General features: G+C 45.3%; 3 protein-coding genes, 1 long non-coding RNA gene and 1 pseudogene across 4 annotated transcripts; 2 read left to right on the top strand and 3 right to left on the bottom strand.

Annotated features, from left to right (window-relative positions):
- Positions 1-38,314: 38,314 nt before the first annotated feature.
- LOC117833703 (laccase-15) lies at positions 38,315-41,948 on the bottom strand. Its single transcript, XM_034713297.2, has 6 exons — positions 41,838-41,948; positions 41,596-41,747; positions 41,185-41,423; positions 40,957-41,076; positions 39,675-40,706; positions 38,315-39,115 (listed from the first exon to the last, which is right to left on the bottom strand). The coding sequence occupies exons 1-6, from the start codon at positions 41,946-41,948 to the stop codon at positions 38,976-38,978; spliced, it is 1,794 nt and encodes a 597-aa protein (XP_034569188.1). The 3' UTR covers positions 38,315-38,975.
- Positions 41,949-43,435: 1,487 nt separating this feature from the next.
- Positions 43,436-44,354, bottom strand: LOC117834612 (putative disease resistance RPP13-like protein 1; annotated as a pseudogene).
- A 130-nt stretch (positions 44,355-44,484) lies between these two features.
- Positions 44,485-50,934, bottom strand: LOC117833706 (uncharacterized). The gene is made up of 11 exons (XM_034713301.2): positions 50,683-50,934; positions 50,077-50,144; positions 47,753-47,834; positions 47,577-47,660; positions 47,123-47,162; positions 46,587-46,632; positions 46,091-46,149; positions 45,903-45,970; positions 45,602-45,712; positions 45,462-45,526; positions 44,485-44,932 (listed from the first exon to the last, which is right to left on the bottom strand). The coding sequence occupies exons 1-11, from the start codon at positions 50,736-50,738 to the stop codon at positions 44,853-44,855; spliced, it is 759 nt and encodes a 252-aa protein (XP_034569192.1). The 5' UTR covers positions 50,739-50,934; the 3' UTR covers positions 44,485-44,852.
- A 1,089-nt stretch (positions 50,935-52,023) lies between these two features.
- On the top strand, positions 52,024-58,263 carry LOC117833701 (uncharacterized). The gene is made up of 8 exons (XM_034713296.2): positions 52,024-52,539; positions 54,357-55,076; positions 55,254-55,349; positions 55,427-55,510; positions 56,525-56,759; positions 56,835-56,995; positions 57,254-57,535; positions 57,679-58,263. The coding sequence occupies exons 1-8, from the start codon at positions 52,084-52,086 to the stop codon at positions 57,736-57,738; spliced, it is 2,094 nt and encodes a 697-aa protein (XP_034569187.1). The 5' UTR covers positions 52,024-52,083; the 3' UTR covers positions 57,739-58,263.
- Positions 58,264-68,953: 10,690 nt separating this feature from the next.
- On the top strand, positions 68,954-69,941 carry LOC117833708 (uncharacterized). Its single transcript, XR_004635530.1, has 2 exons — positions 68,954-69,080; positions 69,409-69,941. It is a non-coding gene; the product is annotated as an uncharacterized lncRNA (long non-coding RNA).
- Positions 69,942-71,760: the final 1,819 nt, after the last annotated feature.

The following is a 71,760-nucleotide window of genomic DNA, read 5'->3' as shown; positions in this document are numbered from 1 at the left end:
CAAGGACTTTATGCAAGGGAAACTATTATTAAGTATTGGAGGCAAAATAGATCCAAGTATCCATGACCTCTAACTGAAAATGAGAAGAGAGAAAATAGGAGGAAGTTGCAGGAGGAGAGGGAGTTGGAGAAACAAAGGTTGAGGGAGGAAAGAGATCGCTTAGGTTATGTGGTTGATCTGAATGTGAAATACCCTAAGGGTTCATGGGAAGAATATTTGCAGCAAGTTAGGGCAAGAAAGAGAAGGATTCAAATGGAAGAGTTACAACAAAAAGCGGAAGAGGCACAGATGGAGACGATGAAGGCTCTTGTTGCCGATTTACCTGTTGGTAAGGTTAATGTCGATAAGAAAGGCAAGGGAGTTGTTGTTGCCGGAGATGATGATGATGATGTTGATTATGATGACGAGTTACTATATGAAGGTGACTCGGACTAGATGAACGTGTTGATGTAGCTGGATCATGTTTCTCTGTAGCTGTGAAAACTATGTTCTTTTATGAGAAAACTATGTTTATGTTTATTCTGGGAACTACAATTAGTTGTCAAAAACTATTTTCATTTCCAAGAGAACTATGTCCAAACGCATCAAAGTTTCCTCTCCGAGCTAGTAGTCAGCGCTAGAGTGTGAAAGAAATAGTAGTAGCTTTGATGGGATCGATGATTTGGATGGAGGACGAGGAGGAGTGGGCGGTGGAGGAGGAGGAAGGCATAGCGCTGGTAGAGCGGGTGATGGGGCGGCGGGCGGCGGGACGCTTCGAATTCTCGTACGAAGGAAGCACCATCGAGTAGATTTGCGGTCAAGTTGTAGAAAGGAAGAGCAGAGGGCAGTGTACTTGCAGTGTACTTGCAATGGGCCGGAGAAGTACACTGCCAAAGTGACCAATCGTTTCATTTGCCAAAGTTGAAGAAAGCTATTTGAGGCACGTGTGCATGATGGACCACAAGTGCAAGCAAATTGGGATGCTAGTTCAGCCCCATTTTTACTCTCTTCTAGATCCACCCTTTGCAGTGAGTACTTCCTGTGTCAGAAAGGCAAGAAAATGAAGATATTTGTGATGCAATAATAGTAGAAGATGAAGTACGAATGGGGCAATACGTACCCCTAACATTTAATGCACGTGTGTGTTCTTCTTATCCATGATTGCGCACCGGTCTGATGTAATCCTATTGCAGAACACTCTGTAGCCGTCTTGTCAGTACCCTTTTCCTTGTGTTAAATGTAGTCAGAATTACCGGGCCTACTAATAAATATTATTCTCTATCATAACCACGGGCTTGCTGCGCCACTCCGCGTGGTGAAGCAGAAATGCGCTGGTGGTAGGGGAGGGGGCTTGCCGCGCCAAACGAACCGAACTTTCAGTACGGTTTGCGGGGTTGGTGACCGAACTTTCAGTATGGTTAGCGGGGTTGGGGGGGCCTTGCCATGCCAATCCGCCTGGCGTGGCAGGAGTGCGCTGCCACGCCAAACGAAATGAACTTTCAGTAGGTTTCACCCTTGCCGCGCCAGGCGGCCTGGCGCGGCAGCTCACTCCTGCCGCGCCAACTGCAACACACTTTCAGTAGGTTTCTGGCGGGGGGGGGGGGGGTCCTTGCCGCGCCAGGCCGCCTGGCGCGGCAGGAGTGGGCTGCCGTGCCAACTGCAACACACTTTCAGTAGGTTTGCGGCCGGGGGAAGGCCTTGCCGCGCCAGGCGGCCTGGCGCGGCAGGAGTGAGCTGCCGCGCCAACTAAAACACACTTTCAGTAGGTTTCCGGCCGGGGGAGGGCCTTGCCGCGGCAGGGGTGCTCTACCGCGCCAATTTTAGTAACCTTTCAGTAGGTTTCGGGCCAGGGGGGTGGGGCGTCAGGAGCGCGCTGCACAATCCGAAACGTATTTTTGTTCCGAACATTTACGAAAAAGTACACGAAATACAAGTACATCATGGAGCAAACATATAACATTGTACGGACAGAAAAAAACCTAACAACCAACGTAGTCTTTTATAAACGTGACATGAATAAACCTAACAACCAACTTAGTCTTGTACACACGTGACAGTTCCAAAAGTCTTGAGACATGCTAGGTTCAGTGTCGTGACCGCCGCTCATCCGGAGGGCTAAAAGGATCTCTTGGGCGACGCTCCCTCCTTGGATGCGTGGGCAGCACATTGGCGCTGCCAACGTCTGTGTGGTCCCGGGAACGACGACGCCGGCGTGGCAACCGGGTACGAGGTGCAGGTTCCTATGGAATAATTGGGCACAAAGCATAAAATTTGTATGACACTTCGGGAGTGAACATTAAAATCTATAATTGAATTTGGAGAAACTTGTGAATATACCTGGCTGGACTCTCCCTGCGTCTGAGTCACAGGTGGAGCATCGTGAGAAATCTCCAGTTCCTCACCATATGTAGGGTCGTCATCCTCAGACTGCTCACCTTCAGAGTCCTCGCTTTCCTAAGGGGATGCGGGTTCCTTGCCTCGTGATCTCCTGCTAGGACCTGCAGCAGTGGACGGTGTTGCAGCCCTGGGGGTAGTCGCCAATGGAGTCCGATGTGATCCCGAAGAAGTACCCTGGCCATTGCCCCCGTGGTGCACATCTGAGGACGTCATGCAGTTCATCCTCATGGCCATTCGCCTGCAGCTTTTGCGAACCCTCTGCCACATGTAAGCAGCATATTCACGACTATGTTATTGATGGTTACAAAGGTAGTACGAGTATAAGTGGAAATTAGTTTGGGCTTCTACCTCTGCAAAAGCACGAAGCAGACCATCACCTTCCCCGACGGCGTGCTCCATAATCACGCCCGCCTCGTTTGAGAGCCTTGCAAGCTGCTGTCCCTGTACGCAGGAGTTTTCATTCCATGAGTGATCAATGTTACGATACTATAATTACAAACCGAAATCTTACCATGTAGTCGTGGAGAGGTGCACGCTCAGGCTGTGTCCCATAGCGTGTCACCGTGTCGTACGCGTCAGCTATGTCAGCGTCATCCTCAGACGGTGCATCCTCAATGGGCACATTAGTCCAAGATGGTTTCACTTTGGTTCTCGTCGAAGTACAGTACCATCGTATGTACTCATTGTTTGGTCGCCAGTACGGTCCACCTTCAGGATCGCATCCTTGCTTGTTCTGCCACAGGAGGAGGTACTAGCCATGCTTCAACCTCCAATCATTCTCCTTGTACCGCTTTCTGCAGTCGATACTGCATCAGAAATTAGTGAAGTATTAGTATAACATGTTAAGTGCGTTAATTGAATAGCCTCCAATAGTTATTTATTCCTGCGTACCTGTGCAGCTGCTGCGAAGTCGATAATTCCAAAGGAGGGCACGGTTGCATCCTCCCAAACTGCCGCATCAACCTATGCGGCATATGAAACTCTACCACGTAGTACAATATCAGTGGGGTCGTGCACCTCCACAGCTCTCTGTCTCTGTAGCACGTTGGTGAAAAGACGATATGGCTAAGCTGCTCACGGTCATACGGTTTCCATTCCACCTTCAAAAATTTTCACGCAATACTTATTTCATCTACCATTATACGGAAGTTAGCTTAAAAAACTATGGTGAGCAAATTACCTGGTGCTGCGTGAGAACATCAAACTCGTTTGTGTAGGCCCTGTAGCGCCTATCCGGATTGCCACGAACGGGCCGCACATGCTTCCACACATGATAGAACGTGGGACGAGCATCGTCTCGATGCCATGGCTGAAATTGCAAGTAAGTCCAATTGGTCACATGATACAATAGTTTTTCGAACATTAAAGTAGAAAAAGGAATTAGCCGTTGTGACTTACATCGACACGGAGGCGGGAAGGTCGACCCACGGGCATTCGCTCCCAAATCCAAATCTGGAGCATATAAGTGCACCCTCCAACATTGGAATCTCTCGCTGTGCGCCGTTAAGCCTCACATAGTTGTCTGTACAGCCAGGCAAGAGCCGCTGAGCCCCAACTGTAAACTGCTATGTTTTCCCAAACCTGACCTAGAATGGGGAGAACCATCCACGATACTGTGTTCCCAGCTACATCTGGAAGGGGGAATGTACTGACAAAGTGCCATAGCCACACTCGAGCATAGCGCTGCACGACCTCGTCATTTGCTCCCGGAGGACACACATCGAAGTGCTCCCTCAACCATGCCGAGCTGACACCGGACGTCTTCTTCGAGCTATCTCCGCCCTCTGGCTCTGGCGGCCTAATCCCAATATGCATCTCGACCATATCACACCAATTCTCATTTTGTATAATACCCGTCACTGGCTGCCCATCCAGTGGAAGGCCGAGTATCATAGCCGCATCCTGCATTGTGATGGTCATTTCTCCAAAGGGCAGGTGGAACGTGTGAGTCTCCGGACGCCACCTGTCGACCATAGCGGTCAACAGCGGTCCGTCCATTGGAGGGAGACCCCCCACGACCTGAACAGTGATATCCAAGAAACCTGCTCTCTGCAGGTACTGGGCGTACCGCTCATCCCACCTAAGTGGTGAGTGCACCCTAGCCCTGAGTGGTGTCAAATTCTGCAAAATATTATAAGATTATTAAAAAATGAGAAGTCAATCCAATTGTGAATAACGGGCTACTAAAGTGGTAAGTAACACAAATATGATACAAATGACATTTGCAGTATGAAATTGTTTACATTGTACACAAGCGAATAGTAACGATAGGCACATCCTCAATTTATAAGAACATTTCATACGAAAAACTTGAATTCTCATCCTAAGGTATGCATTCATCAGCAAAAATTAGCAACCATTGTTATACCTCATTTAGGTCCGCGAGGTGGTGGGCACGGTGCTGCAAGTCGTAAGCAGCCTCAAGAAGAGGGTACCCCGAGGCCGCCATCCTAAAGAAACAACAAAAATGATCGTTAGTAAAAAGCTTCATTATATGTAAGTACGGTAACTATGATAATGTACTAGTATAAAAAAGATAAAATAATAGCCATGCAAAATACAAGCAACGCGCATACCCAATTGTTCGAAGTACGCAGCCTATTACTGCTCGCTCTAGATTTAGTACCTTTTGATTTTCTACTGTGGCACGTGCAATTCCTCATGATCTTGTGGCACTTGGAGCAACGATTTTCTGACTTGTCAATATCAAAATCACCAGTATCATAATCTGCAGAAAGCCTCCCTTCCGACACGTCCATGTCGCCTGTGAAATGCTTCTTCTGCCTCCTTCCTACTTTATTTCTCATTAAACTGGGGTTAGGCACGTACCCTGCCCCTTCATATGCCGGGCATTGTGACGGATCTAGGTAAGGTTGAAAGCTTGATTCCCATATTTTGATGGTGTGCTCCCTAGAGTACAACGGTGACATGTACAAGGGGTTTTCATAGTTAAGACCTCTTGCCTTGCAAGCTGTAATGAAGTGTGAACATGGAAGGTGCAACAATTGAGGAACATTGCAGGTGCACGAAACTTCGTGCAGATCCACTCTGTAGTGTCGGCCTCCATGACTCTCACCCCCAATGTTAGTCGTACCGTAACTTCTTATAGAATACACCATCCTTTCTAGCCCATACGGTTCTGCTAAGTGGTGCATGGATCTAAGCTTAGCCTCTGATAAATAATCATCTGCAACTTGCCCAATTCTATAGCCTTGATCCAACATTTCACGTGCCTTTCGCCATCGGTTCACAAAGTAGGCGTTGCATTTTTCGAATGTGTATTCAATAATTCCAGCGACGGGCCTACTTAGGATGCCTTTGAAAACTCCGTTGAGTGATTCCGAGTAGTTCGTGGTCATAATACCCCAACGCATCCCTCCCTCATCGAAAGCCTGCGCCCATTTATCCTTGTCCTCCATTTCACCCTTCAACCATTCTTTTGCATCGTCGTTCAAGTCCTTCACTAGATCTTCTAACTTCTCACAAAATTCTCTCTCTGTATGAACCTTGCATAATAATTTCAATTTTCCAATCACACGATTGCTCTTCTGCCGACGCGACATGTTGGCAGCAAAGTGCCTCGTGCACCACCTATGCACAAGCGGTGGAAAACCATCAATGTGGTCCTTCGCACAATTTAGGAGCCCATGATGCCTATCTGATATCATACACACTATCCGTGAAGGTCCAAGAACATGTACCCGAACAAGTTTCATAAACCATGACCAACTCTCATTATTCTCACTCTCGACCAAGGCAAAAGCAAGAGGCACAAGCTGTTGTTTTGGATCTACAGCAACTGCCATCATTAATGTACCCTTGTACTTGCCAGTCAAGAATGTACCGTCCACAAGTATCACAGGACAGCAATGTTGAAATGCCTCACTACATTGAGGGAAGCACCAAAATACCCTTTGCAGTATATGCTTCAAAACTCCATTGTTAGGAAGCATCATGCCACATGAGTCGATGCACCATTTAACTCCGAGATTGTAGTAGGTTATAGCTGAGAGTACCCTAGGAACCATGCCGTACGACTCCTTCCAGTCGCCCCAAAGCAGGGCAACAGCGTGTTGCTTCGCCCGCCAAGCCTTCGAATACTTCACACGGTACCTACTAAAGATGAAGATGGACTCCACGAGTGATAGCACCGATGTCTCGCTGTCTTTACGGATAATGCCTAGGATACGCCGTCCAAGGTACTTTGCTGTGCACTGTACATGCTCTCGTTTCGGCTGTGACGACCGACAAGTATGCGGTTGCACAACATTTGAAATTCTCCATTGTCCGGTGCTTGATATTAGCCGAGACCATACACGCCAATGGCATCCTTGCTTGCACATCATATTGTATCTTAAGTTCTTGTCAGAGTGAACTACGCTAAAAGGTTTATGTAACCTCACCGCGTAGTCAGCCAAGAAAAACTTCAGCTCCTCAAGACTATTGAACTTCATCCCCTTCTTAATCACTGGACTCTCACCAATGGACGTCCCTTCGGCATTCACCATACTAGATTCACATATTTCTTTGTGAACCATACTTATGTCCTTATCATTGGGAACGGATGGCAGTTCGACATCACGTTCTTTTAACAACCGCAACTCATACTAGGTGTAAGAAAAACAATCGTCCATACGACGAATGCCTTCTACATCATGCACGGTTGCGGTGTCAAATTGCGGTCCATCCTCTTCATTTTCTACCCCGACGTTCTCATATTCATGCCCACCACTCTCAAATAGTGATTCCTCCTCTACCTCCACACCTACTACCCCAGCTTCCTCCAATTCACAATCTTTGGAACCCATAGAGACATTATCAACATCTATATTTGCTTCATCCCTCTCGAAAATGTTATTGGGAACATCATCGTTGGCAATAGCCAAGTCAAAATCACGTTCTGTTTCACCTAACACGTGATGCAACATTTCTGACTCCTGGGTACCATTATGGTTCACTACCGCCACTTCATCCCTCATGACAACATTTGGGCCAGGCATACGAACAATTTCGACTATAACCTCCAAACATGCAACATTAGCTTCATGCACAACATCCTTATAGTGCTTCCAATTCGCATCGGATGCTAACTTCATGAGAACATAATGAGCTCTAGCTTTCCCACAATCAAAACGACCTCTCAAACTGATCTCATCCACTCTACATCCATACTTTCTCATTACACGGTCAACTAAATCACTAAAACTTGGGGGACCATCGAAGAATTCAATTGACTCATTCATATTCTCTAACTCCCCATTTTGTTTCACAACACCACCATCAAAAAATCGAACTAAACGATCCATCTACAAAATACAAACATTTCACCATGTCATATACACTACACATTGCACATATTCGACATATCAACTACACACATTACATATATTGGACAAATTGCAAACAAAAAATACACATATACATTGCACTATACGATTCAATGAATATATACCTAAATCGACAAGTTCTACACGTCAATATCGCGGGCAGAGACTCAATTGCGTATGAACTACGTATCATCTAACACAAAACACCATTGCATTTCATTCAAAATTCAAATCACTAACCTAACCCTAAGTCACCTAAACATCCTCCGATCTACCAAATGCAACGGTAAAACACGAGAATAAGTAGGGGAATACCTTCCACACGAAGCAGGGATCGATTTCCACTACTTTCCCCCACCGAAAACGCCGGATTTTGGGTGGATTTGAGGGTGGGGCGGCGGGGGGCGGTGCAGGGAGCTCGGTCTCGGGTGTCTGGAGGAGGAAGAAAGGAGGGAGGGAGGAGGAAGGGAGCCGGCGCGCGGATTAAGTGCTGGCCCTGCCGCGCCAGGCGGGCTGGCGCGTCAACGCTGCCGCGCCAGGCGGGCTTGCGTGGCGAACATCCGCCCACGTCAGCGCCCACCTGGCGCCGCGATTCGCCGCGCCAGCGTGGCAGGGGCCGCCGCGCCAGTGCATGCGGCGCGGCAGCATGTTCCTGCCGTGCCAGGCGGTCTGGCGCGGCCAAAAGGGTTACGCCGCGCTAATAAAGTCCGGGTGAGGTTATTTTTAAAAATAAATAAAAAAAAGGGTTAAAAATAAAAAAAGTTCCCCAAGGTACTGCTCCAGTCGTAGTCACAAGTCACGCACGAAATACACAAGCACGAGCCTTTGGACTCATGACCTCCTTCCTCGCAAGGTATCCTTGCTATCCCACCTACACGACATATCTGCGCACAGAGCAAGTTCTATTCCTTTTGACCCATATTATCTAAACTTTTGATCCATCATTTGAACATCTAAATGACTTGAAATAAAAAAACATTCAACTACAAAGTTGTAGATTCATCAAACTATACAATTTTCATATGAAGTTTGTCTCCATCGAAGTTCGTATGCAAAATTTACGAATTTCCGAATAGAAGCTGAAATTTGAATTGTATAGATGGGAAACCTATCCATGCCAGCGCAATTTCAAGCCGGTGCGAATAATGGGTTATCCTTGCCGGTGCAATTTCGAGCTGGCGAATAATAATGGATTATCCTTGAAGGTTCAAAATTGCACCGGCACGAATAAGAGAGCCGACACGGATAATTCATTATTTTTGCTGGCTTGTTTTGGAATTGATATGAATGGCTTATTTGTGATGGCTCGTTTATGCCCGGCACGGATGAGGCGATACGAATCCCACCAATCAGCTTGTTTAATGCCCATAAACTCTACTCACTTCCACTGTCTCGATCGAAATGTATGATGTGGACACTTGGTTTAACCTGGTGGACTCTCCCACATCACACATTCACCGTAAATATCACATATAATATAGTGTACATAACCGTTAAATTTGCATCTTATGAAAGTGTTTTCAAATACAAATCTAACGGCATCATATACTACTCAAATATTTTAGATTAAGTATTAGCCATAGATTAAAATGTTTAACTCCATCCTGATGTTGGTTTAGGAGGGGTAGCTGAAAATGCATCCATGTGAAGTTGCGTGGTGGAGAGTTCTGTCCTTTCAGAGCATATTGGAAAGACAATCTAGGACCTTGTTCGTCCTAAATATCATAATAGGACGAACGAACCAGCCTGCACAGATAGCTTTGCATTAGAACAAAACAATTGGCACTAGATTCGGTTAACTGGAATGTATATATTTTCCACGTGATAAATCTTCCAATTTTCTTTACTTATTTAGCTAGACCAAGAATTCGTCATGAAAGCAATAGCAACATACATTTATTCAGACATGGGTGTTTTTTATTATCTAGTGGATTTAAACAGTTTTATTAATGCAAATTGTTTGAATCCCCCAGGAGCCCTCTCTACCCCATCTGCGTCGAGAAGAATCTGACTTGGCACACAAATGGTGATGCCCCTTCTACAGGAGGACACGCGGACAGGACGATCTGACTCAGCCCGGCCCACCCACGTGGACACAGGTCGTCTCTCCTAGTATAACGTACGTGATGCAGCGGAACGGACGCGTGAGCACAACAGACGAGGCAGTACCATGCGTCCATGCATCTCCATCATCACAAACACTGTCACGCACAGTGACACAGTACAACATGATTCCCACGAGGCTCTTGGACTCGTTGGTGTGAAGGTCAAGCGCAATAAGGACCTGACATCGTCACTGCCGGGGATGAGTGACCAATCATCGTTCTCTCTGCATCACGTGTTTGCCGAGGACTGGATGGTGGCGAAAAGCTGTCTGCGGTGGATGGAGACTTTGTATTTCTATAGACTCGCAAATTTTTGTAACATTTTTGTTCCTTTGTTGTGTGTATATATATGTCCATTCCATAGGTGCTAACGTACAATTGCTCCATACGAGCAAAACACAAAGAAAACCACACATCCATCGCCCCTCCACGCGCACCACCAGCCACCGTGCATGTCGACATGCTATCGTTAAAGCATACACCAACATCACCTACCATGTCTTACATCGAGCCAGCCACTTGCCATCTTACTATTACTAATTGGAGGTTTCTTTTGAAGCCTCCAGGTGAAGCCACCTAGATGGATACTCTAGAAAAAGAGAGAAATTCTCACAAAAAAGCAAAACATCCGACCATCAATCGATAGATTCAAATCATCATAGCCATTGGATCTATTATATTTTCTAAAAAATTACCACCTATGCTAATATGAAAATAGCATAAAGTAAACCCCTAAATCATATATAAATTACCCACCTCTGCCATTATATAAAATAAACTAAAGTAACCCGTGATCTTCATTAAAATTACCCACTTATGCCATTATAAACAATATTTAAAATAACTCCATAATTTGCAACTCAATTTTCTACCACTATTACTTAAAAAACTTAAAGCAACCCCTTAAATTTGCATCTATATTACCCACACATGCCATTATTAAAAATAATATAAGGTAACCCTACGTTTGAATCAAATAACCTTAATTAAAAATATATACAATATATGATTCTAAATCGTCTATATCTTTCACTATTGGTATACGATATAATAATTAAGGTCGTATATACGCATGATGTGTGTCACCATTTATATGGATATAAAGTGATGAGAATACAAATTTATATGTTAAAATTGTATCTCAAACTTAGTGTTCATTAAACAAATTCAAGCGCATACTTGCGATGCAAAGTGAAAAGTTAAAGATTATAAATGTGGATGAAAATATTATAGAGTAATTACTAAATAAAATATATCACAATTGGATGAAGATAATAAGTATATATCTATAGAAGTATTGTGTTCTAATATTTAACAAACGAGAAGTAGCTTATGGTAATAGTTTTGTAGCAATGTAGTCTCCTTTTTTTCATTGGAGACTCCGCATTAGTTTCCATGAGACAAGCTAGAAACAAGAGATAAATTCTCATAAAAATCAAAAACATCAAACACCAATTCTGTAAACTCTAATAATAATAGCCATTGATCTATTATATTTTCTAAAAAGTTACCAACCACTGTCATTATGAAAATATTCAATAATAAGCTCTAAACATATATCTAAATTACCGAGCTCAGCTATTATAAAAGCTAATCTAAAGTAACACCATAATCTTCATCCAATTTACTAATACATATCATTATAAAGCATAACTTAAAATATCATTCTAAACTTTTATCTATGTTACCCACGAATGTTGTTATTAAAAATAACATATAGTAAATACCTAAATCTTAATCTAATTATCTTCATATGCATCATACAGAAATGTCAAAAAGTAAACTAATATATGATTCTAAATTACCTATTTATATCATTGTTAATATAAAAATACTAAGTTAAAGTAGATACACATGATGTGTGTCACCATTTAGACCATTTATACATTTATGTGAGGAATTGATGAAAAATATCGATTTGTATGCTAAACATAATGTATGGAGGATTGGAGGTGCAATACAAAATGGAAAAAGTATGAATATGGATGAAAAAGTGCATAGAGTAATTATTAATTAAAAATCAATCACAACTGGACTAAGATAGGTACATATCTATATAAGTATTATGTTGAAGTATCGAAAAAATAAGAGAGTAGTAGGTAATCAATTTGATTATTAGCTACGAGTTTAATTTTTAAATATTTTTTGAATACAATATCTTTTAAAAATTAACCCGTGCGGGAGTACGGGTTGATGGACTAGTACCGGGCTAATCGTAAGTAGTGATTCGTTGCAAGCTGTATAGCCCCGCCTCTACATATCGTTCTCGCTTACGTTGTCTAGCGATGTTGGCCTTCCCCAAATTGGCCCCTGCCACATGGAGTTAGCCATCGTGGTCTGCTACAAGCCGCCAAGCCAATATGCAAGCCTGCCTTTTGGGCATCGCCAAAGCTATTCACATCATTTGAGCTCTGTCCCACTGCAGCAAAGTTTTCCTCGCAGCCTACGCTAGCCACCATGTCGAAGATAACAGTTATGTACAACATGCTACCTTCGGCTATCCTCGGAAAACCTCTTGCACTGGAATAGGCAGGGCTCATGGGACCTCTCGCCACTGCACCATGCAAGAAAAAGTGGCAACCAACTCCTGCTAGCCACCTCGTCACATGCTGGCCTCGTTGCCAATCCCGTCAAACTGTCACCCTCAACTACCACACATAAGCCTTGCTAGCCATTCATTGCACCTTCGCTCTCTTCCTGGCTACATTCCGCCACAAACTAAACATGACACCATTAACGTGTCTACCATGTTGGCACACAGCATAGCCATACACCACCGCTGCACCATCACCTCCAATGACTACCGTCATTGTTGCTACCATGCCTCTACGTGCAGCCCCTCCACCATTGCCGCGCCTCCACGAACAACAGCTGCTGCTGCCGCTACACCAACACACGTCGAGTAGCCTAGCAGGCATGTCATCGCTTGCTTGCGCCACACCATGTTGCCACTCACCCCCCCCCCCCCCCCCCCCCTTCCCCCACGTTGTAGTCGCTGTTGCAATAGAATGGACCATCACTAGCCATCTTTGAACTGATCCAACCGTCGTCTCCGACTAGATCCAGGGACCCCGACACCACCTCTGGTCGTTGCTAAGTTATTGCCGCCCCTCTACCATGCCATTGCCCCACGCCTCCTGCGGAGTCCAAGCGCCTCCTCCGCAACCCGCAGAGCATCATTGCCACTCCTAGCTGCATTTTTTCGTGATCAGTAGTAACTAATGCTATAGAATAAGGGCAAATTTTCAAATCTAAACACATGCAATCATGTACACTACTGCAGAAAACGTTTCCAGGGGTGCGTAAAACTGCATTTGCAGGGTCGGATCCAGCGCCCGCTCCTACTGTTCGCAGCTAAAAATAGCTATTTGCAAGAGCGGGCATCAAGCCGCCCCTGCAAATGCAGTTTCTAGGGTGGACCATGCAGTCGTCCGCCCCTGCTAATCCCATTTTCAAGGGTGGACGATGGACTATGCGGGTCGTCCACCCCTGCAAATAGAATAAAAACAAAAAAAAAATCTGCATTCGAGCTGTGCGGGGGCCGCCTTGCCCCGATGCCTAACCGTGTCGCCTATAAACGGGGTGTGCGCCACGCCGATCGAGCCTCATCACCGACGCCAGAGGCTCCGTCCATGCCCGCTTGTGCCATGGCCACCCCACCCGACCGAGCTTGGGATGAGGGAGGAAGAGGAGGTGTCAGGGATCTCAGACGTGCTGGCCACCTCCTCATATCTCAAGCCAGCCACGCCGCCTGCCCACGAGGCCAGCGCTGCTCCTAGCAGAGCTGGTCGCGTGCGCGTCGGAGCCAGCCACGCCACCTGCTCGCGGGGCCAGCACCGCTCCCAACGGAGCTGGCCTCCCCACGCCCATCGGATATCGCCATCACGTTTGCCTTTGTGAGAAGATAGGGGGACCAATGGAGGGGCGGGGGGAGAGAGAGGGGGGTGAAGATGAGAGGATAGGAGAAGATAAGGCGGAGGGGGGAATAGATAAGGGCAAAGGTGAGTGCGACATATGCGTGGGAAAAAATGTTTTGGACCCAATCATCTACCGTTCTAGCTTCGCCCTTTGTAGTTGAAATTGTGTTATATATTTTGTTTTTAGTACCCATTAACCCCAGAACAGACGTGCAATTGAGCAAAAGAGACGCCAGTTGAAGTTGCTGGGCTGAGTTATCAAAAAGAAAAGTTGCTGGGCTTCAAATGATGACGTGATTCATAGAAATTGGAAGCAGATGGCCCATTTAATTCCTTCTTTTTGGGGAGGAAGTCAAAAACAAGCAGGTTGGGCATGGACCCACCTGCCTGGTAGGTAGTGGCCCATTGGGGTGTCAAGTAAAGATTGTTGGTCCTTTTAAGTTCACAAAGTATTACACAAAAAAGAATGAACATGAATAATAAAACAGTAAGAAATTACAACTCAATTTTCTTCTTACCATAAAAACCAGTATTAGTTGATCTTAATGAGATGCTTTATCACAAACCAAGTAACTTCTGAGGGATACTACTAGAAAGTTTAAACAAATTAGTCATATGATTACCTATGCGACTTTAAAAGGCTCTGTGGTTACCCTGTTACTTCTCATTGTACGTCAAATTAGTGGACTCAGGGATCTTTTAACTATCTATTTTATTTTTATATGTTGAGACCGAGACACTATGGAGGGGTGAATTTGGGTTCTAAAAATTTGGACGCTCAACTACGTCTAAAATCTGCATAATTTTTATCTAGATGTGCATTATAAGATTTTTATGTTTGTGTGGCTAACTCTACAGTAACCACTTAGCAAGATGTCACTAAGGCTTAACCAATTAGTAGTAATAATGTCCTAATTTTGCGCAAATTGGCAATATACTTAGGGTGTGTTTGGATCCTCAGGCTAAAACACTTGTCACATCGAATGTTCGGATGCTAGCTAATTATAAAACTAATTGCAAAAGTCCTGGGCTAATTCGCGAAACGAATCTATTAAGCCTAATTAATCCATGATTAGCACATATTTACTGTAGCACCACATTGTCAAATCATAGACTAATTAGGCTTAATAGATTCGTCTCGTGAATTAGCCTCCATCTGTGCAATTAGTTTTGTAATTAGCTTATATTTAATACTCTTAATTAGTATCCAAACATCCGATGTGACAGGGCTAAAGTTTATCCCCTGGTATCCAAACAGGACCTTACTTTGGTGGTGGAAGCTCTCAAATGTGTGTAGAATTAAACACCGCATCTAGCTTAAAAAATAATGAAGTGGCCGGGTGGAGGATATATATTTGTACATCCATCCCAAAAACTAGCCATGGGAGAAGATTTTTGCCACCCCTCGTACACCGGATCATCCTGCCTTAGCCATTTGATCGATCGTCCAGGGCGCCTATGACACTTTTAATTCTCAACTGCTCAAAAATTTGTCCATTTGAACTGAATCATCCTTCTCCACGCACTTCGACATCGCCATTTGGCTGCCACTCATGCAAAGCCAGGGATCATCCAGGTCCCACTGAGACCAGTTATTCACCTAATCATGATCAAAAGTTCAAAAGTAATTGCTGCACTCTCGGTGGTTGCGGGACGCCATGCACTGCCCCCCGCCCCGCCCTCCCGCCGCCGCCACCCCCACCGCCGGCCGAGCAGCCCCAGCTCGTGTTGCCCATGCTCCTCCGCCACACCACCGCTTCGCCCTCTTTGCTGCGCCCATCCAGATCCATCGCCTCCTGCCCGGATCTAGGAGAGTTCCACTCAACCCCACCTCCGCCACCGAGATCTGGCCGCCCCTGGTTTGATCTGGGCGAGTTTGTCCCCGAGACGCCCCCGTCCAGGCTGGACCGCTGCAGATCTCGCCCCTCCTACACAGATGTGGTTAGAAGCCACCGCACCAACGCCATCAATTCAAAGATTCCTGGTCACCAACCAAGCTTCAACAAGCAACCCGCCATTACTCCGGTGAGAAGTTACTCCCCCAGGCACCATGCTGCACACCACGCCTCCCCCTGTAGAGAAGACCGCAAGCCGCCGCGCGTTGCCTCCTCGAGCGGTGCACCCCCTCCGCCGCATCACACCCATCAGTCGCCGGATCCCAGCTGGACCCCCGTTCGCGAGAAGTTCTGGTGGCGAAGGACGGTTCATTCAAGCCATGGGCACCAGAATCCTCTGTGCCGACAACACGGGCATTCAACTAGAGCCAACAGCAATCGCACTGCATCCCCTACGCTCGCTAAGTTCAAGAAGCAAACGGCAGGCCAGTGCTTCATCTGTCTTGCGCCAGACCACCAGGCCAGCTTCTGTAGAGACCCCATTCGGTGTTTCAGATGTCGCCGCTCTGGCCACAAGGCCGTGCCGTGCAGAGACCCCCGCCACCCACCACCTGAGCCTCATCCCCACCACCACAACCTGTCGACATCTCGTCTTCAACAACATCAGCAAACGAAGTCTCCTCGCCATGCACCACGTCTTCCAACCAAGCACTACCCGCCTCCTCCACGTCGCAGCAGCCAATGTCGCCATACAGAGCTCCCACTGCCGCCCAAGCCAACGCTGACTACGCGCATGGCACCTATCGGCGACCCCTCCACCAGGCTAGATAAGGTGAGCTACCTGGTGCCAACCTCGTTTGATCTCGAGCAGGAGGTTAGAGAGTGGGAAGGGACGACGCTCATCATCAAGGCCATGAGCACGCCGCCGTCCACCGGCATAAGGGAGATCGAGGCTATCGTGCTCGATGAACTCTGCCTACAGAAGGGTGAGGTGACGGTTTCTAGGCACCAGCCTGAATCATTCCTCATCAAGTTCAACAACCGGCATCACGCGAAGGAAGCGGTAGAGATGAGCTACCTCAAGCATCATGAATCGTCAACAACGTCAGGCCCTAGCGCAGTTTGTAGGCCGCTCTAGGGGCGGTCCTGTTCTTCAGGGTTCGCCTCTGTTTGGAGGGCATCCTGATCCACGCATGGAATCCGGACCTAGTGGAGTGCATCGTTGGCTTGAACTGCTCCCTGGAGTGCATCGACACCAACTTCATGCTGTCGGTGTTTAAACCCGACAACCTACCGAGAGGGGGTGCCCGAGGTAGTGTTTTGGTTAGTGGGGCTCATCTAAGGTAAACACAGACACACAATTTAGAAAGGTTCAGGTTGCTAGATTGCGTAATACCCTACGTCCTGTGTGTTAGTTAGATTGAATTGCTTTGGAGGGGGTTCCTGCCTCACCTTATATTGCCGGGGTCAAGGTTACAGGTCGGTTGGTTACAAGAATACTAGTCGGATATGGCTAGAGGAGTTCTACTATTATTATAACGAATACTTTCCTAATCATTGACTAGGTCCTGTCTTTCCATGTAGACTATACCGTCCTGCGCCATGGTCTCCATATCAGATATGTCTCAGTCTCCAGCCCCATATTTAGAACTGTCCAAACCTTCTGGTGAGCCCATAGATGTATGTAGGACAAGCCCCCAACTACTTTTTAGTTAAATGCAGCAGTTCCGAGTATTTTTGCAGACTTTACCGACTAGTTTTGGTGCTCTTCGAGTACTTCATCTGGTTGAATCTTCAAAGGTACCCAAAAATTGACATGCGGCTAGAATGTGCTCAAGCCTCATTTAACTCAATCTCACATCCTTCGATCTTGAAATTTATACCGTAGTGCGATGAAAGTCGTACTCCATATGGAGTAGCCCCCGAGCCTTAGGTTGAATCGAAGAATCAGGCTGAGGGTCAATCTGTAATTTGCATCACTTCCCCCTTAAAACCTGGAGAAAAAACTTTTTATCGATGGACATGTGGCACACAGCCCTCGAGCCTTTAGCTGACTAGTTTGGTGGGTATAAGGATCAACCTTTGGTCAATGTGACTATCTCTGGAAGGAGATCTTATCTCCGCCTGAAATAAAGGTAACCGCCAATCAGGTGTCCGAAATTGTAGGGATCCTTTAAATTAAAAAATCCCTTTATTTCCGCCGTTGTTACCGCGCCACTGTGATAAATAATGGAGGAAGTTATCCCTTATATTTTACCTTTGCCAGTTGCCTTTCCAACTTCCATACTTTAGCCTTAGCACCGCTGCCATTGTTTGATCTTCGAACACTTGCGCCACCGTCTCCCTACCAAGAAGCCTCTGAGCATATGCGACTTAAAACACTCGTGACATCAAAGATGGGAAGGAAGGCTGCTGCATCCAAAGTAGGAGAGGGCGAGAAGAAGAAAAGGTCTAACAAGAAGAAAGAGCCGCATTTGTCGGCACCCAAATACGGGAAGACCGATCAAACTGCACCGCCAAATCTCGTCTCTGCATAGAAGCGGTCAACTTTAAAGGATAAGGATATCAAGGCGCTCGTAATCGCCAATTTACTCCAAGATCAAAACTTCATCAATTGGAGATCTGCTTATGATAATGCCTGCCCGTTGGAGACCTACCCGAATGAGATGTTTGCCCACTTCATTGAGCGGGGTCTCGCATTGCTAGCTTCAGATTTCTTCCAAGGCTTGCTGGATTTCTATAAGTTAGAGTTGGTTCATCTGAATCCCAATGGGATCCTCCACATTGCTATTTTCATCCATTTCTGCAAAACCTTCCTAGGGATCAGGCCGCATTTTCAATTGTTCCGAAAAATTTTCCGTGTGAAGCCACAACCCTCGAGGGAACACACGCTTTTGGTTAGAGACGATGGAATTCAGATGTGGGATACAGCTAGCAGCCAGTATTTGGATTACGAGTTGATAGACTCCAATGTCGGGTGGAAACAAAAATGGTGCTATAGTGGCAACCATGATCCGAAACTCCCCAAGCTGACAGGACACCGTCCTTCTTGGAACAACAGGTGGCTTGATGAGCCAAAGCATGGCGATTGCCTGCAATTGCCCAAGTTGATGGGTAGAATTGCCCAGCTAAAACAAGAAGGCCTTACTAGAGTAGGAGTGGCCTTTAGCTTTATGAAGCGTCGCATTCAACCTCTGCAGCAGCGGTGCCATTATGGCTATGAGTATACCGGCCTGAATGATCCATCTAGATTCACTTCTGATGAAATCAGCACGGATGAAGTCATGGCGAGGTTCAAGTGAATGTTCAAGAATGTGGGCGGGATCCGCACTATTGTTCGAGAATTCAGCACCTTACACCCGCCAAAGCCTATAAGTACTCGTGACCATAGCCCCCGAGTACTGATTTTGAAATGTACTAGTCAATTGACTTGTCTCATTTTGCAGGAAGATGTTGCTTTGTACTTCTCTACTCCTCCTCCTCCCGGATTTGAAGAAGTCTGTGAAGCTTCTCATCGCTTGTTTACATGGGAAGTCATGATGGGTGATGACTAGGAGGAGGAGGTAGTCAAGTCCTCTAGTGGCACTAGTTCTGATGACACGGATGAAGTCAAGGCTCAACCGTCTACTAAGGCTAGGTCTTCCTCTGTAGCGAAGAAACACTCTGCAACAGATGAGCTTGAAGCCGCAATCCCTCTGCCACAGAAGAAAAAATGAACCATTGCTGTGAAACGGGCCCTGAAGAAATCCATCGCGGCGGATAATGTGCCCCCCAACGTAACTACCTATGAGAAAGGACAACATTCTAAGTTTCACATACTCCCAAAAGGTGTCACCAATGTCACCACCATGTCTAATTTAGATGATACTAGTGGTTTGAAGGCGATCGAACCGGCGATGAACATGGAGAAGCCAGCTGCTTTGGCTGCTCAAGATAGGTCACTGGTGAACATTGAAGTCATTGAGATTAACTATGATCCGTCATCTTGTGATGCTACTGATGACCATGTATCTAGTCAAATGGTGGACTCTGCCAGTGCAAAAACAACTCAAAGACCAAGAGAGTACCACAGGCTAGTCAAGTTCGCATGGTGGAGAAGCAAATTGCACCCAGGTACCCTCCCCGAGCATCATGCCCTTGCGCTTAACAGGAGAGCCCAAGTTGAAGTTAAAAAGATCGTCCAGGTAATTTTGGTTCTCTCATGATTACTTATTGTATCGTGTTGTCTTCGCTACTCAACTTTATGAGTTCTTGGTTTTCTACGAAATCCTCGAACATAGAATTGTCGGGGCCTAGTGAAAAATAAAGTACTTATGGCCTTAGCCCCTCAGCAAAAGATCTTGCCCCGGCACTGCAAACCCATATGCCTCAAGAACAACCTGAAGAGACAACGACTACACCGAGTGTTGTAGCCAGTGTGGCTACATTGATGCACAAGGTAGTTGAATCAATGGCGGGTGTAGAAGTGCCAGCCCCCGAGCCATTTCCCAAGGGCCCAATGACTATTTCTAGCATCGTGGCCTCTCTTATATCCCTCGAGCCAGTTGTAGGAATTGAAACGGCATCAGCTCTGGAAGCCATGGCGATGGAAGCTACAATAGTTGGGCCATCAAGTAGTTATGCCTTGGTGCTGCAAGGAGAATTCCATGCAGAATCTGGAGTTGATAAGAATATTCATCTGGAGGACATCCGATTGATCGACGACCCATTACTGAACCCTAAAATGGTATCACTAATGATGGAGTCGCATCATCATCTAGGCAATTATATGTATGTATATCTTCTTGCCCTTGTTTTGTTGGAGATAATCAATGGATTTATGCTCATGAATTGCCACGAGTACTGATTTTTGTGCCGTGGGACATCATTGAGCACTCCCGCCGCAAGTCACAGATGCTTGAGGGATAGAGAGATACAGCGCTTTGCACAGAGGCAGTGGAGGGGGAGCTTGCCAAAGAGAAAGAGTACTCCTCGTGGTTGCTTATGACGTTTGATAGGACAACCGCCGAGTACCACAATTGCATTTAGGAGCTCACGGAACAAAAGGATTGCCTTGTTGGGCGAAAAAGGTCCTTGAGCTAGAAAGTCAATGGTAATCCTCTACTCTTGTAATTTTGTGTCTGTTGATTCTACTCTGTAGTCTTTGACCCGTATTGTACATCCATGTATAGCTTTGAAAAGGTCAAGAAGGATCTCGAGGCACAGTTCACAAATTGGAAGAATTCTTACTATCATGCGACCGACCAGCATGACAAGCTTGTTCTTCACGTGGAAAAGCTAGAGCAACACCTTGAGAAGGAGAAAAAGATGTGCGAGGATGGCGAGGCTGACCTTGTTCAAGCCATGGAGACTTTGAAGAACCGTGAGGCAGAGGTAGAGAGTACTTCCTTTGTTCTGAAGCAAATTTGTGAAGTCGCCCAGCCTATTGCGGATATGATAGAGCCTCCAGTTGAAGGTGTGGAGCCGCGTCACCTGTCAAAAATACTCAAGGACGTGCTAGACAAATTGTCTAGCTACATCCAGAAGATGGCCAAGTTAATCTCCCAGCAAGTGTTGAGCTTCGTGAAGTCATTCTACCCGAAAGCCAATTTGGCACCCCTTGCTGAGGGCATGGCGGGCGACTGCACTGATGAAGCCCTTCAACAGTATATGCAGGAGATGACCCAGTTGCTGAAGAAGTGGCCAAAAGACTAGACCTTGAGTAGTTCTGCATTGTAATCGAACATTAGTATGAATAATTGTCAATGCTTGTAATATATTGAAGTTTTTTATGAAATTATTTTCTTGCTTTGCGACTTGTTATTTTTAGTGCCTCTCACAATTAATCCTGATCGTTGCTCATACGATTAATGTGAGTGTTTGCGCACAAAGCTTCTTTTGTGAGCCTCATCAGATGCACATTGTAGAATACTTAGGGCGCGTGTCCTGTTATGGAGTGCGAGTACTCGAGCTATCTGGATAGTATACTGGGCGAGTAATCTCTTCAGGATTTCGACAACTAGAGCCTATCTTTACAACTTCCCTGAGTTGTATTGATGTTACACTCTAGAAAGACTGGAAGTGCAGACTTGTTATTACAAGTCGTGGCTAGACATATTTGTCTGGTGGTAGTTAATTAACTCCTGAGGTACTGATGGCTTCTTTTCTGCAAGCCGCCAAGGGACAGGTTTATCCAATGAGTTAACTAACTCATGGAGTTTACTGCAGACTCGCTTTGCAAGTCGTGATTGGACAATTTTGTCCAATGAGTTGAATAACTCATTAAAATTTTGCAGATTTGTTATTACAAGCCGTATTCGGGCAACTTTTGCCCAGGGAGCTGAATAGCTCATTGGAGTTGTGCAAACTTGTTATTACAATCCACAATTTGGGCGATTTTGCCCAGGGAGCTGAATAGCTCATTAAGGATTACTTCGAACTTGCTTCTGCAAGCCGTGATAAGGCAGAAATAAGTAGTCGAATTACGATGAGAATATGACTGCTTTGTTGAGTTGTAATTCTACAACTACAGCTGATGGCCGATTTACATGAATATGCAAATCTAAATTAGGGATAAAATCAACAAAGTTGCTCGATGTTCCATGAGTTGTCGACATGTTCACCTGAGGGGTGTTGTAATCGATATAATCCAGGTCTAGTGACTTTGGAGATGATAAAAGGCCCTTCCCATGGTGAGTTGAGGTTGTGCAGCCCTTTAGTGTCCTGGATACAGTGAAGGGCCATGTCGCCTATGTTGAACGATCGTTCTTTGACATTTCGATCATGGTAGCAGCAAAGGTCTTCGAGGTATCTTGCGAACTGGATGAGTGTTGCGTAGCGAGCTTCTTCGAGGCTTTCAATGTCTAGATGTCTTGTTTCTTTTGCTGCGCCTTCCTCGTACTGCTCAACTGTTGGAGATTTTCACATGACATCGGCAGGTAGGACAGCTTCAGATCCTTAGACTAGGAAGTAGGGCGATTGCCCTGTAGGCTTGCACGGCTAGGTACGGAGCACCCAGAGGACATTGGGTAGTTCTTAGAGCCACTTGCTACCTTTCATGTTCCCGATATCGTGCACCTTTTCTTGAGAGCATCAAACACCATTCCATTGGCGTGCTCAACGTGACCATTGGCCCTGCGGATGAGCGACGGAGACGTACCTGACGTAGATCCTGCTATTCTTGTAGTATTACCAGAACCCATGGTTGTTGAAGTTTGAACCTAGGTCTATGATTATGCGATTGGGGAAGCCGTAGCGATGAATAAGTTCGTCAAGGAAGTTGAGTACTCTGTCTGCTTTGGGGTAGGTAATTGGCTTCACCTTGATCCACTTGGTAAACTTGTCAATGGCCACCAGAACTCAGTTGAATCCTCCAGGCGCGGTGGGCAGTGGGCCAATCATGTCTAGCCCCCAGCACGCGAAGGGCCAAGAGGGTGGTACGGTGATCATCTTGTAGGTAGGGATGTGATGTTGCTTGGTGAAGAATTGACATCCTTGGCATCGGCGGACTAGTTCCTCGGCGTCAACAAGAGTAGTTATACAACCTCTTCAAGTCTATGCATGGGGAGAGTACTCTCTTGGGTCTTGGCATCTTGAGTACTAAGTACACATAGTGCAGGATGACCATGAATTTGGCCAATGCTGGTCTTCCGAGGATGGCGTGGTATGATGTTTTAAAGTACGCTACCTCAAACCGGATGTATTCTGCTCGGTAGTGTTCTTTGGTCCCAAAGGTAACTGACAAAACCATCTGTCCGAGGGGTACAACAGTGTTGCCCGGGACGATCCCATAGAATGGAGAGTTCGTTGGGGTGAGCATATCGGTGACGTTGAGACCCATCTTCTTCAACGTCTTGGCGAACAGAACGTTGAGACTGCTATCACCGTCAATGAGTACTTTAGTAAGTCTAGAGCCAATGACAACCAGGTCCAGGATGAGGGGATACTGGGTTTGAGAATCTAGTCCATTGGTCCTTCTTGGAGAAGGTAATTGGCACCTCAGACCATTTGACGAATGTTGGCGTCGTAGGTTCAATGGACATTATCTCTCAAAGAGTGAGCTTGTAGGACCGCTTAGTAGCAAAACCAGAGGTTCCGCCGAAGATGACGTTGACAGCGTTGGATGGGTTCTGGAACTTGCCATTGTCATCATCATCTTCATCTTCCTTGGCTTTTCCTTGTCATCGGTGCCAGATGGCTCTAGCAGGTCCTTCGTGACTCTTCCTAGACTGAAACAATCTATCGTACAATGCTTGTGGTATGGGTGCCATGGGCACTGTTTCTTCAGGAGCTCGTTGAGCGAGGGCCTATCTTGATTCTTGCCGCCACCTTTCTTGGACGACTGCAAAATTGCCGTGAGGGTATTGTCTGGCTTGCGCTTGCGGTTGTGACCTCCCGAGTAGTTATTTCAGTTATCATTGTTGGGGCGATCGTTGCGGTTCTTGTCATTGCGTTGGCCATTGTTCTGATTATTGTTGTTATGGCCCTTGTTACGATTGGACTCAAACCTTTCGATCTCCCTATCTTTTTCATTTGTCCACACTTGTACCATGATCTTGAGAGATTTGACATCAGCGGGGCATCTTCTGCCGAAGTCTTGGAACATCCGGCAATTGTGGAGGCCGTTGTGGAAGCATTCTATAATGTCGCGCTCCATGACATCCACAATTGTGGCCTTCTTGTCGAAGAAACAACGTAAGTAGCTCCGCAGGGTCTCGCCTTCTTGTTGTTTAACTTGAGACAAGTCGATCCTGTTGCTAGGACGCTGCATTGACCCTGCATAGTTGTTGGTGAACGCTACCTTGAGGTCCTTCCATGAGTCGATGGAGTTTTTATCTAACGATTCGAGCCATGTGATTGGTGCCGCCTCTAAGCAGATGGGGAAGTAGATGACTTTGGTGTCATCGTTTCCCCTGGCTGCTTGTACTAACAGCGAGTAGCACCGGAGCCAGTGGACTGGGTCCTGCCTACCATCGTACTTGGTGATACCTAGGGGTTTGAACTTTTCAGGTGGAGTTATCCTCCTCACACATCTTGAGAAGGCGGGAAACCCATCAGTTTCATCTCCTGGGTGTTCGACTTCTCGCTCGTGCTCGCGGCCCTGTCCGTGGATTATGGTACGGGCATCGCGATTGGTGTTGATCTTGTTGCGAAGGTCTTCAATGGGGCATTCAGGCTTTGGGTTAGCCCCACAGTGGTCACTGTTGGAGGTATGCCCCAGAGGCAATCATAGAGATGATGATATTCCATTTGTATCCATGATTTATATTGTGTTCATTAAATATCCTTTAAAGGCTACTTGAATTGATCTGCAATTATGTGAATTGTATGTGGAACTCTTTACTTGTATGGTTATTCTAAAAGTTGTCCCTAGTCGGAGTTCATGTGTGGACACACATGAATAATAGACTAGTACATGTATTAGTTGATGACTATGTTTCACAAGTCATGAACATGGAGATGTCAAACTAATAATGTCGGCACATGTAGAGACATGTGCTAGAACTGACCCAACGCGAGAAGTAGTTCTCTCTTTACACAACAAGTACGCTTTGTCCTTAGACCTGAGATTGTCGCATGTACTCAAGATGTGGATCGACTTACTTAGGGGCTATCAAACGCTACACCGTATGTGGCGGAACCGTCCAACTTAAACTGGTTTAAGTGCGCCTAATCGCTGCCGATGCAGCAATTATCCGAAATGCACTTAAAACAGTATAAGTCCGGTCGTCCATCGAGTGTCCCTAGGACTCCTCGAATGATCCACGTCACGTCTCATAGCCATACACCAGGATTGTTTCCGCGATGGGAAAACATCAGCAAATATTACATTTTTTTACATACATACACGAGGTACGAGTTATTACAAGACATAGTTTGAAATAAACTTAACAGTGCAGGTTAGACAGAGGTTCTAGGATTTAAGCATAAACGGTTCAGGTGGGAGATGAGCATTCAAGATTTCTTCTAAGGGTATTGTGAGACTCATAACAATACCCTAGTTTTCGGGGCTTCCTCCTCGATGGATTCCTGCGGTGCCTCTGAAAATAGCCACAAGGGATAACCCTGAGTACGAGGTACTCAGCAAGGCTTACCCGACTAACCAATATAATAGCTTTTCTTGGAACTACATGATAGCTTTTTCAGTGTACTTGGCTGACACATTTTTGTCAAAAGAGCTTACTAAAAGTGAGACCTTAGCTTTATCTTTTATTTTGATTAAGTTATCACCTAACCATTCTACATGATGATAAAAGTTTAATTACAAACAACAAGGTATTAAGTCATACACCAAAACATTAGTGGAAAGATATAGCATTCATGAATTTATGCTACGATGCTCAACAGTGATCAAGTGCATTCATAACCGAGAATTGCGGCGATCCGGATCAAATTACATCCTGCAGGAGAGTACCCTGTTCACCAGTTATATACGACTGTCCAGGTCGTATGTAGCAACCTTTCAATTAGCAAATCCAATGATTGGGAATAAGACTACCCGGACCTAGGGACGCACCCCCACATGGGACCCCACGTCTGGCCTGATCACCATGTGAGTTTCAGGCTACGCCCCTGCCAATTTCCAGCACGTCAAGCGCGGGTACGAAGTATTCCCGATCAGAGGGTTTACTAACCTACTGGGCTTTACTGGTCCCATACCCAGTAAGTGATCAGATGTCTTTCACTTGATCAAAGGTTAAGACAACGAATCGGGCCTTAACCAAATTAATCTAGTAGACAGAACTACATCCTTAGCTTCTGTCCGCTTCTTAACTTCCAAGTTATCTTTCCATAAAACAACATGCATGACTCAATATTTACCTTAAGGTTCGGTAAACCAATTATTTAAGCCACTAAGCATTTCTAGACTTGGGTTATATACTAAATGTTTGAACAAGTGGCAAAGATGTCCTTAAAACAAGGTATGATAAAGCACAAGAATGGGTTTCAAGCAACTCCTAGACCTAGTGCATTCATATAGCAAATAACCGATAATTGGACACATGAAATATCGACTCCAAAATAATAGGTATAATGCACCGGGGCTTGCCTTGTTCTATAAAAAAGTTAGCACTGTCTGACATATTGGCCTCGTAGGGAACCAACTCAATGATCTCCTCGAACTCCGGAGATCCTTTTGAAAATTCCGAGAAATCCCCTTCCGGTGCTTCGGTGTCTATGACAAAACATATGCAGGGGTTAGGAATCCTTGAATACAAGACTATACAACTTCCCTTCATGATAAAGTTGCAAGCCAACAAGGACTATACAATTTATCATGATGAAGTTGCAAGCCAACACACAAAAACCCGAAAAGATTAACCCAACAATTTTATTTCCTTTACTAACCTTACCTAAGGCTCTTTATTTTATTTTTAGAAAACGTTATAATTATTTTCTAGCCTTAAAACCTAATTTCCCATGAGTTAACAATAATTTGTGATTATGAAATGTTATTCCATATTTTATGCATTTACTAAGATTAAGTATTTATTTAATTACCTTAAAAGAAAGGCATTAAATAAATACCCAAATTTTTATTATTTTTCATAGAGTATAAAAATTTTAATGCATAAAGGGAAATAAAACAATCCTAACAAAATTGGTTTCACTAATTTTGGACACCCCTAGAAATTTCTGTGATTTAAATGGTGAGATTGGGATTTAATCTATTTATTCTACAGAGGAAATCTAACTTTTTCCCGAAAAACTCCCCGGCCTACTTTTCTCACGCGCCCTAACTCTACCCCCTCTCTCTTACACTGGGCCCGCGGCTCGGACCCACCCCCTTCTCCTATTCATCCTACCCGCCGGCCTCTTATACCTCTACTGGGCCTATTGGGCTGTTTTCTTTTCCTTTTTCCCTTCTCAACCCGGTACTGGCCCAACGGCCCACCCTTCCTTTTTCTTCTCTCGCGCAGCTGCTGGCCCGCCTTACCGGCCTACCGGCCTTTTTCCTCCAACGGCCATTCCCCGCACCGGCACTTGGGCCGACTGGACTCCGGCCCAACCGACTCTCCCGCTCGGCCAGCCTCCTTCTCTCCCCCGCTTCCTTTGACGCACGGGTCCCGCAGCACCAGAGCCTTCTTCCTCCTCCCGCCAAAACCCGAGCGCAACAGGGGCGATGCGGCTCGCAGGCCGGCACCCCACCGGCGACGGGGCTAGGCCGGGGAAGCATCCCCATGCTCTAGCGGCGGTAACTCCCCGGGAGGTGGCCGGAGCCACTCCCTCCACGGCGGCGGGCGGCGGCGCTTATGACCAGTCGCGACTAGGCACAACGACGGCGCAACCTACCTTGACGACTACCCCTACGGTTCCCTAGTACCCCAAGGACTCATCTACAACTACCCATAAGGACAGAGAGTAGCGGAAAGAGGGTGCTCACCGTGAGCAGGAGGTGCGGCGGTGGCGGACGGAAACGACGGCGAGTACGGGTACTCCGGCAAGGATGTTGGGCAACAAGTTGCTAGGGTTGCTAGTGGGGTGTGAGTGGAGGTGTGGATGGAGGGAATCGACGAGAGCGGCGGTATGGTGGGAGTATTTTGCTCGGCGGCGGCGGCTTGACAGAGAGGGCGGCGGCGGTAAAAGAACAGGCGGTAAAAGGGCGGCGGCGGGAGCGGTAATTATACAAAGGTTTCACCGGGCGCATGAACGACACCGTGGCCTACTCGTAGGCTTGTGTGGTGAGGAGGTGGCGTAGCTGCTGTGCTGGCGGTCGACCGAAAACGCCGGCGGCGACACGTCGGGCTCGGCTCTGTCACCCCCCCCCCCCTTCTTTTGTTTCTAACGCCCGAAAGTTCAGATCCAAATCACGGTTGATTTTGAATCCGACGGCTCCCCGGTCCTTTAAGCAATGTTGTAGATAAACTTGAACTCTCCAAGTTTTATTTTTGCTCTGACCCGAGATAAACATCCTAGCATAGTCGAATTTTGAAATCTTTCCTTCATGTAACTGAATTACTTTGAAACTTGAAGTTCAGTTCGTCAGTCATTTGATATGGCCATATACCCATCTGTTAATTCACTTTCAGTGCACCAATTCCATTCTTCTCAGCCCAACTTCCATCCATTTGTGTTCTCCAACTTCCAAAGATTCCATTTTGCCCATAAACACTTACACCTTTTGCTCTACATTCTTCTGAAATCGGCTCCAAACTTAGCTATTTATTGCTGTTTCAGACTTAGACAGATTCAGCAATTCAGCCTACCGTGACAAAGTGCTGACTTTGAGCTAAATTTTGAATTTGTTCCCTTTACTGTTCCTGATCAACAACACCCGAATCTATTTGTCCAAAGTCCATAATTCATCACTGTATAGTTGCCTTGGTCCACTTATTTGAAAATTTTGGCAGAAATTAATTTCCAAAATGGACTCTTGTGCTGTTTTTCTGAAATTCCTATTGTCGGATTGTGAATAGTGCTCTTCTATTTTGATTTCTTCTTTTGGTTTTCTTGAAATATTTAGGTCCAGATTGTTGTCCCTAGTCTTGATATTGAAGTTCTAAACACTCTTATCCTTCTATTCCATATTTTTGCCAAATTTTTCTGAATTTCGAATTAAAAATTCAAATTTCGGCCAAATTTGACTCGAATTTGATTTTTAGCCAATTTCTTCTCCTTTTCTTCATGATTTGCTTCTATCTCTTCAGAATTACTTTTGATGGCTAAAATAGCAGGTGTTACACCGTAATAGGGTAGTTAAAAAGGTAGCTTTCGGGTTTGTCAAGAAGCATGCTATGAGGCATGGTCAATCAAGATGGGATTTACCCCTCTCTGATTGAGAGTGATATCTCTGGGCCCCTTGAGTGATCGGATCCGGAAATGCATGGTCATGCTACAAACGGTTAAGAGTTAACCTACAAAGGGATTCCGAATCACAGGATCGAGAAAGAACGGTCGGCTTGGAGCTAGACCAAATATCGTGAGGCAAAGGGAATAGCATGTACGTAATGTTGTGACGGTTCATCTGATATGATCTTCGTGTGCTATAGGAGTTGGCACGTCTTGCTAGAGGCCGCTACCGACTATTGGGCTAAGTAGGAGTACTCGGGCCATGTCTATACGTATCCGAACCTATAGGGTCACACACTTAAGGGGTTGGAAGCCCAATTTGGATGTGATCTGAATTGGATCAGGTTTAGAAGTACTAATGGGCCTCAAACCCAGAGACCCGTCAGGAACCTCTATAAATAGAGGGATGGGGCGCCCTAGGGTTTACACACCTTTTGTAAAAGGCATAGCCGTCGCACCTCCCACGCCCTCGCCTGTTGCAACTCGCGGACCTAGCAGTCCAGCTTGCGATGCTTCCTCCCTGCATGTGTGGATACCTTGGAGGTGTTGCACCTACAGCACTTGGATGAGCCGCCGACGAGCCACGACGAGCTGACAACGAGCCGCGGCAAGAGGACGACCTCGCTGTACGTGGACGAGCTACTGAGGAGCTGCTCGACGTCGACGTGATCAACTACGTGTCCGACTACGCTGATAGACTTCGCTACCCCGACACGATTCTACATCTTCCGCACCAGTGCGCCGAGTGGTAATCCCGTGATCCATATACGACAGTTTTCCTGGTTTACGTGGTAAAAATTTTGTTTTGCGCTAGCGTAGCCTACCTCGTATCCCAATAGTCACGGCCTCCCTAGGGTCCTGCCCGACTACCTTCAGTTCCAGCTTGGATTGGTCTGGTGCCTCTGAGTTGACTTGGTCTGGACGGAGGGCCTCTATGGCTGCTGCCATGTTGACTTCGCTGGGATGGGGAGTGTTTGATTGACTGTATCGGATTCTGCTGATCAAGTTGTTCATTCACAAGTTCTACCAGTTCAGCTAACTGTGTGGTGTACTTATTCTGAGGCATCGCATGGGTGATGAGATCAATAGACGCGATGGTAGCCAAGGGAGTACGATGGTGACGTGTTTGAACTGCTTCAAAGGTGTTATTCAGGTTTTGGATTGGTAGGTCTGCTGCAAGGCGGCAGCGGTGCTTTGCTCTTGCGGCGTTTCTTGCTCGTCGTCGAGTTCTGTGATCTTCGGTCTCTTCTTCAACAACGTTGGCAGTAAGTTCATCCTGCGAGATGTCATCCAGGTGATGCTCATGTCGTGGGTTTCTATCCCATTGCTCTTCTTCTTCATCCTCTTGTCCAGTAATGACGACAAAGAGTTTTTGCTCTAGAGAGTGGCTTCCTGAGCTTGAAGTGATGACCTTCATGGTGCCACCTTCCTTGTAGATGGGCGATAGAGGAGCTCCATCTTGGTACGGGAGAGTGTCGAGGTAGGCGATGAGGTGCGAATCATCATCTTTGGCAAGAGCGGGTGGCTTCATGTTGGGCCAGTAGACGAATTTACCTTTGGAAGTTGATATGATTACCAGGCCCTGCTGCGGACCTGATAAAGGAGTCTCCTTGTCCGGATCCATGTAGTAGTTGAGGTCCTCGATCGTCTCCATATCAGATTGTGATCTGGATAGAGCAGCCTGATAAATAGAGGTCGCGTTGCGGAGTCCGAACGGGAATCGACTCAGGTGATAGTCCAACTCGCACGATGGCTTATGTGCCAGCTCGTGAAAGTCAATCCGACTATCAGAAGAAGTCGAGTTGAACTCGGACTCATCCCCCCAGCCTCTGACTAAGTCAAAAATTGAAAATTCACCGAAATTCTCGACAAGATCCTCTAGAGCTTGGCGCTGGAGCTTCATGGTTTGCTGCTTCTTCTCCGAGGTTGACGCAATGTGGCGGTGGAAATTTCCAGCACCATCTACGATGGAAACCCAGGAGCCGAATACAAACGTCGCGCCTGTTTCGAACGTGACTATTGGCTTGATGATGACTTGTGCCATCGAGTTCGCTAGTGGATTCTCGGCGAGGTCGCCTACTTGGCGCACCAGCTGTTGGTATTTAAACCCAGCAACCTACCGAGGGAGTTGCCTGAGGTATGTTTTGGTTAGTGGGGCTCATCAAGATCGATCAGGAACTCGGAGGTAAATGCAGACACACGATTTAGATAGGTTCTGACCGCTAGATTGCGTGATACCCTACGTCTTGTGTGTTGGTTGGATTGAATTTTTTTAGAGGGGATCCCTGCTTCAACTTATATTGCCGGGGGTAGGGTTACAGGTCGGCTGGTTACAAGAATTTACAACGAGTACTTTCCTGATCCTTGACTAGTTCCTATCTTTTTATGTAGACTACGTTGTTCTGCGTCATGGTCTCCATGTCAGATGCGTCTCGGTGTCCAGCCTCATATTTAGGACTGTCCAAACCTTCTGATGGACCCCATAGATGTGCGTACGACATACCCCAACAACACCAGAACCATTGATCTCTGGGCTTGAACAGCGAACCCGAGCAAGATTCCAAAGTGGCTCTGGCTTGTGTTCACTACATGGGCCGAGGGTGCCGTGCGCACATCTCCAAGACCCCGTCGGAACGCTGGCAGCGGGGGATCAAGTATTGCATCATCATGCACCTGGAGTGGATCTACGACTACACGGCGACGTCCACCGATCCACACAGCCTCTTGGGGACTGGTGTGCAGGTGGCAGTGCTAGAGCCGGAGAAGCGGAGACTGCTGTGGCATCGCGGGGCTGTTGATGGGGTGGAGGCATCTTCGCCGGCCTTCCCACCCTTCAACGTTCCACCACCCTACCATGAACGGCGCCGCGACAAGGCCCCAGAGCAGGCGCCTGTGGGACGGGGCAAGGAGCCTGTCCAGTACGGCGACAGCAGCGACCGTCGGGAGCCGGAACGTGGTGGACGCCGGGCCTAGGAGAATGACCACCCCAAGTTTGGTGGGGACTACCGCCGATGCGACGAGCACGACGACGACGCCGACGACCAGCAGCGGGACTGGTACCAGCGTTCCAGCGGCCTCCGCAGCGCACGCTCGGTGGCCCAAGAGCCGGTGTCAGGGAACGAGAACGTTCCCTAAGGCGTTATGGTGGGGGCGGTGGCCACAGCGGCGAGCGCAGCCGCGACGCCTCTCCACCGGCTTCCACTGAACGGGACCAGCCTCCACGCACGCCTGATGGGGACACGCCTAGCGCCAAGGTACTCAAGTTCAGATTCTTATATAAACTGCAATCTTCACTGCTTGATGCGGCCAAGTAACTTCATGTGCCCGGGGAGCTCCACGACGGCCTCCTCTTGAGGGCGACCCGACTGGCTGACAAGGTTCAGTCCCATGGGACTGAAGCCTGGTCCGAGCCAGTCTCCTCAACGACGGCTGGGGCGGCGGGGGTCGCGCACGCTGACACGGTGCCGCTCTCGACAGTGTTCGGCCGTCTCCGGGGCGCCCTGCAGGTCCCGGAGACCGAGCAGCCGCCGGTCACCGTGGAGATGGTGGAGAAGGCGCTGGATCGCCTGGAGCCAGGGCCGGCCCTGGCGGGGGGCAGGGGGGGCCGCCCTGGGCCCCCAAATCCCAGGGGCCCACCCTAGGTTCAAGTGTCAAACAAGTTAGGAATTAGGATTAGGACGGGAATAGCAACGAACGCTGAACGCAGTCACGCAACTCGTACACGTCGTGTAGGGGGCCGCCGCTAGGCAAAACTCATACGCGTCGTCTTAGGGGGCTGCCGCGGGGGCCAGCGTCAAAACTCGTACGCGTCGTCCAGGGAGCCGCCAGCAAGGGCCGCCGCCAGGGATCATAAGGATTATCCAAATCGCAATTAAAACTCCGATCGCCGCTAGGGCCGCCGCCGCGTCGTGTGCATCAACAACTGGTTGTTGGACTGCGTCTGCGCCATCATCCAGGTACGGTACTCATCGCTGTATACACGCGCGCGCACAACCCGGCGGCCCGGCGATTGCTGTTCCTGACCACTCTGCGGCGACCAATCGGCTTGTTGCTTGCGGACCTTACGGTTGGTGCCAATTCGCTTCTATGACCAGGTGATTCGATTGCCAATTCCTCAATTCTCCGTACCATTAATTATTAATTTACTATCACAAATTATTTAATCTCAACTGATTTATAATTATTGTGTATTTATAATAATTTTAGTACCGTAACATTTGATAGGTATAAATATCGAGAAATGTTAGAAGAAACTTTTAAGGTAATATGTATAAATAATTTGATATGAATATTACTTTTAGATATATTTAAATATTTATTGGTAATATTTTATATATACTTGTTATAATGTTTATATTAAAGGCTCCAAGTTTTACTTTCACCCTGGGTCTCCCAAATCTCAGGACCGGCACTGCCTGGAGCTGCAGGCCAACGAGGTGGCCCAGGTGGCAGAGGAAGCGGGGGCGATCGACCCGTCTGGGGTGGCCCAGGACCTGCCGGCGGCAGCTGTCACTCCCTGCAACACGTCTGGGGTGGACCAGTTCTTCGCCAAGCCGCCGGCGCCGGCCGTCCTAGAGACCCCGCCGGCGAGGCAGCCTCGTCAACCTCGCCCACGTCGCACCTACGACATGACGAAGGTTCGCCGCAGTGCAAGACTGGCCAAGAAGCCGACGCTACCGGCAGAAGCAAGGGCCCAAATTAACCTGTGCAGGAAGCTGGCCCTTCCTGGAGTTGATATCGCCCCTATTGAGCAGGTGATTGCCGAGTATGTCGCCATGTACAATGGTCCACTCCCAGAGCAGATTGTTGCTGCTCTCACGACCTTATTTGGGCTGGACCAAGCGTTCCTAGACGAGTTCGACGACGCCTTGCTGGAGGTGGTTTTTGTTTCACCAATGCGATGTCGTCTAATCCTTCTTCTGCGGCGGCTCCGGCGAGTATCAGACTCGGTCACCTCTTACGTATCGTTGACCACGGAGCGCCCAAAGAACGTTTCTTCTTCTTCGCTGTTATGTTGTCTACTTGCTCTTATTTGCCGGCGGCTCTGGCGAGTATCAGACTCGATCACCTCCTGCGTGAGGTAAGGTTGATCACGGAGCCCCTCAAGTCGGCATGCCACAAACATGTTAATTGTTTAAGTACTTTCTGCCATCTTTGCATGTCTACAAGAAACAAAACTCAGCGACATAGATGGCCATCTTGCGGCTTTCCTGGGAGGTTACAAGCTAGATAGCTTCGTGTTCAAGCCGGCCACAGGGACAAGAGGAGGAATCCTCTTATTATGGAACAGCAACGCTATAGATTTGCAAGACATCATAATCAGGCGTTTTTCTATTTCTGCAATAGTAAGCTGCAAAGACTCCGACATCTCATTCAAACTGACTGTGGTGTATGGGCCGGTGCGGGACGGCCTAAAACCGGCCTTCCTCCGTGAATTAAAACCCGAAGATGGACACTCCTGCTGGTTGATGCTGGGTGACATAAACAATCGTAACCTTAACAGAAGCCGCATGCGTCAATTTCGCCAGGCGCTCAACCAACCAATGTCAATTAAAGGAGATTCATCTACAAAACCGAAACTGTCAGCAACATCCAGGCACCTCCGATCTTGGAGCCGCTCGATTATCTCCGACAATAAACTTATGCTCCTCATGGCACTTGAGCTCATCCAAAGGCTCGACATCGCACAAGAAAATAGAGAATTATCCACGGCAGAGTTCCATCTTCGAAAAGGGTTAAAGCGCAGGATTATGGGTTATGCGGTGATTAACAGGGCCCGTAAGAAGCAGGCATCAAGTGTTGAAATAATGATATCCAACATCAAGGATCACTAACCTGCGAGAAGGGGAAGCAAACACCAAATTTTTTCATCTCAAGGCTAATGGCCGCCGAAGACACGAAACCACATTCGGCGGATTTAGCACGATGCCGGATGGGCGACATCCCATGATGAAAAGGCTGCCCTTGCCAAGTCGCACCTCTCAGCAGTGATGGGAGCTCCCCTGGATGCACCATTCACAGAAGAGGAGACCCTAGCGGCAATAATGCAAACACCACCTGATTAAGCGCCGGGGCCGGGTGGCTTTACCGGAGCTTTCCTCCGCGCATGCTGGCCCATCATCAAGGGCGACCTAATGACAACGCTTCACACGCTACACAGTTTGCGCAGTCTAAACTTGGACCTCTTGAACACTGCTAAGACTGTTCTACTGCCAAAGAAAACAGGAGCAAAAAGGATCTCAGATTACCGGCCAATAAGCCTCATCCATAGTATTGCCAAGCTCTTCACCAAACTGCTTGCTCTCAGGCTAGCTAACACCAGCCATCCGAGATATAAGTTCCAGGAGCCAATTAAACTGCATTTATTAAAGAATACTGCATTTATTAAAGTGGTGGCAAATTTGTCCAGGCTCCTGGAATACTTGGGCAAGGTCACAGGGTTGTGCTGCAACATCCAGAAATCCTCGATCATCCCTATACGCTGTGAAGGCTTTGACCTTGATGACATCCTTGACTGCTTCCCTGCACAACGTGGAAATTTCCCCATTAAATTCCTAGGTTTGCCCTTGTCCGTTCGACGATTAAAGCCTTGTTTAGTTCCCAATTTGGGAATGGCAAAATTGGTATTTGCCATAAATGCGCAACTGTAGCGTTTCGTTTGTATTTGTGAATTATTATCCAAATATTGACTAATTAGGCTCAAAAGATTCATCTCGCAAAGTACAACAAAACTGTGCAATTAGTTTTTGATTTCGTCTATATTTAGTACTCCATACATGCACCGCAAGTTTGATGTGAGGGGGAATCTTCTTTTTGCATAGTGTCAAAGTTAGGAGTTTGGAGGCAACTATACATGGCCTAAAAAAAGGTGGATTTCCAACCGCTGGCTGACAAGGCAGCCAGCAAGCTAGCTTACTGGGTGGTGGGGGCGAAACATCATCCAGGCCGGCAGACTGACTTTAACCAAGGCCGTCCTCTCTTCGCTACAGGTTACTTGCTGACGGTGATGAAGGCACCAAAAGAGATTCTGGAAGACTTAGACAAGTTGCTGAAGAGATTCCTCTGGGCTGGAGATCAACGCCTAACGGGGGGCAAGTGCAAGGTACATTGGCCGACTATGGGCCGGGAGTCATGGATCTTAACTTGTTCGCAAGGGCGCTGCGGATCAGGTGGCTGTGGCATGAGCAATCCGACAGGGGAAGACCATATATGGGCCGTGCAATGAGACTGACAAGCTTCTGTTTGCAGCATGCACGAAAACACACATCGGAGATGGGGCACACCTTTCCTTCTGGCACTCCGCATGGGCAAATGGGAGACGACCAAAGGACATTGCTCCCAGTGTATTCGTCGCCACCCGGAAGGAAAACGGGAGATTGAAGGACGCCGTCCAAAATCACCTGTGGGCAGGGCCGGCTCTAGGGGGAGGGCAGGTCGTGCGACCGCCCGAGGCCCACGAACCAGGAGCCCATGACCATATAGATAGTTAGTATATATAATTTGATTGGTGCATTTTGTTTCGGCTTTTTTAAATAGCACGTGTAACAACTGCTGCTTGCCTTCCATCCGTGCTAAATTGGGCCTACCAAATTGCTTGCCAGGCCTGCCAAATACGTTTGGCCATGCCGCCGCGGATTCCGATTCGATCAGAGCATCAGGCAATCAGAGCGAGCCAGGCCTGCCAAATTGCGTCCTGACGCCTGACGCCCTGACTCTGTGTCTTCAACTCTCCGTATGCCTGCGTCGTATACGCTCCTGAGTCCTAACTCCATGCCGCCGCCCCCCATCGATCCGATTGTCACCTCATCGCGCAGGTCAGCGCCTCAGCGGGTGCAGGAGGCGATCAGGCGAGCGCTGAGACGCAGCGTTTGGACTCTGGAGCATCGAGCGCCGTGTCAGACCGTCAGGATGTCAGGGTTGGATTGCCGAGCGCCGCTTCTGCCTTTTGGAGCAGTGGAGCACGTCTTGATCGCTTGGAGCACCGAGCACGTCAAAGGCGAGCGCTTCCATTTTATTTTCTTTTACGTCAATTTTGTTAAAAAGCAATTATCTAATTAATATTATTTTAGATCAACTATGTCATAAAAAGATTGAATGGCTTGGCTATGTGCAGCATAGCGAATGATGTTTTGGACGACATTAATCTTGATATTGTTCTTGAAGATTTTGCATCAAGAAATGCCCGAAGTCAGTTTTTTACAAAGCATTGAAGCATTATATTTTTATTTGAGGTGATCATAATGGTTATTGTTTTTAGTTTTTTTTCCACTATTTTTATGTTTTATGAGCTATATATTGCAAAGTAATTTTTATTATTTGTACCGTATACTTAAGTTTTCATATTAAAAATTAGTTCAACGGACCCTTATTTTTATCCTTGCCCAAGGACCCTCGGAATTATAGAGCCGGCCCTGCCTGTGGGTACGCGACATCAACCTCCGGCCGGGTCTTACGGTCGGATTCTTGCAGGAGTTCGTTGAATTATGGAGGCTGGTGCAAGGAGTCCAGCTACTACCGGGGGTAACTGACAGTGTGACATGGAAGCTCTCTAACTCGGGGATGTTCGTCCGCGTCAGCACAATTTATGTATAGGAGCCATGCCCTTCAATCTTCGGCCAATCATTTGGAAGCTGTGGGCGCCAGCAAAGCGCAAGTTTTTCGCTTGGCTGATAATCCGCAACAGAGTCTGGACTGCTAGCTGATCGCTTAGCAGTGCGTGGATGGCCGCGAAACCCAACCTGCCCACTATGCACCTGCACATTATGGCCGAATGCCGATACTCTAGGCGTGTTTGGGACTCAATGGCATCTTGGATATCCTGCCCACAAATTCAGCCTTTGGAATGGGCGCACTGAGTCGGTTAGGGACTGATGGTTTGCACTAGCTGCAACAGCCGGGGTGCCGCGAAAAGGACTTCGGTCTCTCATCATTTTGGTAGCTTGGGAACTGTCGCTAGGACCTTTGAGAGAAAAGAGTGCTCAGCTACAGCTCTCACATGCAAGATTAAAAGCGAGGCGGCCGTCTGGTGCATGGCCGGAGCAAAAAAACTAGCTGCGCTACTGGAGGGAGGCTAACCTCCACCATGAGTGTATAGGATGTATAGCATACTGGTTTCTCACCAAATTTGTGATCTCGTGCTTGTATTTCTCTGCTACAGTAATAGAAATGGCGCAATCTGTGGCCGTTCGGGAAAAAAAACTAATTGCTGCACAACCATGTTATCCAACATCAGACAGCTGATCGTTCAGCCTTCAACACTGTCACTCAGAGCTTTGACTGCTTCGCTTCTTTCGGTACGTTATAATAATGTGTCTTCATTTGATTTTTTTTTTGAAGTTTTTAAACTGTTTTTTATATGTTTCCTCACCTAGGTCCATCACCTTGCAACTATAAGACTAATTTCTTATCTACTAGAAAAGGAAGTTAGTCCCAATTATTATGTCATCATTAATCATTAAAATGACATCAGCCTATGCTGAGGTAAATCATATTGTTACTAATTAATGCAAAGTTGCAGCCCTTGTGCCAATGGAATCAAACTGTTACCCCTTGTATAAATTATCAAAAATAATAAAAAGCCAACCTCGTTTCTTTATAATGTTAATTAATGTCCAAGATATCACTCTTTTTCCTGTCACTGCTAGACTATTGCTGGTCACATTTCGGAAAATCTACAGGCGGTGGCGGAAGAGCTGATTCCAATGTTGGCCCGTCTTCTATGATGAACACAGCCGCCATTCCAATCGACACATGAAGCTCGTAGTGGCAATGCATGTACCACACCCCTATAAAATAAAATGTATAAGAGAGAGAAGCATCAGATCCCATGGGAAAACTTGCACACTTCATTTCTAAAAAATGACTATATGCATTAGTATATACTCCCTCCATCCCAAATTATAAGTCATTCCAAGAATCTTGGAGAGTCAAAGTATCTCAAGTTTGACCAAATTTATATGATAATATAATAATATTTATGATGTCAACTAAGTATCATTATATTCTTCATCAATTATATTTTCATAGTATACCTATTTGATGTCATAAATCTTTATAATTTTCTCTATAATTTTAGTCAAACTTGAGATGCTTTGACTCCTCAAGATTTTTGGAATGACTTATAATTTGAAATGGAGGAAGTACCAAGTAAACAATGGAGTAAAATTGTCTCTCTCTCGCCCCGCCCCCCCCCCCCCCCCCCCCTCCCCTCATATCAGATTTCCTGTGTTGCCCTTACGTATTATAGTTTCAAAGTTTCCAAATTCTCAAGGAAACCCAAATAAACAGTTTATGACAAACATACTGGAATGATTGGATGAACAAACCCATGCCCTGGGTACGCACCTGGATTGTCGGCCAAGAACCGGACGGCAGCCCACCCTAGCCTGGGGACAAGCACCGTGTTCTTGAGCGGCGGATCCACGAGATTGTACCTCGCCACGTCCCTCACCGTGTCGTAGTTGTCGTGCCCCTGAGCGAGCACGAACATGTCATGCCCGTGCAGGTGCATCGGGTGGTTGTCGGTGTCCATCATCGCCGCGTTCTGGAACACGATGTCCACCACCGCGCCATGCCGGAACCGCCGCGCCACCGCCGCTTTCTCCGTCGGCTCCAGCCACGCCTCGTTGGGACCCCACGGGATCAGGGCGCGGTCGGTGTAGTTGAACGGCCTCGCCGGCCTGTCCGGCAGCGTGTACAGCTGGTCAAGCCCGCTGCCGCCGACCGTTCCGTTGCGGCGGCGGTCGTAGTAGAGCTCCTCCAGCAGCGGCGTGGCGGCCGCCACGGCGGGGAGCTGGAAGGACACGTTGTTCATGGTCTCCACGATGATGGACTCCTTGCTCCCGCTCCTCTTGCAAGACAGTCGACCTCGTCGGCAGATGGAGCCCATGCGGAGCACGACGAACAGGCTCTCATCAGCAGTCACCGGCACCGGCGGCGAGCCCGGCCGGTTCAGGCTGCTCAAGTTGCCATGGAAGTTGAAGGACACCATGAAGTCGTGCTGGTCAGGCATCTCCGGCGCCACCGGCGGCGCCGCCTCGTCACCGTTGCCGGCGCCGATCGCGTACCGCACCGTCGCTCTCGACCGGGTCTCGGGGATCTGGATGTCGGGCTTGGGCGCCTGGCCACCGACGGCGACCATGTAGTACCTGCCGGGGATCGCGTTGGCGACCACAAGCGCGTCCAGCGTCTCGCCGGGGCCGATGGCGACGACGTCCGTGGTGAAAGGGCGGACGTAGTTGGCGTCGGCGCTGACCACCGTGAACTCGTGCCCGGCGATCTTGACGTAGTACTCGGAGTAGAGCGCGGCGTTGAGGAGGCGGAGCAGGTAGGTCTTGCCGGGCTCCACGTCCAGCACCAAGCCATCTTCCACGACCCCTTCACGTTGATGAACAAAAGAGAAATAAAGTAATAACCTTTAAACTAGACATGGACATGGTCCAATATTTTTCACTATATCAGAGAAATAAAGAGAAATAAAGTAATAACCTTTAAACTAGACATGGACATGGTCCAATATTTTTCACTATATCAGAGAAATAAAGAGAAATAGAGTAACATTTTTAGACATGGACATGCTCCGATTTTTTCACAGTAGAATACATGTTATATAAAAACAGATCATTACCGGAGCAGTTGTAGAGATCTCCAAGCTTGCCATTGATTGTGGTTGCACTGGAGGAGTCATCGTAGTAGCCATCCTCCATGTTCTTGGCCAACTGCGCGAGGTTCATGCTCCACCACTCACCTGCCATGATCAAGATCATTCACACCAGTTCGGTCTCGATCAGAATCTCATCGACGCCAAATTGATTTGCAAGAACTGGATTTGCTATATGAACAATCTCTGAAGAACCTATAACGATGGGGATCTCCTTGTCGGGCTTCGGAAATGGGTAGGCGTGCCGTGGCCGGATGATGAAGGCGCCGTGCAGGCTCGCCCGGAGGCAGGAGACGTGAGCGTGCCACCACAGGGTGCCTTCCTGCCCGGTGACGTTGAGACGGTAGGTGAAGTTGTGGCCTGGCCGGATAGGGCACTGCGTGACCATCGGCACACCGTCGGCCCAGCAGTTGAGCCGCTGCTTCAATCCGTGCCTTCATGCATCGATCACAAAGCACAAGATTAGCAAAGCACATGATTAACAGATCAGCAAAGCACAAGATTAGCGAGTAGTACTTGGTTATTCAGAGAAGACATGCAAATGCAGGATCAGAATTGGTTATGCGTGCAGTTCACTGGGTAAATACTTGGTCATTATTTGATTACCAATGGATTGTTATGTTGTGGGGAGACTTGTTGACGACATGGACGGCGACGGAGTCTCCCTCGGTGACCTCGATCGCCGGACCAGGGAGCTGCCCGTTCACCACGGTGACCAGCGTCTCGTTGCACAGGTGCGTCATCTTCATCTCGCTCACCTATATCATCAGGCATATTGGAACAAATCAAGCATGAATCGATCGATCGATCGATTGTCACGCATTGCTCGCTCTATATTCTGAACTTACAACAAAGGTGTGCTCGACGGCGGCGGCCTCGCCGACGGCAGCCGCCGCAACCGCGGCCAGGGCAACAATGGCCACGCAGAGGTTGGAGGCCGCCATGGAGAACTTCGCCATGACAGCCAAGAACAAGTAACAACTGTCTGCTGCTAGTCGCTAAACTACTTGCGGTTTATGAAGAATTGCCACATGCCCTATATATAAAACTATGGTAAGTTGGTAAGTTGATGCTAGCTGGGGATAAAACACCTGAACTGAACGGCCGTCTGCAATGGCTGACCTGACAATCATATTGGAGGAGAAGAAAAATTAACGGGCGGTGGCGGTCGATCAACGCTACGTATAGTTAATCTCCTTCAATTTTTTTGCACCAACCCATGCTTTTGGTGTTGATTGCATTGTTAGTTAATCCCAAGAACGGTGATAGGTTAGCAGACATTTTCGTACTAACTAGGACGGCAGCCAACGCGATTGAGCGGCTAATACTTTGTCATGTTTTATAATCATATATTAAATCAAATTTTACACTAGCTATGACATGGAACATATTAACTGTATTTTAAGAAATTTGTTTATTTTCAATCCTTTAATTCTCACCACTAAGTCCAAAGAGTTCACATACTGCTGCTTTCCTTTTGTTCATGCCCATCTCAATATTTTTACAGATTCATTTTTTTTTGTTATCTCAAAAATTTATTGCAAATATGGAAAAAAATAAATTCTTTTTAAAATATCTCAGTCAACAGCGATAAATATTTCGATACGGAGTAGTACGATTCTACCACGGAAAAGGTTGTACAAGTTTGTTTCTGACTGGGAGACGGCTGTTGGCATAATCTCTCCGTATCAACATCTACGACTTTGGCCACCAGTAATGGGCTTTCTTTAATCCCTACAATCTTGCTAAATTTTACTGTTACACGGTTTCAGGACGTGAATTTTCTTATGCCTAATGTGTGAGCTGAGCTCTAATCCATTTCTGGTCTCCTCAGCTCGTCCCCTGCTTGAGCAAAATTAAATGGAATTTAATCCGAGAGAAGGCATCTCATGGAGCGTTCACATACAGCTGAAAACAGTTTCTACTAAACGTGACGTGGTTTTGCTTGGAAGATGCATGCATGCCATTTGAATTCTCCAGCTTCTCCTCTCGTCCCCTTGCTAACAATGCAAAAACAAGTTCCAACTACTCGTGTTCAGTCGCATACGTGTTCGCTGATGCTTGAAAATTTCTTTGCCTAAGCACGACAAGCTCGTGTGGTTAGCTCTCAAGTTCCAGCGGGCTGCGTCTAGATGTTGACCGGTAGGCAGCGCTGCAACTCTAGGCTTACGTGGCCGTGTATGCATGGTCGATTACTGTACATGCATCATGACTTTGTACGCGGCACTGCTAGCCTGACGTGGATATGAGTCGTTGTCACAAGACTGACGAGCCTGGAGATCAACTAGCGACTGGAACAGTCTGTCTGATGAACAAAGAAGGAACAGCCCGGTGACTGAACAGGAAGGAACAGCCCGGTTTTGACAGAACAACGCTTTCTGGCCCTTGCTTGGGGCCTGAAGCAGAGTGTTAGTGATCTCAAATCAGAGACGGTACGGTTGTTCTGTTAGATTGGGGCAGTCCTCAACATATAATATGATTCCAGAACGCTGTTGCAAGCCTCCAGGAATGTGAATATGTGATGCAGCAGAGGACAGCCTGATAACTGCAAAATTTGAAGAGAAGTAGGTTGCCCAGCCAATCTGGTAAAGCCTGCAGTTCTCTGCCGTTGTCAATCGTCAAGCTTCTGATGGATGAAAGATGCTGCAACCAGGACAGTCTGAATGTGGAACAAAGAACTACTGTAGTTCTCTGCGGGGGGGCATATCAGCTCGTCGCCCGTGGCAGGCACCCGCATATCTCCAGCTTGGTGAGCTAACCAACATCCTGCAGTCCCTCACATTCCGAACAAGCTGGCAGCTCTTCACTCAAGGAAATCGATATGTGCTGCAAGGTCTTATTGGCTCTACACCATGCAGGCTCCTTTGAGGTCTTACAGCATCTTGTTGTTCATCCAGAGTATCAATTTGTCAAGTGATGGGAGCTACATGTGCAATGCTCAGTTTTGGGCATTTGATGATTGCCAATTCTGCAAGACGTGTAAACATCCGTGACCACTGCGCCTGTTCCCAGACTAAGGTTATGCACACAGGAGAGTCAGTTTATCCAATGAACGAGATGTACCTCTGTGGCCATAGAAATTAGCACTGACACTGCACACAGTTTCAGTTCCACTTATCTCAACGATCTCCAGACATGGCAGCAGTCCCAGTGGAGGCAATCCTCTTTCACATGATCTCGAATCAATTGGCTTGATCTCGAGATATGGTTCAGTTCTTGTTACCCAAGATGGAAGCTTCTTCCCTTCATATGCGACAATCTCCAACGCTTTCATCCACCTGTTTCTACTGGGTTGGGCTTGTAACATTTTGTGCAGATAAGCAGTTTCTTTTTTTTTTGCTTAATAAGAAATAAGTAACTGGAAGCTGCAATTTGTTCATTTTCAACTGTCGAGGTATAATGCAAATGTAATATCAAGTTCATCACTGTTTTTGGGTTGAAACTAGGCAGGCTAGCTTTATTAACAAAAAAAGCCTTATAAAACAAAAAACGGACTAAGGAAAACTCCGAACCTCTCCAGCCAGAACACTGATATAGATACAGAAGTCAATGTTGCTGAAATTGTCCTTCACTCCTTCAGTGTAACACTAAAGTAGACCCACGAGTAGTTACATTCATCTTTTCTTTGACTAACAGAGAAACAGGCATCTCTCACAGCTACGAAAGTGATGTGAAAATGAAACAACACGGGCACACATAATTACAGATAGCGCACCTACATTGACTTGTAGTCAAAGCACATCAAGGGTCGGATTTGCAACGATTTGCTACTCCACTACTAATGGCTTTGTTACAAGATCCGTGCTCGTTTGTTTCCCCGAAAGAGCATGGAAGAACTTTTTGTAGCCACTAAGATAACCAGATCATGGGAACATGCCTTCGAGGAACTCTTCGAAACCTTCATCGTTGTTTCCTGAACTCCTTGAAGAAGCTCCCTTCCGATCTGCAGCATTTGTGCAAGAGTAAGTTTCATGCCACTGGAATCTATGGCATCCCTAAATCCCCAATAAACAAACACAAGATGCATGCATGAGCACAGAATTATTGACAACGCCCAAGGCTGTCGCAGGTTGTTCTGGTGAGCCCAATGCAGGCATATGTTCTACTGAGCGCAGAGCCATGACATTTGCGTACATGAATAAACACAAGATCTGTGTTCCAAATAGGCCTTATTTGCAAGGCCTGAGATCAGCCGTGATCTGGGCCCATTCCCAGGTGGAAACCACACACACAGTTACCCTGAGTCAAGTGAATTCAACATTTAGGTGCCAAATATCTTGAAAAGTGCTGTTCGGATTTCAGGAAAAAGGATGGTGCCAATAGGCCACGGGGATGTTATAAAAACCCTGTTTGAGATTTGGCTGCCTGAGGAGTACAGTAGCCAAGCAAGCCATTAACTAAGCATTAGACCCCTGCCCCCCAACCCAACAAAGTACATGACCAATATAAAAGGCGTATGCAATCAGCTGTACCTTTTTTCTTTCTTCTATCTTTCTTGGCCTCATCCTCTGAGGTGTCATCACTTTCTTCATGTTCTCTGCAGTTTGAACAGAGTCAAAGAATGTAGTGTAACAAAATAATGGGGTTGGACAAGAACAAGAACTTAAGATACCTCTTTCTCTTGTCCCTGTCTTTCAACTCAATTTCCTTTTCACCGTAGGGCTCCTCCTCCTTCTCTTTCTCTTTCTCCTTCAGCCTCTTATAAGCAAGCTTTTCTGCACATCTTTCATAATGTACTACAATCAGGCTAAATAATCAATTGGGCACTTGCTTGAACAAAATGAAAGCACAAAAGACGAAGCAAGATTCAGTGGTCCAAGGAAAAGTTAAAGAAATATAACTATCATGGTAAGAAAGAGCAGTGCCAAATCTGGTTCAAACAAATCCTATTATGGAACAGTGGATTCACTAACCTCTTGCAAGCTACCAGCTTCACTAGTGCTTGTTTCTGCTCCCCTGCTTCAACATAAGAAAAATTCACCTGAAAATGATAAGAGAAAAATGTAAGTGCTACAAATACAGCTGAAACAGTTCTTTATAAAATGTGTTTTGTGTTTTACACATTTTAGCATGAGCAATAGGATTTTAGTCAAGAACATACCTCGTAACTACCTAGCCCATGTTTTTCATCACAATGCCTATTGCCACAGATAAATTGCCCTGCAAAAGAGCATATTCTGACCATTGCTAAAGATTTTGTATTGATTCTGAACAAGAAATATCTGATCCTGTTTAAGTGAATAGACAATTTTCAGAAAAAAAACAAATTCTGTATTGTCTAACACCTTAGTATAATTAGAAAAGAAAACTACAATGATGGCTTCCAAAATCTAGAGATTCAGTTATGATTTGTTTTTGAGTTTGGTGGTAATTTGGTGCAAGCACCCCAACTGCACTCAGACATACAGCTAAATAAAAGATAAGTATGCCTAATAGTGTAAAGAAATAAGGCTTTAAGCTCAGTAACCTTTAATTACAATTTCTTTAAATACCCTATTAAGTTCTAGACTTCCATTTGAATGGTCTGTTGCTAGCAACAGAATACTCAGAGAAATCATTTTAGATGGAAATTAATAGACGGGATTGCTTAAGAATACCTTTGCCAGATATCACTTCCTTTTCTGTTCTCCATCTCAATCCAATCTACAGGAGAATATACCCTTGTAAGATGGGATTCATATCCAAAACTACAGATGATTTTAGAAAGGAAAAAAAAAAACTGGTTGGGCATCCATTCATCATCCTGCCACTGAAAATGCACGACTGCCATATCGTTAATAGTTGTTCACTTCTGTGTTACAAGGATAATCAGTGTTTGTGCGTGCCTGCCAGAACATAATATGAAAAATGGGCAGGTTGGCAAACATGGTTCTTGCAATATTTACATTGATGCAAATCCACAACCAAAAAAACAATTTTCTAGTTATTCCTGCCTGTGCATTAATTTTATGAAATATGAATTCATCAAGGTCACAAGAGTATCACAATTGGAAGGACACTATTGTTGCCTTTAGATGTCCCCCAAAAGTCATGCCATGCATTCTTCCTTTTGTATATCATTCAAGACTAAAGGAGAAACTACATGTTTACATCAAGAAACAGTATTCATTGACATAGGGTTAAAGCACCATACCTTGCCTTTTTTATACTGGGTCATGTCAGCAATGCAATACCTACCTCAAGTTAAGGAGCCTAAGCACATTATAGTTAAGTCTTACAAAATTACAAAGAACAGCACACACATCAAATACAGCTCCCATTTATACAAGCAATGATCAATACTGGTTGACAGAAAGCACAAGTTCATGAGGCATTGAGGTGAAACCATGAAGCACTTAAGTCTTCATGCAGAAGAGCGTACCAATACAGAGGACAGCAAGAGATATATGCCCTTTACAGGTTTAAGATACATTCACATGCCTTATGCCTATTTACATTACCAAGCTATTAAATAACTAATATGTAATGACATTAGTATCAGCACACATGAACTTGTTATTTCACAAAATTATCTGAAAACTATGCCATGTACTGACATGTCCTCATAGAAAGAACAATGCAATATAAAATATACTAAAAAAGGATACTCTTTAAAAAGCTTGTCATAGTAACGTTTGACCAGCCTCTTCTCCCAAGTTGAATCCATGTCATCTTCCTCGGAAAGAATGAACCTTTCAAATGGTAGAAGAAGAAAACTGAGGCATTTATGAAATTATGAGTTTCCTAAAACCACAGGCATATGTTAATAGGACGTGGTTCAGACCTGTATCCTTCTCTCAATGTATCTTTATCAGTTTTGATCGGCAGACTGTTATCCACATTTTTCTCATGGCCATAAAACTGAACTGTTGAAAGGTAAAGACATGTATCAGTGGCACCACACAGATACATTACACAGACAATGAATGATGGATATTATGTACGCTAAGGTCAAAAGAACTGTAAGGTTGAGTGTCTGATCTCCAATTCTTTCTACAACGAAGGGGTCTATTCTTTCATTCCACTATTTTGTGAGACTAGGATGCATTCAAAAAAAGTTTTTGCCGCGTAAAATACAATTCCTAGTTTTGAATTCATGCATTGCAGATTGCTTGTATATTATCTATTTGAAAGTATTCAAGTACTGCACTACCATTCTACCAATATTATGCCAGCCAATCCAGTTGCTAAAGAAAGGCAACAAGATCCAAGCAACCCGACTTACTCTACTTTTTAGTCTTTTCCAAAAAAAATAATCAACTAAAAAATGCACTTCTAGTCAGGTATCAGTATATGACTAGACTGGGAAACAGGACATCAATTCTGATGTGAAGGAAACAAATGCATACTTTAATATGTTCTGTGTTCAGCTAGGGGTCGGCAAGTTATACATAGAAGTATCTGATTGGTGTATGGATGAAGGTAGCCCCCAGTTCTTTCTACAGTAGAGGGGACTGTTCATCATCCTGTTGTTTTTGGAAACAAAGAGTAAGCAAATAAATAGCTCATCACATGCCACTCTCTCGGTTTCCTTTTTTCAATGAAGCGGTGATCTATCTATGTGTTGACATTTGGCAAAAAAAAAAATGTACCATTGCACAGGATTGGTTATCAATATATTGGAGACCAGGACATAAATCCTATGTTAAAAATCCATATTAGAATGTTATCTATATTAAGCTAGGTAACAAGTTACAGTTACAGTAGAAATACACAATCCATGTATGGATGAAGGTAGCCCCCAATTATTCCTTAAGTAGAGGGGACTGTTCATCATTCAGTTTCTTTTGGAAACCAAGGCTGAGCAAATAAATAGCTCATTATAGGCCATTGCCCCAGTTTCCATTTCACTATGAAAGGGCAACTCAATCATCTATCCACACGTTTACATCGGGACAAGGTAACAATATATCACAATTAAAGGTACTACTAAAGCAGGCTCACCAGCATACTGAATGATTGTAATCAACTACAATGGCAGAAGCCTACACAGGTAACCAGATTCTAGTGTGATGGTTGCTCAATTCCACACAGAATTCAGCATTTGAGATAACTAGCAATAACAGGAGCACGAGAAGGCTGTGGGATCAATTTTGGAGAATCGATGGCTATGTTTGTATGTGGAGTTACAGCAGAACTGCAACTGTATTTTGCATACTTGAAAGTTACAACTTACACGTGTCCCCTGTTTTTGAACACTATTAGTGCTACCAATTATAATTTGGCTTGCCTAACTCATGATTTCATTACCATGCCATTTTATTCCCAAACCATTTTGCTCAACCACGAATAAATACCTTAACCAACACAATTCCAGAATCAATCAGCAAAAAGGGGGAGTCGTTATGTGACCCGTCTATGGGTTGACATTGGGCAAAAAAGTACAATTGCACCCGGATTGGGTATCAATATATTGGAGACCAGGACATGAATCCCATATTAAAAATCCATATTCGCATGTTGTCTGTATTAAGCTAGGTGACAAGTTACACATAGAAATACAAAATCCATGTATGGATGAAGGTAGCCCCCAATTATTCCTTAGGTAGAGGGGACTGTTCAACATTCAGTTCCTTTTGGAAACCAAGACTAAGCAAATAAATGACTCATTATATGCCACTGCCCCAGTTTCCTTTTCACCATTGAGACAAGGTACAAATATATTAGACTTAAAGCTACTCTAAAGCAGGCTCACCAGCACAATGAATGGTTGTGATCAATTACAAAGCCAGAAGCATATATAGTAGTTGTGGTGTGTTGATGCTGAATTCCATACAGAGGTCAGCACTTGAGCTAATTAGTGATAACAGAAGCACAAGAAGTTTGCAGGGTAAATTTTGGAGCATCATGCTGAGTATGTTTGTATGCGTGGTTACATCAGAAACGCAAGTTTTTAGTGGACTTACAAGTTACAAATTTTGCCTGTTCTTTGAACCCCCACCACCAAGTATAATTTGGTTTACCTAACTCGTGATTTCATTACCATGCTATTTTATTCAAAAACCCAATTTTCTCAACCATATCCAACACAGAGTCAATCAGAAAAAATTGGGGCAAAGGTAATAACGGCATGCTTTTGCAGGAAACAGCAGCAGCAGCAGATCATACCATAATCCTTCATGAACTTCTTATGGCGATCGTACGCGTTGAGCCCCCGGATGTGCGACTGGTACTGCCTGCATCCATCAATCCCACATCAAGAGTCGTGAAGCAACAATTCAGCCTATGAACCACAAGCAAACTAACGAAAAGATAGACCCAAAGGCCAAAAACCAATGCCTTCGATTAGCACACTAGGCTACTCTAACTTGTACAAGGCAATTATGGGCCAAGAAGCAAATTACAGTTCGCGGACACGATTATTTTGCATATCACCAAGATAAACAAAAAAAAGTAGTAAACCGTGCAGAACATTGTAAAACACAGCATTACTTCTGCAGGGAGATTAGTTTGTGTATCCTCGAGAATTAAAAGTACTAAACCATGTGAGCATTGTATCCTCGAGAATTAAAAGTACTAAACCATGTGAGCATTTCTCGTTAACAGTCTTAACAGCACGGAATTTAGAATAAAGAAAAGCTAGGCTTTTTATAGCCGATTCGAGAAGAAAAAAAATCAAATAATAGAAGGCACCAAATCGACGAGTAATAAATCGAAGAAGGTAAAGAGAGGGACGCGACGAGATGGGACGGTTGCCGCGCCAGAGATCCTTACATCTTCCTCTCCTCCCTACCGAAGATGGCAGACTTGAGCCGCCCCAGCGATGCCATCGCGCTCTCTCGCCCGCTCCGCCTCGGCCTCGCCTCGTCTGAGCCCCTCAGCAGCCGCGGCCGACGCACGAGCACCAGCCTACCGACAGTATCCCGCGCCGGCGTTCGGGGGAGGATGGTAAGCGAGCGCCTGGGGCGGCGGCGGCGGCGGCAGTGTCCGAGTAGGGGCGCACCGCCGGGCGCTGGAGGCTGGAGCCTTGAGGTGGCAGAAGGGAACCACGATGTGGGCCTCGGGCCGCTCTTGGACCAACTTGCCGCGTCCGCTAGAGCCCATCTCACGGGCCGGCCTTTTTAGCAGCGGAGCACAAAGGGCCCCCTATACAAAGGGCCAGCCCACCTTACGGGGTTGATGAACGATGATGATGATTCATGGATGAGTCGGTGGGACTCGGAGGGAAGTGGAAGTCGGCGTGTTGACTGTTGAGTTTTTGTCAATCCAAGAATTTTACCAGCTGTTAAAATTTTTAGATTCTCTGATGAATTTTATTAGATTTATCGATAGATTGATCTTGACATAGTTTGAAGTTGAAGATTGTAGTAATTTCAACAGCATTATATTAGATTTTGCACAAGTTTGTCTATTTGTGTTAGTAGTAGTATGCACAATAACAGAGGTGATACGATGATGACCTTAGCATCTTAGATATAGTGACAATCTACAATTCGGAAAGGAGAGAGGTATCCAAATTCAATTACATGGAAATAGAATCCATGCTGCCTTTTGCTTTGTGCACAGGGAAACATACAACATGAGGAAAGAGGATTGAAACATTCGAACAACAATAACCAAAACACACCATAATCCAACCAATACATAAAAGAAAAGGAAAATATTACCATAAGAAAGTTCCATGAGAAGGCTTATGCATAAATTGAGATGAAAGCAGAAGAAAAAAATAAAATGGATAAAAAAAAGTAAAAATCCATAAAGTCAGGTAAAAAACATCACAATTGCATACACGTCACATCCCTATTTATGAAACCAAGTCTAATGCAGCCGCGGCCTTCGAAAAAATCTAGCAAAAAACAAATGAGAAGACAAGTTCAAAATTTCAACAAAATTTGGTTCCAATGATTTCACCAGCTGTCCCACGTCACAAACACACAGGCTCATAGTAGTCACCAGCTAAAAAATATCAAAAAATGAATAACACATTAATAATTCCACGTGGCGACACCTCATTGGGCGCTGCCCCTGCCCCACCCATCATCTCCCCATCAGGCCATCACCATCCGTCTCTTATAAACACCAACCAAGCACAAAAATTTGCTTTAAAAAATACCCAAAAAATATCAATTATTGCATAAAACACCCCTCGGCCACCTCCCCACCCGACCTCCCCAGATGCCGGCCACGGCGAGCGGCGGCGCGCGGCCGGAGGAGGCGGCGGCAGCTCCTTCGGCTTCGGCGTCTGCGGCCTCCTGCATGGGGACGAGGCCGGAGGAGCTGACGGCGAGGCTGGCGGCCTCGGGGCCCTCCCCGGTCGCGGGCTGCGGCGGCTCCGGCGCCGGTGTCGGCGCGGGCGGTGAGGCGGCGGAGCACGAGCGCGTGCTGGTGCTGCGGGAGATCAAGAACCAGATCATCGGGAACCGGACCAAGAAGCTCCTCTACCTCCGCTTGGGCGCCGTGCCGGCCGTCGTGGCGGCGCTGGCGGAGCCCGGGTCCTCCCCGGCGGCGCTCGTCCAGGCGGCGGCCGCGGCGGGGAGCTTCTCGTGCGGCGTGGACGACGGCGCGCGGGCCGTCCTGGCCGCCGGCGCCGTGGGGCACCTCACCCGACTCCTCGCGCACCCCGACGAGAAGGTAGGGTCAGCTGCCTTCACTTGCTCGTTGCTTGTGTCTACGGGAATCTGGTTGGTTTTAGGATTGAAAAAGAGTTTGTTCTGCGGATTTGTTGCTTAATTGGGAAAAGATCTGTTGCGTCCAGGAGAGTTGACGGAAACTAGCAGCAACGTTAACTGCTTCTTGCCTAGTTTCCTGGTGGAGATTTGGGGATATGTTAGTAATTATGCCTGCAATTTGAGCCTGAACTGGATACATACAACGTCGATTTCGTCAATTATGTGCGAATTGTTGAAAACTTTCAAATTTACTTTGATACCTGCGATTGCGAATTTGGGACGAGGTGTGAACTATACATCATTCAGTTTCCCGTGAACATATTCTGTAGTATAAGGGTTTTGAGGTAGTTAGAATATGGAAATAAAGTTTTGTAGTTTTGATGGCAAATAATTATGGATTGGTTGAAAAGAACTTTGCATTAGGGAATCATGATTGGTTGTTTGTGCTAAAGCCATGGAATGAGGGAATTATTTGAGCTGAACTGTTGGAGAATCTGTTGGTTTTAGTTTAGGTGAGAGCAACCGTGGTGGTTGTCGTTTCCTTTTCTCTTCTTTTTGAAGCTTCTCTTTTATGCTATCCTCATCTTTTGGTTGAAGTAGTGAAATTATTGTTCATTTGTGCTTGACATCAGGAGAGTATGGTAGTGGGTCAATGGTTAGGTTTGGTGGTGGGGAGGATGTGTTGGAAAATTGCCTTTTTTGTATTAGATTCTGTTAAATTTGTCTAAATTGATTGATTGAATTTTGTCTTCCTCATTTTAGCACAATCTAATAAAATTTGGTAAATTGCCTTCTGGTAGGTTCTGCTAAAACTGGAGCTCATGATTTATGCATGAACATAGAACTTGTAAGGGCTCAGACTTTAGAGTGGTACCGCTCTCTCCCAGTCCACAATGCATTAGTCACAATTGTGCCTCCCTAAACAACTCAAAACATAGCGATCACATGATCTATTAACTGGCGTTGCGATCGATATATGAGGTTGAATGAAATGTAGTACTGCAAATGAACTAACTGTTTAATTTGGTGAACTCTGGTGTTCATTATTTTACTATGAGACCGAAGCTCGTTATTTGTGGTACAGAATTTTATTAAGAAGGGTATATAACACGATGGATGAGTAAGAAAAGAAAAGGAGATGAAATGAGTACTTTGGTAGCTCTCTGTTGTCACGTCTCAACGTCCTTTCGTAACCACCACTTTCGACCATTAATAATATAGGGATTCTTATAAAAGCATTAGCATGCCAGTTTATCTGACGTAATGATTTGGCAGTTGCTGGTTTTCTCCCCTTTTCTAGTTTACAGCAGGACAAAGTAGTTTTCTGATATTTATAATTTAAAAATGGTTTTTGTGGATATTTAGGACATAAACATTGCTCTATTCAGCCAGTTTAGCTAATGTCTGCACAGGCCACTTTCTGAACCACTAGCCTGCGCCTGATCTTTCACTTCGAAATTCTCTTTCCGAAATGTAACTAATTTACTACAGAAAACTTCAAAATTCTCCATTATGTCTCATGACTTCATTGTTATCTCTCTGAAATGCTAACTATTTATTATCGCTTAAATTCAACCATCATTTTCTTGTAAGCTGTAGCACTAGCACATGTAAAATTGTAAGAAGTCAGACCAAGCAAGCTTCTTTATTGAATAAAGGTTTAGTATATTGTGCTTAGGTGCCAATTCAGATTAGTGATTATGCATATTGTTCTGTATGATAGGGTTGTAAGTAATAATACTGCTTATATTCTATCTGATGTTATCGTCTTGATTACAGGTTGTGGATGCAAGCGCACGTGCTCTCAGAATGATATATCAATCAAAACTAGCTCCAAAGTTTGACGTTAATAATGGGAAAAACATGGATTTTGTTCTTTCTCTTTTGAACAGTGAGAACGAGAATGTCACCGAGCTGGCTGCTACTATTATATCGCACTCTTGTGAGAATAGTTCAGAACAATTGTCACTATGCAGTGCTGGAGTTCCACAGAAACTTGTTAGCCTTTTTGGAGGTTCTATGAATCTACGGGATGCTTGTTTAGATTCTGTTACTGCAGTCATTCGGAACAACAGAGAAGTTGCTTCGAGATTTGCATCAACGGACCATGGAAAAGGTTTCCGTTCAGTAGTTGGGTTAATACATGATCGGAGTCCACGCACACGACTACTTGCTTGTCTGTGCTTGATAGCACTTGGGCATGCTTCTCCCTGTCATTTTCAGGACAAACAGATTAAGACCAAGTTGATTATGGTCTTACTTGAGCTAATGGAAGAACCTGACCACGTGGGAGATGAAGCTCCGTTGGCATTAACCACCCTGATTAAAGACAGCTTGGAACTGCAGAAACAAGCCCTTACAACGAATGCAGTTGAGAAGCTCAGCAACCATCTGCTAGCAAATTCATTGGAAACAAAACGAGCAGTGACCATATTGCTTGCATTATCTGAACTTTGCTCAAAACTGGAAGAGTCAAGATCTCAGCTTATGTCGGCCGAGGTATGTGATCTAAAGTTGTCATTTCTAGTTCAGTACTCTGTACTATGTTGCTAATTTCAGATAGGTCATTAGCTAAATCAACTGTTTCAATGTCAGCTCCCAACATTTAACTTGAATGCAATAAATGAATAAGGATTGACAAATAACTTGTGACTAATAGTATAATCTCTTAAATAGGTATCAACCTTAATCCTTGAGGCGTTGAAGCATGATTGGGCTGATATCCGTGTTGCAGCATGTTCATGTCTGAAGAATATCTCCAGGTCACCAAAGGTAAGGTGCATGCATCTGTCCATCTTGATCTTTCTTGTTCATCCCAGATGATTCAGTTAAACGTATTTAATCTCCAGGTTCTCAGTGGAGGCCGATTGTCCTGTGATACAGTTATTGGTCCCCTGGTCCAGCTTTTATATGACTCATCTACTTCAGTGCAGGTAGTGTTAATCCTGCAAAATCTACAATACTGTTGTCCTGAGTTTTATATATATATATATATATATATATATATATATATATATATATATATATATATATATATATTTTTTCTGGGAAGGCTCAGTGCATCTGCATCCAAGTTCCTTCTGTTCTTCCAGTGGTCCTGTCAAATTATGAGCATGTGGGTTAAAATTGATTTGTAATGTATGCCATGACAACTTTTATATTTGCACGTCAGTCTCGTAATATGTTAACTGGCCTCCTGGAGTTAAAACTTCATGGCAGCTTACCCCTTTGTGGCATGATGATTGCAGTTTTACCTACTCTTTTTTGGTACCCAGTTTCCATAAAGTGCCTTGGATAGTTTATGTAGTTTTTTTATCAAATATAAATTTGCACATCAACTTAGAGTTGCATGAAAACAACATAAAGCTAGCAGGTGAACCTGTACCACTGCTACTGTTTTATGATTGGAGCAATCTTTCTTGTTACTGAAGCAGTGCTAGATTCAGTATTGATTAGGCAATTAGCTAGTGAAACATCGGTACTTTAGGTCTTTTAGCCATTATGATTTGATTAAAACTACATATCAATGTACATTAGCACAAGAATGATTCAAAAGCTAGCAGGTAAACTTCCTTGTTTGGTACTATGTACCTTGGGCACCGTTTCCTCGCTTTAGGAAGGGAGCAGCCTTTTTTTCCCCCTATAGTGTGCTAAATTTGGTATCGGTTAGACAATTAGCTGCATGTTCAAACATCAGTACTTCATGCATTTAAGCCATTAGACACATTAGGAAATGTCTTATCAAAACAAAGTTGCAGAACAATGATTAGAAGCTAGCACCAAACTTCCTCTTATGGTACACCCTGGCTACCATTTCTCAGCTTTATTGTTCGAGCAACCTTTTCTATCACCAATTGTCCTTATTGCAAAACATGGGTATTTAGGTCCATTGTGACTCTAGAAGTTTCCAAATTTCTCTCTCACCTATTGAACTGCTCTTGTCACAGGTTGCTGCCCTTGGTGCCATTTGCAATATTGCTGTTAATTTGACACCCAGGAAATCAGTTCTTCTTCATTCTGGGGTTGTTTCACAACTTGTTCATTTATCAAAGTCCATGGATCCAACATTGAGGCTAAAATCTGTATGGGCTCTCCGAAATATTATGTTCCTTCTTAGTCCAAAGGATAAAGACTTCATTGTTAAGGAATTGACTTTATCTACTCTTTCAAGCCTCATATGTGGTGAGTCTAATGCCTAAATATGATCCTAGGAAACTGACATACTATCTTTGTTGCTAATTGTGAAATGTTATGCAGACTCTGAACATTTTGTTCAGGAACAGACCTTGGCACTTGTGCACAATCTTGTCGATGGATATGTGGAGTCTGCTAATTATGTCATTGGCGAAGATGGAATGGTTATCGATGCTATTGCAAGACAACTGAACAATGCATCTGCCCTGGGAGTGTGCATTCAGGTCATTTCTCTTTAAACTATATTCTATTTTATTTACTTATGTTTTCTAGATTGAAAATATAACTATATGTCGATTCATATGCTTTTTTTAACTTTGGAGGGACAGGAGAAGAGTTGAACATCTATTCTATGAACTAATAACTTTATATTCCATTCCTTGATATTTTGGGACATGTGCTCCTCTATAGCTTAGCATTTATAGGAAATTGGAAAAACCATTGTACAACAAGGCACTGATCATGCTGTTTCCTCTATTTAGGGTATGTTTGTGCTTGCAAACATTGCTGCTGGAAACGAAATGAACAAGGAAGCTGTGATGAATGTCCTTCTTCCTCACCGACCAGATCGCATTAAACCATCCTTTGTTGTGAACTTTCTGCAAAGCAAGGATAAACAGTTGCGGGTTGCCACCCTATGGTGTCTTCTGAACTTGATTTACCCGAAATGTGAAGCCTCATCCGGTCGAGTTATCAGACTACAAACTGCTGGAGTGATCCAACAAGTAAAAAGCATGATAAATGACCCCTGCTTGGATTGCAAGGTTACTCCCTTCTCTTCTTAAACAATTCAACCTGTGATGAGCTAGCATCGCTGTTATCTAGCCCGTGCTTCTTGACAGAAGTTATTAAAATCAATCTCGCTATGTCAATAAACCTAACGTGCAATGTCGGATCTCTTCTGCAGCTTAGAGTACGGATGCTGCTTGAGCACTGCGTGGACAATGCTGATGATTGTTTCATGTGAACAAACAGTATTTCGTCTAGGCAACTGAAGTCTATGGAACAATATCCAGATCGGGCAAGATATCAGAGTGCAACGGATCCAACACATGCCCTGAACTGTGGAACATGAGCACCAGCAGGAAGCCGTTCTAACTGATCTCTCCGGGTCAGCTGGAGCCAACTGCTGCCTTTTTTGCACCATGAGAACCCACCAACCAGCATCTGTTGTGCATACTGTCGATCAACTTGTTGTAACCATGCCAACCTCGAGAACTTGAGCTGCCTGCTCCAAGAACGAATGATTTAAGCACTAGCTCCAGGAATCCCGTTTTTCCCAGTGCCTTCCGAACCCAGTGCTTGCGTCGCGATGTTGAGTGCATAAGCGAGGGACTGCTGTTGGTGTTCTCACTGTTGTACAAAATTTGTATTTCTGCTTCAATAAGGCCGTTTTACATTCATCACCTAGGGATTATTAGTTGGTTGTCCATGGATTCCCATGTTCTCGAAAAATAAAGAAGATGCAAAAGTTCATGTTGTTTGGGTTACAGATACAAGTGCGCGCCTAGTATTTCATAGGCTGCAGTGTGTGATCAATTGGTTTTGGGTTCATTGTGGTGGTAAGCCAACTGGTCAAATAGCATCAGACTCAAAACGTTTGTCTAACTTCAAATTTCAGCAATCAGCAATTCAACAGCAGCATCTTTTAAACTTCTATAAAATTTAGTGGCGATCTTACCATTTGCCAGATTCAAATATCATGAACAAATTTTGTTGGGAGACCTCGAAAAAGCTCCCAAGATTCCAAATTCTCGAATTTAGTGGTGCCTTTTGGTAAAAATATATTTTTACCGAGGATAAGACGTAGCTGAGTTCCTGTTGGCCTCCACCTGGTTTTACTCCCTTCGTTCCAAGTTGCAGGCTATTTTAGGTTTCATAAATATTGTTATGCGCTTAGATATAGTGTATATCTAGATACGTAGCAACATCTAAGAACTAAGAAAAACTAAAACAACCTACGTTTTGGAACGGAGGAAGTAATTTGTTCCGGACGTGTTGCACCTGAACTCTGGACGATGACCACTCTATAATAATACTGCACCCGTGGCCGCCCTGCGTTCCACGTCCGAGAACAGGGGTCCAACCAATCGACGACGACGATTCAGCCTCGGCGGTGACACGATGAGGCCGGAGAACGGCGAGGCGGCGGTGGCACAGCACCGGGGGAGGAGATGAGGAGGACGAAGATGGTGAGGGTGAAGCAGGAGTACATCGACTGCCTGCTCAAGAAGCCGGCTCCCAGGGTGTTCGATGGCGTCCCGGAGGAGGTCATCGACAACCTCCCCGGCGATCTCCAGGAGCAGCTCCACGCCGCCTAGGTGGAGACCCGGGCCTACATGCAGAGCATGGTGGACAAGGACCTCGACGTCCTCGAGCAGTACCGCGCCAAAGGGTACGCCATGGAGGAGGTCGAGATCTATGTTGACGAGGAGGAGGATGAGGATGGCGGCGTTGATAATGGTGAGGCGGCGGCGGCCGGCGGCGCTGTCGCGGCGCACGTAGGAGCTTGCAGGCTGTACGCTAAAAAATTTAGTTTTTCCCTATCGTGTCGTGTGTCGGTGTGTATACTTACGTACTCACACGCATACAAGATGAGAGTGTATATCTATATCTGTACCTAATATTAAAGCAAGCAACCAATTTTTTTTTTCCGTCCGTCATGGTTATTTTGCAAAAAAGTTCTTAAACTTTTTAGTAATCAACCTGCAGTCCAAATGCTGAACAAATGAGGGGCTCGGGTGGAAAAAGGAGGGAAGGGAGGGGGTTAAACCGAAACAACACTTCTACCACGCTTCGCTCGCTCGCCAAATCAGTCACCCCTCCGTCCGCCTCTATCGGATCCGCGCCCCCGCCACCCGCGAACTCGTCAGCGGCAACCGGAGGAGGAGGAGGAGGGCGGCGTGATGGACGACGGCGGGATCCAGGAGGAGCCGCCAACGGCGCGGTTCCTGATGCCGACGCGCTCGGGGGGCTCGCGCTAGGTGGATGGCAGCGAGGTCGGCTCGTTTGAGTCCACGTCGTCAGCTGCGGTCCAGCGCAGGCCCACCCGCCGTGCCGTGGCCGGCAGCCCCTACCCCAGCCGGACCACGCCGCCGGGGTCGTAGCGGCCCACGCTCGGCCCGTGCAGCGTCGTGGCCGGTAGGTACGCGCCCCCTCCCTCCGAGCCGCGCCCCGTGCCGGATCTAGATCCGGCGAGAGCGGGCGGCGGTGGCGGAGAGCAGGGAGGGGCAGCGGAAAGAAGGAAGGGGCGGAGCGGGGGAGCCGAGCGGCGGGGAGCGAGTGCGCCTGGGGAACTCTTGGAGCGGCGGGTAAGGCTTCCCGGCGTGCCCGACGGGGTCCAGGACCTCGGCCACTACGCCGGTTACTTCCGCCTGCCACACATGCACGACGCCAGGTGAGTGAGGCCTCATTGCCTCTTTGCTATGAGAGATTAGTAGAATCCCGCGCTCTTAGGTTCTAAAGCTTCGATCTTTTGGTGGGAATTTGCTTTTGTTCCCTGGATGAAATTTAAATCTCCAACTTAATTAGTAACGGTAGTCCAATGCGCTCTTCTTCGATCTTTGGTTGGGAATTCCGCATTGATTTCTGTGGAATTAAATGTGCCAAGCTTTGTAACGGTTCTTCAGAGGAAAACAGTTTCGCCATCTGAAATACTAGCTGACTAGCTGTAGAAAGATACGACCTTGCCCCTTTCCATGTCCTAGCTTTGCTTGTAGTTGATGTAAAGAATAAGCCTTATATGAGTTATATCTATGAGAAAACTTCGCAATTCAAACAATTGAGCGTTTGTGTGCTTGTGGTTGGTGCTGCAGGATGTTCTACTTCTTCGAATCGAGAGGAAAGGAGGAGGACCCAGTGTTGATCTAGCTCACGGGAGGGCCTGGTTGCAGTAGTGAGTTGGCCGTCTTCTACGAGAACGGGCCCTTCACCATTGCAAAATAACATGGAACAAGTTCGGTTGGGACACGGTAAATAATGATATCATACCCATGTTATGATCCCTGTTAGGTCAGGGGAAATCAGTCTAATCACGTAACACCCAAAGCCTGAAACTCAGGTGTTCGAGAGAAAAAAAAGTCTGAAACTGAATGTTGCAATTTTTTGATGGAACCAAATTTGATGAAGATGTTAAGACCTAGCTATTTCATCCTCTTCCTCGGTTTCTGATATGACTTGATTTCTGCAGATCTCCAATATCATATTTGTTGATCAACCCACTGGAACTGGCTTTAGCTACAGCTGTGATGATCGTGATACTCGTCATGATGAGACTGGTGTTAGCAATGCCTTATATGACTTTCTCCATGTGCTACTTCTATATCAAATCCATGGCATGTGTGATTACACCATATGAGTTTGTTCAGTTCATTTTTGAAGAGTACTTGAGGATAGAAACAAACACTGCTCTTAATCGTTTCAGAAAATAATGAACACACTCAAGATTTTTTTAACCTTTTTTACTAATAATAAACCTTAACCCACTAGAGTTCCGAACTTGACCTCTTTGACCAGGCCATGGGCCTTCACAAGGTGCCTAAATGGGCTGCCGTAGCAAGGATTTGGCCACACCATAGCCCATACCTGGCTAAACGTGTTCTGATTGATTTTTTTTAGCCCAGCTCATGCCTGGCTAAACGTGTTCTAATTGATTTTTTTAGCCCATCCATCCATAGCTAGCATCTATGTCCCAACATGGTTCACAGATTGCATCCTTTGGATCTTGTTTGGTTTTTTATATGATTCTACATTACTAAGTATAAATTGACAACATTACTAATTGCACTGGCTTCATGACAATATGATATAAAAATGTGGTGCGCTACACAACACGATAAAAAAAACATCGCGTGCTAAGCAACGTTGTTTTGCCGTAGCAACGTACGTGCATCTTCCTAGTATAGTTTTTTCCCCTAGGTTTCGTGTGTTGAGCTGTTTTGGAATCATAATAAGGCTTTGACTCACTAAATGTCTATTATATATCATATTCGTTTCTTCAATAACTTTTTCAAAATATAATGCAGATGTAGACAATCATATATCACCATAATCGGTTTACTGTATAATAGTTGGGTGGGTGACTAGTTAGATGACCTGGCTATAAAATAAGTTATTTTATGGCCGACCACGGAGTAGATATATATATCCGATTGGTTATTAAGATTGGCGAAATCACCATAGATGGCCACATCACATATGTCACTTAAAAAACAGCATGCTAATTCTTACCCCCTCCGTTCCAAATTATAAGTCATTCCAATTTTCTTGGAGAGTCAAAGCATCTCAAGTTTGACCAAATTTATACAATAAAGTACTAACATTCATGATACCAAATAGATACCATTAGTTTCTTCATTAAATATATTTTCATAGTATATCTATTCGGTGCCATAAACTTTTGTGATTTTCTTTATAATTTTGATCAAGTTTGACTCTTAAAGAAAGTTGGAATGACTTGAAATTTGGAATGGAGGAGTAGAAGTTATTAATGAAAATGCAACTATATGTGCTGAATCTAAAATTTGAACCAACACACCTAGTTTGCTTACTGAAATCAAGTCGGGCCATGATCCCTTTGGCCCATCCTAAATTAAGTTCCTCCATTACAACTAAAAATAAATCCAAACGCTTAACTAAAGAATCATATAATGCATGTTCCATTAATAAGATATCGACACAACCACAACCAGTAAGCACGGGCAATTCAAGCGCAAGAATGAATGACAAGAGATTACCAATATCGAGCTGAAATTATGATTTAGATGGAAAACTATTGCAAAAAAAAAGCATGAATGGCACGAGCAATCAAAAGCATGTAGAAGAAGCTCCAAATTCCATCATGAATCTACATAAGTGCACTCTTTCAAATGCTCTGTAACCCTATAAGGCTATAACTCTTTGTTTTTTTTGAAATATAAGGCTATAACTCTTAATATCAAGAAAAGAGCCTCTTAGAGCTGGTGGCTGTGGGTTACTGGTTAGGGCCTTTTAGAGTTTCACAGTATTGGCAGGCCAAGGTGCGCTCGAGGCAGAAAACGATCAAATGTATTCATTTTCTTTTTGCTACATTAAACGGATTTACTTCAGGATAAGGAAACAGCAGACAGCCGTATGTCACATGTCAGGCCTGGAGCAGAGCCAAAGGCAGGAACTCAGAAGACGTCTTCTAAACAACATGGCGTGTAAGCACCGGTGGAAGTCCCGGTTGGAGAGATATATAAGTCTTGAAAATCCAACCGGGACTAATCCGTCGAGACAAAATGTTTCTCTCTCAGGACAGGTTAAAAAAATAATAAAAAAAAGCCACCGGGGTGGTCACCCGCGCCAGCCGCCAGCCGTCTGCCCACGCCCGGTTGAAATTTTTAGTTCCGGTTGGTAATTCCAACCGGGACAGGGGGGCTTTAGTCCCGGTTGGTGTTTGCAACTGGGACTAAACGCCTCACAAGATTCCTCCATTACAACCGGGACTAAATGGGGCTCTTTAGTCGCGGTTGATATTACCAACCGGGATTAAAGAGCCCGTCGGAGGTGGCCATCGGTGGCATATTTTTGACTCAGAACTAAAGACGATTTAGTCCTGGATCCAAAGTCAATCGAGATAAAAAGGGTTGGATGGAAGGTCTCTTCTCTGCCAACGAAGGCGTTGGCGTGTCCGGAGGTGACGAACGCATAAGTGTGGGCCCGGATGGCCAGTGACTCCGATGCGTGTGTTTGTGTGGCTGGAACAAAGGCACGTCGGTAATCTCTGAACTCGTGAACCAGCCATCTTTTGCTGAACGTGAACTCATCAAATCGATCCAACCGGCGACTGACAACAGCGACGGCGCAGCTATTGCCCGATGATAGAGGTGTGGTGAAGAAGGTGGCGCCAGAGACAGGAGAAGAAGAGGAGGAAGAAGAAGCTGGTGAAGGTGAAGCAGGGGTACATCCACTGCCTCCTACAGGAAAGCAACAAAAATACTTGTGCCCCGGCATTTTTTTCGTATTTGCAATGCATTTCTTTGTCAAAGTACCTTGTGATTAAAATCCTTGTAAATTGACAAATGATGGTTCAGATCCTATTTTCTTTACCTTTTGCCACAGAGGAAGAATCAAGTCTATTTGTGTTTTTTTTATGGTCACCGTACGGGGGAGAGAAGTCCGCACACGTTGGTACGTGCATGCCCTTTTATTCGGCGATTAATAAAACCCTAACTTTCTACCGCCGTTTGATACACATATATAGATCAGCTTGGCCACGACCTGCGCATCTGCACGAACGCTCGCCACGATCTCGTATACAACAATGTCAACAAGTGCAATCCCCGACGAGGCAGCACAACCGTCTGAGATCAACACGTCGGAAAACGGCGTGATGGTGACATCGGCGCTGCCGACGGGAAGGCAGGAAGGACGGCGAGACGGCGACGACAGCGCCGCCGCTGGATGGGACGACGACGAAGAAGGCAAAAGAGGCAGGAGATCAACAACGGAGAGGCAGCGGCGACGACGGAGCCGAAGAAGAAGAAGAGGACGACGAAGATGGTGAGGGTGAATCCGACGTACATCCACGCTGTCCAGGCAAGGTCGTACCCTAAGGAGCCCCTTCATGCGCGAGGAGCTCATCCAGCGTGTGGATGATCCGGGCTTGCGAGAAAAGCTCTGCACCGTCATGGCCAGAGTTGAAGCCTCCATGAAGGCGTGCCTTGACAAGGACGAGAGCGTCCTTCACCAGTACAGCACCAAGGGGTACGCCGAGGTGGAGGTCCTGGCCGCCGGCGAGGATGAAGACGACGATGACAAGGAACTGATGGCGGTGGTGACGACGATAGCTTGGAGTACGGCGAAATCCTTAGTTTTGAACGTGCGTCGCTGGCTGCTAGCAACGAACGGACACGCGTCCAAGGAACAGGCACCCCTACATGCACACGAGCTAATATTCAGACCTACATGCAAACTCTGGTCCACTCGTTTCATTTCTCCCGTGAGGCCTTCGTCCGCATCTTTTCTCCTTCCCCTCCTCTTAGATCCAACATGGAGGCCGACAGGAGAAGTACGACGGCTCGCTGGTCACAGCCAGAGACGCGGGAACTGGAGAAGGGATGGCCGCCGCTGGCAGTCAGCACCGCGGGCGGCTCCAAGCAAAACCCCAGCTTCATGCATCCGAGCCCCACACCTCTTCTCCTTGCGCTGCCACCACACAGCATGGCACCCCCACCTGCTGTAGGAGAAGATGGTGCTGGCAATCTCCATGGAAGGCATTGAGCGCTCACATGGGTGGATCTTTCCACTGTCGATCTGGATTCCATCAACATCCTAGCCGGCGAGGACTTCGACATCCTCGAGTAGATACAAGCGCTTGCCTCATGGTCTATCCCAATTCGCAGCAAAAATTAGCTCATCATTCATTTTTAGTATGTGGTGGTCTTGGTTGTGCTAATTTTTTGCTTTACCGTGCGAGCATCTGCGGTTGGAATTTTTAGATTTCATGCATTATCAATCTACGACAGTTTTTCCCATCGTGATTGTATGCTTCTGCTGCTGTTCAAAACTGATACTCATACATCATGTTGTGGTTGCAAAATTAATCTGTTCAGCATGGTGTTAATTTGTTCAATTATCAGTGCTTTTAGATTTGGGTTATGTGGTGTCAATCTGTTTAGCGCCTGCATGACTCATAGTATATACTTAGGTTTGGCTAATGCTAATAGAATCTGATATCAGTGTTGGTTTGATGTGAGCCTATGAGTTCCTAATTTTTTCTAGTGAGGAAGTCTGGAACATGTAGGTGTTAAGTTTTTTATCCGATGGGTTTAAAACTCTTTGAATTTCTATGCTCAAAGTTCTGAATTTATGAATGATGAGATGTAGTTTCGAGCCTATTTTTCTTTTGTGCATTGCTGGCACCTATAAATATTTAGATAAAGTTGATTGGTGCATAAATATTGGATAAATCTTGATTGAGTGTCATTTTCTGCATTGAAGTTATGCAACACATACTAAAAGCGCACTTGCAGTGATTTTAATCATCTCTAGTTAATAGAGAAAAAGACTTTTGGTAAATGGAAACTACTTGCTAGTTACACTTCTTGTTTTATAGGTACTAGAAACATCAAAAATAATAGCGGAGGGATATTTTATATGCAATTTAAAAGTTTTTAGTATCTTAGTAATAAGGTTTTGGTATACAACCTAAGAGTTTTCAGTATATATCTTAAAAGTTTCGCAACACTATGTTTCCTATCTATCATTTGAAAGTTAGAGAATTACAAAGTTTCCATAAATTATTAGATCTAATAGTAAAGTATTAATTATGTGAGTACAAAGCATTAGATCTGTCAGTACAAAGTTTAAAATGTGCTAGTACAAAGTTCCTAAATTTAGAGTTCATAGTTTAAAATTACTAAGTTTGGGATCTCAAGTGCAAAGTTTATAATATACCAGTAGAAAGTTCCCATATTCATAGTGCAAAGTTTTGGATCTAGGAGTAAAATGCTTGAATGTGCAGATAACGGGATGTAGAAAGAACTGTGAATTTTGACCTTTGAAATTTTAATATGTAATCTTCAATACATTGATTGAAATATGGGATGTAGAAAGAATCGTGTACGTGATTTGAAAGTTTTAAAATTTGAGTATAAAGTTATAAATATGTAAATTGGAAGCTATAGATATAGAAAGTTGAGTATACGTAGTTTGTAAGTTTCTGATATCTAATTATGAGGTTTTGAATATGTGAATTGAAAGTTAGGAGTTACAAAGGTTTGGATATGTGAAATAAAAGATTTCCTAATCTAATTATTAGTTTTGTATATGGAACTTACAAGTTTGAAATTAGAGGATATATAAAACCTTTATTATTTATGAATTGGAAGTTCTTGGAAACATAATACAAAGTTTAGGATATGAGATTCCAAAGGTTTATAAATTTAGGTATAAAGTTTTAGATATGTTTGTTTAAATGTGTAAACAATGAAGATGAGCTATATACTATTGCCCACAAATGGAGTAACTTTGTTCATGCTGTTGACAGTGTGGATATATGCATGTTTTCAGTCTTTGTGTTTGGTAGTGTAGCTGTGGAGCTTTACGACTAGTCAGCTCACATACCATGTGCATATCTCTGTGCTTATGATAGATTGCTTGTAAATAAGGAAAAAAGATTTTTGCAAGATGGTATTAATAAGCAGAAAATGGTAAATGATTAAACTATAAACTCATAAAAATATCATTTAAAATAGTAGCTTCTACATTCATATGTATGTCAAACAATCCCCCCGCCCATTCATTCACCCACACACCCGCTGTCCCAAAAGAGAAATCACGAGTACAATAGAAGGCAGAGCAGGAGAAGTGAGAGAATAGATAGAAGCTCGACTGCTTCAGTTTGAAGCCTGACAAGGGAACCAGGGAACGGATCAGAAACTTGACCGGGAAGAGACAGACAGCTGGTTACAGAAGCGACTAGTATCGAACGTATGCACAGAGAATAGTATTCGTCGCAGCGTGCTGCGTATGCACGCGCGCTGCTGGCTACTAGCGACGATCGTTCGTCGCAACTGCGCAGCGGCGAATGATCGCCCGATAATGGCCCCGGGCATAGTTCGCAAACCGTAAACTAATATGCATGTGCATGCATGGGATACGCATTTTGTTCTACGAAGTAGAAGGAAACGGAGAAACAATTTGAGTTGCAATTATCTCGTGCGGCTAGAACAGTTTGATCACCAGTAATTGTCCTTTTCTTTTTCCAAGAATATTACACAAGATAATACTTAAGAGGGATACATATCTTTATATATATTATTACTCCCTCCATCCGAAATCGTAGGTCGATTTGATATTTCTAGATTCATAGTTTTCATTATATATCTAGACATAACTGCCAATCAAATTAGTTTTCTTGGCAGCCGTCCTTAATTGGCTGCCCTCACCTGTCAAGTAAATTGCAATCATTGGCTGCCCTCGCCTGCCAAGTAAATCGCAATCCTTAGCTAGGAATTTTTATTTCCTCGCTGCCAACCGCCAAGGAAACACATATCAGCAACAAAAAAAATATAATAGGACCTTGATTTTGCACCTCCCATTTGTGGAGCAGAGCTTGATTTCTGTGTGGAAAGAGACGGGGCGTCAGCGCCAGGGTCTATTATTGACAAATCAAGTTGATAGTGGCATCCATATTAATGAATTGAACGCTAGCTACCCCGAATTGATATGTGACCACCACCACTAAAACAAAAGAGAGGCCAGCTTTGACAGCTTCAATTACATGTACATATGTGCTGCATCATCAATAATGCAGCCAGATGATGATTGGGACAGCTCATAACAATTGGTACGAACTTGAAAGAAATTAAAACGACTTTCTTTTTTTCACAAAATAATAGAAGATGTATACACGCATGCGATTGTCATGTGTTGCCAACATAATATTAGGAAACATGAACGGGAAACCTTAAAAATGGTAAATTGTGAACCTCCCAATTGAAAACAGAACACATTTCTTCTGATCTCCAGCTTATGATCTCCATAATGGATGGCCGGTATTCCTGGCATCTTCAGTAAGAACCCGAATGTCACACCCAAAATTTCCATTTTGGGTTGTGAATATATAACACTGAATAAAACAAATGATTTTATTATTTTCTAAAAGTTTCCAACCTTTATTTTATTTTATTATATTATAATTTTCTGGGATGGATTTCCGAGGTCTCGATGGATTTCTGATGGGATGGTTCTGGTTGAGACGGGTGGTTTCAAATCTAAGTAAATAGGTGCTAAGGACTTAGGATAAGAACTAGGTGATGTTGCTTAAACGCGTGTCAACCCATAAAAGCCATCCTATTTAAGTCTCATGTCATAATCTTTTCCCATACTTGCGGAGCATAATTTGCTGTACTCACCCCTCCTTTGTCCCATTATTATATATCCCTCCAGAATCGATGCAGAGTTCACTGAAAACGAAGGCTTCAACCAAGAAGAATCTAGGCTGGTGTACCCCCGGTTGGCTGCTTGTGGAGTCCCATTCCGCTGAAGACTCAATATATATGTATTTTTCTTTTAGACCTCGGGTCATTTTCTAACGAAGTTTATCATTATGTAATAATATTGCTATGATATTCACTCTTGTAAATGTCACATGTATGAATAAATAGATCCTAGCATATATGTGATGTGATTCAATTTTGTTTATAAAATCAGGTGTGACACAGAAATAGGTAACGGGCACCTGTCGCACCTCAACTGTACAATAGAGGTGCACGTCATCAGCTTCTGGATGGCGTCGCCGAGTCCCTGGAGCTAATTAGAGATTGGAGCATCAGCGACATAGTAAGTACTAAGTAATTGAGTTTCTTTGTTAATTTTCATGGTTGTCTGTGATCAGTTGAGGATTATATTCATCATTAATTGGGAGACTTACATGTTGGTTATTGATGAGATACGTAGTGGTAAAAGGACAAGCAAGAACAGTTTGACTCTTGAGTTCCAAAATTCTCTCGTGGCTGGAACAGTTTGATCTGTAACTATTATTGCTAAAGTTTGCACAAAATTGTATCGGATTTCTAAGTATCCGCCAAATTAGTCCTATAAATCTAACGTACTCCTAGGGTTTGGAGTCCTATAAATCTAACGTACTCCTTTCTCCCTGGACGTCTAGGGTCAGGATTTCTAGAGAGAGAGAGAGAGCATGGCGACGGAGAGCTGGACGAACCTGGTGAAGGTGTATCAGCACTACATCGACCAGCTCCTGGAGCGCGCGGCGCGCCCTCACCGGGCCTTCCAAACCCTTGACCGCCGAGAGGATCGGGGAGCGCTACAAGGACAAGCCCGAGAGAAGAGATAAGTTCCTCCTACGACACGCCGAGATCGCCGCCGCCTTGAAGGCGAAGCAGGAGGAGGATGATGAGATTCTCAGGCAGTACCACGCCGACGGGGTTGCCTACGTGGAGGTCGAGGTCAGGGATGACGGGGCGGGTGGCGGCGGCCGTAGTGGCAAGGCAGAGGCAGAGGTCGCCCACGGCTGAGGGTGACGGCGACGGCGACGGCGAGCAAGTAGAAGCACTACGAGATGAACCCAACTTGTAGAGCTGCATGCGGTAGGGCTCAGCTGTTTCTCTACTGCAGGTTTCTGGTCAGCTACTTTTGAATCATTAGCTCTGTTAATTAAGGAGTTTCAGGATTGGTGAGTTATTTACTGTTTTTACTATCTGTGATATGCATGGTACCGTGCGTTGACAGCTAGAGAACATAATTTGGTTTCGGTTACTTGAAAACTCACATCGTAGTATTGACATCCGTACATAGTTGCGTAGATGCTCTGATGAATATTCATTGTGATTTCAAATAATGGAGGTAGTACTCTTTTTTGGAGTTTCAAAAGCTCCACTTGAGATCACCCTTTTTTTTTGTCTGATGAATCATGGCCTCGTACTTGGAAAAATATAATTACCATAGTTTCTGAGACAAACTATGACATCTAGACAGAACCCTAGGTTTTATGTCTAACCAATAAAATTTATAATTCTATTGGTCATGTGACTGTAACACCTCGTGTCCAAAGTCTACTTACGGCCTAGTTCCCACGTACGTGGTACTTATATTTTTCCAAGACTTAACATGGCACTTTTTTCGGTAACAAATGGGAGTCTGGTGGGCTATGATTCTGCCGATCTCAGCAAGTTCAATATAGGGTTCGAGCAAGTATTCACAAAAAAAAATGCACCTAAAGAAAGCCTGCAATCAGAAACCAGCCACCTGTCCATTTGCAATTTGCAAAAGCACTCAGGAAATATTGTTAATCTAGTAGCATCTGTCGTATACGTGGGTTTTCTTTGAAGAAAAACACAACCTCTGTTTAGTGTCATATGTACTACCTGTTTTCTGTTTTCTGATAACAGGCATTTCTGGAGTTGTCTCCAGTGTTTGGTGATATCAATCATTTTTTATAGTGTTTAAATATCTCCAAGAGCTATATGTGTCAGTCATGTAATTCATAGGTTTTAAATATCTCCACGAATATCACCACATTTACTTGATCGCCCAACCTCATGCATATTATCTGCTTCACAGATCACCTCCCATTTGATTAATACCTGAATTTAAAGATCTATGTATAATCCTTTACTTGTTGGGACTTACAGCACATCAATCCAGTTCAAGATACAAGTTTTCATCTAGAGTAATCTGACAGCCTACATGGGTAGTGTCGAGGACAACATCAGGGAGCTGAAAAAAACAGGCATAACATCGAGTCCACACATATGCCAGTGTCTTTTTCCTTTTTCAAATAAAAAGTGTTTGAGGAGCACTGCTCAGGATCTATATTACTGAAAAATAAATAAATTGATGGTGACGTGCAAATTAAGGAACACTAAGCAGAGAACTGACCATCCATCCAGTAACTTTTATCCCGGATGACTTTGGACCAGGGACTAAAGAGCCTTTAGTCCTGGTTTTAAATTTTGTAGACTGGCGGAGCCCTTTTAATCCCAGTTGGTGGTTCCAACCAGGACAAAAGTGGAGCTTTTAATCCCGGTTGGAGCTACCAACTGAGATAAAATAAATTAGTCCTGGTTGGAGCCACCAACCGAGATAAAATGATTAGTCTCGTTTGGTAGCTCCAACCGGGATTTATCCACCTCTCCAACTCCTCTCTCTTTCCTGTCTAGCAACCCGCGCCCACCCTTATCTCCTAGAGACTTGTGCCCAACCCTCTCCCACTCTCTCTCCTTATCTCCTAGCAAAACGGGCAGAGCGGCACGGGCCGGTGGAGAGGCGCCGACGGAGTGGGCTTTTTTTATTTTTTTTGAAACTTTTTAGTCCTGGTTGGTAAGGGGAGACTTTAGTCCCGGGTGAATGACTCGGAACTAAAGACCCCCCATTTTATCTCGAATAGTTAGTCCCGGATGGATTTTTAGAATCTATGATCCCTACCAACCGGAACTAAAGGTCTGTTTTCCACTGGTGGAACCGGATGCTAGCGATCAGGCTGATATGTGAGCATCATTAA

Source organism: Setaria viridis, chromosome 8 (genome assembly GCF_005286985.2).
Source record: "Setaria viridis chromosome 8, Setaria_viridis_v4.0, whole genome shotgun sequence".
Taxonomy (NCBI): Eukaryota; Viridiplantae; Streptophyta; class Magnoliopsida; order Poales; family Poaceae; genus Setaria; species Setaria viridis.
This window is presented reverse-complemented; position numbering and strand designations above follow the sequence as displayed.

Bases quoted from the DNA above. Each gene is read 5' to 3' on its own strand.
- LOC117833706 (XM_034713301.2), bottom strand. From the start codon at position 50,738: ATGGCATCGCTGGGGCGGCTCAAGTCTGCCATCTTCGGTAGGGAGGAG. The intron at 50,145-50,682 runs GTAAGGATCTCT...TGATGGATGCAG, and splicing joins GGTAGGGAGGAGAGGAAGAT to GCAGTACCAGTCGCACATCC. The intron at 47,661-47,752 runs GTCTGAACCACG...ACCATTTGAAAG, and splicing joins ACATTGAGAGAAGGATACAG to GTTCATTCTTTCCGAGGAAG.
- LOC117833703 (XM_034713297.2), bottom strand. From the start codon at position 41,948: ATGGCGAAGTTCTCCATGGCGGCCTCCAACCTCTGCGTGGCCATTGTT. The intron at 41,077-41,184 runs GTTCTTCAGAGA...TGATCATGGCAG, and splicing joins GGAGATCCCCATCGTTATAG to GTGAGTGGTGGAGCATGAAC. The intron at 39,116-39,674 runs GTGCGTACCCAG...TTTATTTTATAG, and splicing joins GTTCTTGGCCGACAATCCAG to GGGTGTGGTACATGCATTGC.
- LOC117833701 (XM_034713296.2), top strand. From the start codon at position 52,084: ATGCCGGCCACGGCGAGCGGCGGCGCGCGGCCGGAGGAGGCGGCGGCA. The intron at 55,077-55,253 runs GTATGTGATCTA...TCTCTTAAATAG, and splicing joins CTCAGCTTATGTCGGCCGAG to GTATCAACCTTAATCCTTGA. The intron at 55,511-56,524 runs GTAGTGTTAATC...CTCTTGTCACAG, and splicing joins ACTCATCTACTTCAGTGCAG to GTTGCTGCCCTTGGTGCCAT.